We start from the raw sequence: 70,239 nt of genomic DNA on the forward strand, positions 1-70,239 counted from the left end.
CCCAGAGCTCAGGGTACCCAGCCAAGGTGCCAGGACCCAAGACAGCAAAGCAGGAGGTGCCCAGGACAGCCATGCAGGGCTCCTGGACCAGCACTACCGTGCCCGCTGTCCTCTAGGCAGGGTCGCGTGGGGAAAACCAGTGACACACACGGCACTGGACTCGTACCGTCGGCCTTAGGGTTTCTGATGTGCATCTCGTAGGAGTAGCTTCCAGCTCCGAATTTGGGTCTTCTCCTGGGCTGGTGATATGCAGTCTGACCCTCCCTTGCCATGCTGGGTGGCAGCAGTGAACAGTTCCCACCAGACTCCAAGGTCTAGCCCCACAGGGAAACCCGGGTATCGAGGTGCTCGGCCCTGCAAGCCAGGACGCTCGCTGCTGGGTAGGTGGAAGGTATTAAATGCTTTTTTCTTTCAGCACTGGGATCAAACCCAGGGCCTTGTGAATACTAGGCATGTGCTCACCCCGAGCTGCACCCCAACCCTGCTAGATGCGTTTCAACCTGTGACAGTGTCAACCTAGGATGGGGTTACTGGAAGTCAAGGAGCGCCTGTGTACACACACACACACACACACACACACACACACACACACACTCACACAATGGACAGACCTGGCCGGAGAGCCCCAGGGTGTTGAGAGCACTTCCCGGCCCTTCTGCAAGCTCCCCATAGCCTGGCCCCCACTAGCTCACTGGTCCTAAACGCCTCGTCCACGTCCACGAGATTCTCTCACTCTGGCCCCTCCCTCCCTCCTCCCTCCTGACATGAGCTCGCAGAGCCGTTCCTCTGCGGGGGCGCCTCCCCCTTGACCCCTCAGGCCTCCTTCCCTCTGAAGTCTCTGTGGAAGACGGCCCCCTCCACAGTGCCGCCTGCCCGTGCCGCCCCCTTATGCTGGGGGGTGGTTTTCTTCATGGCGCTCATCCCATCCGACATGTGACACCTGTTTGTTCCTGACAAACGCCTGCTTCCCTGCCACTCCTTATCCCCCGAATGGTGAGCTCTCCAAGCCCAGAGGCTTTGTGCCGTGTGCAGCTACATCCCCAGAACCCAGGACAAAGCCATGGCAGGCGCTCACAACTATTTCTTTCATTCTCCAAGGGCACCAAGGCAATGTGGCCGGAGCAGAAGGACATTTCCTGTAAATGGTGCTGAGACAGCCAGACATGCTGGAGCCGAACCCCTACCTCACACCATATGCAAAAGCCAACTCGAGATGGATTGAAGCCCTAAATGTGAGAGCTAAGGCTGCAAAACTCTTAGGGAAGAAGAAGTCTAGGGCAAATCTTTGAGGCCTTGGATTGACCAATGGTTTCTTAGCACAAGCAACAAAAAAGAAGATAAATAAAATGGACTTAATCAGTATTAAGAACTTCGTATTTCAAAGAACACTATTAATAAAGTAAAAGATAACTTCCAGATGAGAAGGAAATTCCTTTGCAAATTATATATCTGATAAGAGAATTATGTCTAGATTATGTAACAAGTCCCACAACACAATAAAAAAGACAAACTCAATGTGAATGGGTAAAAGACTTGAATAGATGTTTCTCTAAAGAAAACACACAAATGGCCAATAAGCACATGAAAAGATGCCTGAATTATCAGCCACCACCAAAGTGCAAATCAAAACGTGGTAGTAGGATTGCTATGGTCAAAAAGACAGAGCACATATGTTAGGGTATAGAGACAGGGACCCTCACTCGCTGCTGGGATGTAACAGGGCAGCTCTGGAGGGAGCCATTTGGAGGTTCCTGGACAGGCTCAGCATAGAGGTGACCAGATGTTCCCCTCCCATGTGTGCACCCAGAGAAGAGAGAGCATCTGTCCACACTGAAGCCTGCACACAATGTTCATGGCAGCATGACTTGTGGTAGCCAGAAAGAGCCATGGCCCAAGTGTTCATCCAGGGATGAGGAGAAAAGCAAAGGTGGTGTCTCCACACAAGGAGACTTAATTTGGCAATAAAAAGGAATGAAATACACATGCCACAACATTAAACCAATGAGCCAGTAAGAGTGGTGCACACCTGCCATCCCAGTGGCTCAGGAGGCTGAGGCAGGAGAATCACAAGGGAAAGGCCAGCCTCAGCAGCTTAGTGAGGCCCTAAAAAACTTAGTGACACCCTGTCTCTAATAAAATATAAAATGGACTGGGGATGTGGCTCAGTGGTTGAACACCCCTGAGTTCAATCCCTGGTACCAAACAAACAAACAAATAGAAAGAATTGACTATAATTATGACAGATTAATTCCTGGACTTGCACTCCTACTGCATAATCCTATATGTCTACTCCTTTGCCAGTACTGCACTGTTTGGCTACTGTAGCTTTGCAGTAAGTTTTGAGTCCAGGAAGTGTGAAGCCTCTAATTATGCTCTGCATTCCCAGGAGTGTTTTGAATATTTCAGGTCCCTTGCGTGTCCAGATAAATTTTAGGGTCCGGCTGTCAATATGTTCAAAGAAGCCACCTGGATCTTAAGAGGGATTGCACTGAATCCATGGATCAGTTTTTGGAGAGTTGCCTTCTTAACAACATGAATCTTTCCGATCCATGAACATGGTATGTATTTCCATTAATTTAACTCTTTTTCAGTTTCTTTCAACAATATTTTGTGGTTTTCAAGTTATACATTTTTGCACCTCTCTTGTTAAATGTATCCATAAATATTTTATTTTTTATGCAATTTTAAAACAATTGCTTTCTGAATTTTATTTTTGTATTATTCATTGTTAATATATAGAGGGCTAGAGTTGTGACTCAGTGGTAGAGCACTTGCCTAGCATGTGTGAGGCACTGGGTTGAATTCTCAGCACTGCATATAAATAAAATAAAAGTCCTTTGACAACTAAAAAAAATTATTTTTAAATATATAGAGGCACATTAGGTTTTGTATGTTGACCTTGTATCCTAACAGCTTGCTGAATTCATTTACTATTTCTCATATTTTTTTTAGTGGATTGCTTGGGATTTTCTACAAACTACATTATATCTTCTGTGAATAGAGATAGTTTGACTTCTTGCTTTCCAACAAATGCCCCTTTTCTGGGCTAACCACTCAGGCTAGAATCTCCGGCACCATGTTGAGTGGAAGTGTGTGTGGGGGGGTGGATTCCTGTCTTACTCCTGCTTGCAGGTGGGAGGTGTCCAGGTCTTCACCATTATGTAAGATGTCAGCCATGAATTCTTCACTGGTACCTTCACTGGGTTGAGGAATTTCCCTACTAGTCCTACTTTGTTGAGTGGTTTTTTTTGTTTGTTCATTTTGTTTTGTTTTTTGAATCATGAAAGGGTGTTTAATTTTGTTAAATGCCTTTTCTGCACCTGTTGAGATGATCATGTGGATTCTGTTCATTATTTTTTTTTGATGAGGTATATTATATTATTCTGGATGTTAAACCGACCTTGCATTACGGGGATAAACTCCAGTTTTTCATGGTAGAAGTCCCTTTTTTCATGTTGCGGGCATGATTTTGCTGGTGTTTCAATGAGAATCTCTGCATTGGACTCATGAGTGGAATCAGTCTATAGTTCCCTGTGTAGTTCCAGAAGTTTCCCTGTGTAAGTCCCTATCTGGTTTCGGTGTCAGGGTGACACCTGGTCTCACAGAATGAGGGGTGAAATTTTTTTCTCTTCTTTGATTCTTCAAAAGAATTTAAAGAATTGGTATTAATTCTTTAAATATCTGACAGAATTCACTCTGAGAGCCATCTGGACAAAGATTTTCTTTGTGAGAAGTTATGGGGTTTTTTGTTTTTGTTTGTAGGTATATTACTAATTCCATCCCTTGAGTTATCAGATTTCTATTTCTTCTTCAGCCCGTTTGGAAAGTGTGTATCTTTCTAAGAATGTGTCAATTTCATCTAACTTATCTAATTTGCTAGCATAAAAGTGTTTAGAGTATTCAAATAGCACACTTTGAATCTTCATTTTTTGTTCCTGATAAATAGACATACAACTGACTGCTGTATACTGACTTGCCAAACTCCTACTGATTCTCTTAACTGGCCCACAAAAGCTCTAGAATTCACTGCGTACTAATCATCCTCTGTGCCTAATGACAGGTCTGCTTCCTCTCCAACCCCAATTTCACTTCCTTCGATCGCCTTGCTGAATGGCCGGGGCCCAGGCCAACGTGAAGGAGGACCATGGAGAGCTGGCATCTCTGCCTTGCCGCCCATCTTTAAAAAGAGAAGTTCCTTCATCTCACCCTTGATTCCAGGCCTTCCATGGGTGGTTTTGTTGGTGCCCTTCTTTAGATGAAGGGATTTTCTTGGTGTTTCTCATGTTCTCCAAGTTCCCTTTCCGTGAATGGGTTTTGAACTTTATCAAATGGTCCTTCGGAATCCATGAGAATGCTCCCATGATGTCTCTCCTTTCATTGTTAAGATGATGGTGTTGAGTTGAGAAGGTATTGAGTTGCAGTCTGGTTGCTTTTTAAACATCTTGTTTAGGATTTTTGTCTGTTTATGGCGCATTTGCTACCCTTTTTCTTTCTCAAGCTTCTCCTCTCATCAAGGTAAACAGGCCTTGTAGAATGAGGGGCATGAGTTTCCCTATTTCTTTTTCTAGAAGAGTGTGTGTAAGTATCATTTTTCCTTAAATCTAGGGCAGAATTACCTGGTAAAGCCAGGGAAATCTGGACTTGGATTTCTCTCTGTGGGAAGGATTTTAGTTACAGATTCAATGGCTACCGGATTATTCACATTTTTCCTTTCTTATTGTTTCAATTTTTGAGCATTATATTCTTCCAGAAACTTATCCATTTCATATAAAATTCTGTAATAGAGAGCTGTGATTTTTCCCATAGTATCCTCTACTTAGTTTCCTATTGTTGATGTAACAACTTATCACAGATTTTATGATTTAAAACAACACTAATTTATTTGCTTACAGTGTGTGTTAGTCAGTTTTCAATCACTGTAACAAAATACCCGAGGTAATCAACTTAAAAAGAGAAAGGGCTTATTTTGTCCCACGGCTTCGGAGACTTCAGTCTGGAGTTGATTGACCACCACTTCAGGCCCAGGGGTGAGGCTGGCATCATCCAGGAGCGCGTGGCAGAGCAGAGCTGCTCAGCTTATGGCCGGGAAGAGGAAGGGGCTGCTGAGGGCCTAACCGTGACCCCAGGCTTTCCACTGGGCCCACCTCTTAAAGGCTCCACAACCTCCCACGCACTCGGGGCTGGGAACTAAGCCTTAACAGACGGGTCTCTGGGGACACTTGAGACTCACATGAAAGCCCAGTCTGGAGGCCAGGGACCAAAATGGGTGACACTGGACTGAACGGAGGGGCCAGAAGGGTCCTGGAAAGTCCACGTCCTGGTCCTTTCTAGTTGCCAGGGCCTCCCTGGCCTCCTGAGCTTGCAGCCTCCCTCTTGTCCTCAGGGTGCCTCCCCCGGGTCCCTGTCACTCAGCCTCCTGTTCTGGGCCAACCCCTTTCTCCCTCTCTAAGGACACACGTGGTGACATTCAGGGCCTGCCAGATGATATGGGAGGTCTCCCCAAGGCAAGGGGCTTCATCTCATCTCAGGTGCAAAGTCCTCTTGCCTGTCAGGTAACCTGTGCAGCCTCGGGGGTCAGGACGAACCACTGCTCCCTCTGACCGTCTCCCTGAGGGCGCAAGACGCAGTGCCCACCGCGACCTTCTGGGGGCGTGGATGAGCGCGCTCTCTCTCTTTCTTCTGACCATTTCTTTAGAGACCTGTCCATGCATCTGGTCACGCAGACACGGTGAGTGGTGGACAACATGCTGAGCGGGCTTGCTGGAGCCATGGGGACAGGAGTGGCCACCCGCAGGAACGCGGGCTGCTCACTGTGGCAGTTCACGGCCCTCTGACCCGCAGGGACATCAGCTCCAGGATGGGGACTCAGCCCCTGGGCTGTGGGCTTGGGCGCTGTGTCAGGGAAACGCCAGTCCCTCGGTACAGCCAGGCTGGGGCCCACAGCTGTCCCACTCTACAGCGCCATGCTCTCGAGAGGTGCCGCCCTTCCAGGTGGGGGGACCCAGCCCGGCACTGCTGGGAGCACTTGTCCTGGGCCCGGCTCCTTCTGCTCCCACAGGCACGTGCCCGAGGCCAGCTCTGCACTGGGAGGCCAGTCTCCAGGGACACGGGCGCCGTTAACCTTCGTCCCTTCAGTACTTTTGGATAATTAATTTTGGATTCCATGAACACTCCTGTGCTCTTTCCTATTGTGGTGATTTCCAGTCGCCTTTCCACGCCCCTCTCCATGGGGACCTCTGTCTGCCTGTTTGCCTGGTCACCTCTGAAGTGGGCCCTGCTCCTCAGCCTCCCGCCACTGTTCCTTCCCAGCTCATGGCTGTGGCTTTCCAGGTGCTGTTGAGCTGCCCCCACGTTCTGATGTACCTGGCTTTTATTTTTATTCACATCAGGATATGTTCTGATTTGCATGATTCCCCCGACCCATGCGCTGTCTGGACTAGTGTTTCCCAATTCATGGCCGAAGTTTGTTCCTGAGCTTCAACTGGAGGCCTTGGGTGAAGTCTCACATGTGACTTCGAGCCTTCGAAATTGAGCAGGACTTCCTTTCCCGCCCTGAGAGGGTCAATTTGGAAACATGGCTTCCTGTGCTTGAGAATGACGTGCCTCCTGCCCTGGTGCGGGTCCACCATGGGGGTGGGTCAGGTGTGCCGACGGCAGTTCCATGTGCCGCTGAGACCTGGCATTGGGACGGAAGACGCCCTCTTCCTCCTGTTGGTCTCTTCTGCCTGAGCTCTGCTGGATTGTGCCGCTAGGCCACCATGCCTTTCGGAAGCTGTAACATACAGCTGAGTGGCCGCCTGGCTCTGCCGGACAGAGCCTGCCTCACCAGGAAGTGTCCGCCTCCAGTGATGGCTCCCTCTGCTACCTTGCTTGTCAGGGACAGGGCCACACAACTCCCAGGGAGTGTTTGCAGGACACATGCTTTTCCATGTGGCTTTATTTTCCACCTCTCTGCGTCCTCAACTTTCAGACATATCTTCCTTGTGAGCAACCTGTAGGGTTTTGGAAAGTAAGTCTTTGCTGTTGACCTGGAGAATTTGGCCCATTTACGTTTAGTCTAACTTCTGGTCAGCTCTCTGGCTTGGATCTGTTGCCTTCGTTGGTGTGGCTTGTCTAACATCTTCCCTGTTCCTGCTTTGGGGGCCTGAGGACTCTTCCATTATCCCCTCTCTGTCCCGTCTTAGTTTGCCTCTGTTCTGTCCATTCCGTGGAGTCTTCAGTATCCTTCCTTCACGTATTGGAGGGACCTGCATGGCTGCTTTCCCAACAAGGAAACGAGGCGAGGAAGGTCTTTCTAACTACACTGACCACCTTCTTCTTCAGATATTGCTTAACTTCTTTTAAAAAATGCACACACTGCGTGCGCGTGTGTGTTTGCTGGAGGTCGAACCCAGGACCTCAAGAATGTCAGGCCAGTGCTCCGTCTCTGAGCTCCGCCCATGTAGTTCTTAACAATTTTATCGAGACAGAATTCACATGCCATAAAGTTCTCCCACTTAAGTACGATTCAGTGTTTAGAAGCACATCTGCAGAGTGGCGCGACCACCACCAAGACAGAGTTCGGGGCCCTGCTGGCAGTCCCTCCCAGTGCCCACCCACCCCTGCTTCCTGTCTACAGCTTTGCTTGTTTGGACCTGGCACAGAAACGGGCAGGCACTGTGTGGCCTTCTGAGTCCTTCACTTCGCGCGTCCTCAAGGGCGCACACGTCCTAGTTGGAATCCATGCTTGATTCCCTTTGCTGGAGGGTTAGTAGAGCGTTCAAGGACACGCCCCCGTGTGTGATGGGCATTTGGGTGGTCGGGGTTTGACTTTTACGAACAATGCTGCTGCGAACATCGCGTGGAAGCTTCCGCGCAGACCTGCCCTCAGCTCTCCAGGGCGGTTCCCAGAAGCAGGATCAGTGGCCACTTAGTTCTTCCACGCGCCGCTCCTTTCCCTGGCTTCTGCTTCCTTGCTTACTCTCAAGTCCCACTCTCGTTCCTCAGAGCACACGCAGCCAGCAGGTTGCTTGGAGACGGTCTCATGGTGGCGCTGTCTGGGACACCTGGGGTCCTTGGCGGCTGGTCTCACTCCTGCTGACCTGCTCCCTGGTGTGAGGGTGAACTTCGTGTGTTGGCTGCTGCATTTGAACATTCTTTGTAGATATAATTTGAGGCTCGGATGACTTCATCTTTCAAGAGACCTTCCTTTACTTCTCCAGTTGCTTGGGGACATCAGCATTCTAGGGTTACCTCAATTCAATTTTGGGGACCGAGACTTTAGCACCAATTTGATTCAGTGGCCCTGGCTCCCCCACAAGGGGCAGCTCCCAGGACACTTAACCAGGCCTCGCATGGTGCTCCTCCCATGGAGGCTGAAGGCAGGAGGCTTCCACGGCCTCCTGGGCTTGCCTGGCCTCGGGCGTGGGTGCTGGGCAAGGCTGCCCGCTGATCCCTTCCTGCTCCCCAGCTCCCCGCTTCCTGTGCCTGTGCCCAGCCCAATTCCCAGGGTGAGCCCCTCGTCCCCCAGCACAGCATGAACTGCGGCCCCTCCTCTTGGACTGGACACTGACTAGGTGCCCATCCCAGCTGCCAACCAAATGTGAGAGTCAAGCAAAGATGTCCAGTGTCCCGAAAATCAGGCCCTGGTGGGCTCAACTGATGGGTGTTCCATCAAGATAAGGCAGAAACTTCTAGAAAGGGGTTGAGAAGAGACGAGGACACAGACATGCACCACAGGAAGGAGGAGCCTTCCCGATGCCAGGTTGCACCAAGGCACAGGGACAAGTGGCCAGCTGCACGCACCCGAGGCTCTGGGAGAGCCGTGGGCGGCCCAGGCATCCCTGGGCTGGTGGACAGTGGGAGTTTGGCAACAGGGACTTGGAACCAGGCTGACAGAAAACTAAGCAAGTCAAGCAGCTCACGCTGACCTCAGGAAGAGGGACGCTGTGCAGGGAAGGGCACGCCACTGCAGCTGACGCGGCCACTGTGGTTGCGACGGGCCTGTGCTCCATCCTGGTTCAGATCAGAACAGGACAACCTCAGGACGCTGGGTGGCAGGGAAGAGGACAAGGAGAGCGGGAGCTTGAGGAGGTGTGACCAAGCCAACCTTCCTCTTCCCTGGCAGCAGCCAGGGAACAACCGACTAAAGCCAAACTGAAAGGCCTGCCAGGGCGGCAATGCAGGCCTGTAATCCCAGCGACGCGGGAGGCTGAGACAGGAGGATCACAAGTTTCAGGCCAGCCTCTGCAACTTAGTGAGAGCCTCAGCAGCTTAGCAAATTTTTTAAAAGGGCTGGGGACATGGCCCAGTGGCAGAGTGCTCCTGGGTTCAACCCCTAGTCCTGCAAAGAAGGAGAAAGGAGAAGACACACCTGGTCCTCCTGGGAAGCCCATCTGTCCAGTCCTCAGCGCAGCGGAGCACGTTCTCAGAGCCTCACCAGCCCGGCCCCCTGCGCTGAGACAGGCTGAGGAGGCGTTTTCTCCACTGACCGCCCCTGGTGGACCCTCCCAACTTGTCACACTCTGTCCACCGTGCGCGGCCTGAGGGCGCGGAGCCCATGGACCCTGGTGGCAACAGACGCAGGGTGGTCCTCTGCCTGGGCCCCCACCTCCTGCACCTGTTGGACCTGCCACTGTGAAACAGGGGGCTGTGGGTGAAGAGAGGGAGGCAGCCTGAAGTCCCAGCGAGGCCGAGACCTGGCTCTAACCCCACAGAAGAACGGGGTGGGCGTCGGGTGTGAGGGCTGCGCTGGCGGCTCTGGCGGCTCTGTGCTCCGTTCTTCAGCGAGAAACCCAGACCGAGATACAGACCATGCGCCGGGCCTGAGGTTTTGTAACAAGTATGCCAAGAAACGCCAGAGGCGAGGCTGACCTCCAACGCCAGTCAGAGGCCAGGCCGACATCGAACGCCAAGGTCCCGCATGGAAAGATGAGGGGAGAGTCAGCGAGATATCCTCAATTTGAAATAAGACGCCGAGGGACATGGACCACGTTTCAGGAGCACATTAACAATTTGAGGGACAATTTGCACAGTCTGCTACCGTCGAGCATTTGAAAGTCACGGTGAAGTGGCGTTTAGTGAGTTCACCGTGTTGCATAACCAGCACCTCTTGGGGTCCCCACATTTTTATCATTCCAGAAGAATGTACGAATCCCTTAAGAACGGTCCTTTTCTTTGAATTGCTTGTTTGAATAACAGGCACACGTCTCACGCTGGCGATGTTGGTGAGGAGGTGTATTGGACAGCTTTCTGTCACTACTCACTGTAACAAAATACCTGAGGCAATCAGCTTATAAAAGGAAGGGTGCCAAGCACAGCAGTGCACACTTGAATCCCAGCAGCTCGGGAGGCTGAGGCAGGAGGATCGCTCAAGTTTAAAACCAGACTCAGAAATTTGGTGAGACCCCATGCAACTCAGCGAGAGCCTGTCTCTAAGAAAGACACACTGAGGGGCGGGGGTGGCTTGTGGCTGAGCCCCCTGGGCTCCGTCCCTGGCTCACCGTTCTTGGGGCTGCCCAAGCTCGGGCAGCCCCGCTGCTTTGGGCGGGGTGGCCAGGCGGGAGCAGACTGCGCACATCAAGAGCCCAGTGAGGGAGGGCCTCCCGCCGGCTGCGCCCCTTGACGGCCCACAGTGCTCCCAGTAGTGCCGCCCTGGGGATCGAGGTTTCAGCCCGCTGCCCTTTGGGGGCCATACTCCATATTGGAACCACGGCTGGACTGGGAGCTGGGGAAGGGAGGCGTGTGACCGGGGCGGGAGGCCCTGGGCTTCTGCTTCTCCCTCCTCTTGAGGAGAACTTTCTGAACAGGAAGCCTCCAGACCCTGGTGTGGTTTGGAAGTGGGAGGAGGGGCAAACCCTGTCCTCGTCCTGTGGACACCTGGATCAAGCTAGGCCTGAAACCAGGGGCTTCTGCCCCTTAGGAGCCAGAAAGTGCTCCTTTTCACTCAGGTCAGTCTGAGTTCGGTCTGACCTGACCTGACCGGTAGCACTTAATCCCCACAGGGGCTCTGTGACCAGCCACCTGACCTCTGGTTTGTGATGTGGACCGTGCAGGTTGGGGAGGAGGGCTTAGATGCTGGTCCTGCCTCCTCTTGCTCCCGCTGTCTCTGTGACCCCTGCAGGCTCTCGCTGCCGCAGGGTTGTGGTCCTCTGTTGCTCTTCCTTGCATGAGGAAGCCCTCAGGGAGGGAAGCCATGCTGGCCGTGGGGTGGGACGCCTGTACTGTCCTTGGTCTCAACTGCGCGGTCCACAGATGCCCCCACTCGACGGTTTCTTTCCCTGGAGAGGGACTTCAGATTTTCTGTTAGCTGGTGAGACAGCTCAGCTCCACAAAGAACTTCCAACTCTTGTGCCTCTGTGTGACCTCGAGCAAGTCCATTAACCTCTCTGTGCCTCACTTTTCCCCTTTATAAGATTAAGTGGTGCGGCATCCGATGGAAATGGGCTCTGGCCTCCCCGCCCCTTCTCCCTCTGCCCTCTGGCTGCCCTGGCTGAGCAGTTCCCCTGGGCCAGGCCCTCCCGCCCTGATGTGCCCCTCACAGGCCGGAGCAGCAGAGCCAGCCAGCTGCAGCGGGACCAGCTGACCCTTCCCCCCAAGCTGCTCTTGTGGGGTGGCGGTTCCCCTCCCCAGCTCCACTCTGGGGTCAGGGAAGCTCAGGCAGTCCGTGTCCACCGTTCCTTCCTTGACCTGCGTTGGCAAAGCTGCAGTGGCAAACGGATCCTGGAATCTCAGCAGCTTAGCACCTTTATTCTCCCTGGTGAAGAGCTGGGGCCAGCCAGCCGCCCTCCTGGTGACATGCTCCACACGGTGACTCTGGGGCACAGCGGGGCCAGGTTTGTCCAGAACACATGTTCTGCTGGGCCATGGCAGAGGAGGACGAGAGTGGACCCAGCCTGGGCGTCGGCCACCCCATTCCACTAGCAGGACGCAGAGCGTGGCCCGACCCAGCGTGCAGCTCGGCTTCCCCAGGAGCTCCGCCCCAGCCACCCCAGGGCCTTGCCACCTGCCTCTGCTGGAAGTGCTCAGTTCCCCGTGTTCAGGTGACACTTGCTCAAGGAGGGCGGAGACACAGGGCCTGGGGAGCAGAGAGGGGCTGGGAGCGAGGAGGCCTGTCCTGCAGGCAAAGTCCCCCGGGCTCGGGCCATCTTCTGACCCCAGGAGAGGAAAGCAAGGGCTTCCAGCTCAGCCAGAGGATGCGATTTGCATTTGAAAACCTCCTCCTCCGATGCCTCCCAGATGGAGAGGCGGTAATGACATTTCTATTTTTAAGAAAGGCCAACTCCCCTGGTGGCACCCAGAGGAAAGGGCAGCTCTGCGTGACTCAAACGTCCATGAACCATCTCGACTGCTCCACGTGAGGGCTCCTTAGTGATTCCGCCCCACAGCTCGGCAGAGCCACGCTGGCGGACCCAGCAGGTGCCTCCGGGGAGGCTGGGGAGGCCCGAGGTTAGAGCCCAGACGAGAGCCTTTGATGAGTCCGCTGCTTCTGAGAACAAACCACCTCTTTCTAGGCCTGACCCTCCTGGAGCGAGGCCCTGGGCCACCCTGCCTGTGCCGGCCTCGGGGCACAGAGCTGAGCTAACCCCTGTGGTGGGGGGTGGAGCCCACAGAGCAGGGCGACCCTCAGTCCTGGGACAGAGAGCCTGGTGACACTGGGCAGGGGCTGTCCCAGCGGGGCTCACAGGGGGCGGGGGGCTGCGGGCAGAGCTCAGAGGGCGAGAAGTCAGGGCTCAGGCACGAGCCGGGCAGGGTGTGGGGTTGCAGGTTCACACAGGGAACAAGACGCGGGGAGCTCGAAGGCCAGCCGACGAGGAGTGTGCACTGAGGGGCTAGGAAGACAGGGGACATGGCGCTCACTCACGAGTGACCCTGCATTGGAAGTCAGAGCTGAAAACCACACGGCCTGCCCCGGGGAGCCCGTCCAGGGCAAGGGCCCTGTGGTCTGCGCGCTCTGGCAGAGAGGTGGCATCGCCCCAGTTATAGACAAGGAGCCGAGGCTCAGGCAGGTGACGGGCTTTGGCCAGGCTCCCACAGCCTTTGGCAGGGCGCCTGGAGGTCCCCGTGGCCCCTGGCTGCTGGCCTTCACAGCCCAGGAGACCCCTCCCCAACCAGATCCGGTCTGTGGCCATCCGTACTCCACAGAGTGAGGCCATGTGCAGGAGAGGCCGTGAGATCACTGCACCCATTGGGGAACCGAAGCCCCTGCAAACAGCCACAGGCTGAGCCCGAATGAGAGTCCCCAGCCTGAGACACCTGAGACAGAGCCACCCTGCTCAGTCACCCCAGATCCGGGACCCTCAGGAGCTGGGAGAGGTTTACCTTTCCACGTCCCCAGATCCGGGGCCACTTGTTACGCGGCAGTGCGTAGCTGATGCACACGGTGCTCCGTGTGGACCCGGGCCTCCCGTCCCCCGCCTGGCTCTCTCCGCCACTCACTTGCGGTGGTCTCCACCCCTTGCTTTGTGCCTCTTTCCTCAGACCGCTGGTCCCTGTCCGTCCCCTTTTCCCTTCTGGTGACAGGCCCTGGGGCTGGGCTCAGGTGGGTCCTCCATGCCACTCCCGTCCAATCACTGCACCTGTAGCCAGACCCATTGGCCCTGCCAGGCTCCAGCCTGGCCTGGAAGCACCTGAAGCCCACCCTGTGTCCCGGGGGGCAGGCCTCCTGCCTGGCCCCATGTCCTCCCACGCTCCCTCCCCTTCCACTGCCCTGTCTCAGGGCCACGTCCCTGCACATGCTACGGCCATCACCACGCCCTCTCTGCAGAAGAGGAAGCCGAGGTCCAGGGTTGGGAGTGGACAGAGCGGGAACCCCTGCATCCCAGCCCCGAGTCAGGCCCCAGATCGCCACTGCGTGTGCCTGATTTCATAACCCTCGCAGGGACCCCTGGGTGGAGATGGGAATCCGGTGTCTGCTTTACCCAAGCCTCAGTCTGTGTTGCTGTAACAAAATACCTGAGGCTGTGTAGCTTAGAAAGCACTGGGATTTGTTTCCACAGTTCTGGAGGCTGGGAAGTCTGAGACCGTAATGGCGGGCCTGCTTCTGGGGAGGGCTGCTCTCTGCCCTGATGACACCTGGTCGCTGTGTCCTCCAGAGGGGCAAAACTATGTTCCTCCTGGGGGGCATGGTGGGAGGGCAGAAGGACCCCTGAAGAAGAGCACCTGGCCTTCCACGCATGTGAGCAGAGGCCGGCCCACCAGGCCAGTCTGGCTGCTGGCCAGTGGCCACAGCTACCCAGGGCTCCCGCATGTTGAGACAGTGGACTGAGGCTCCGGAGGTGAGGTGACTTGCCCAAGTCACGTGGCTGGCGAGAGGCAGGGGGTGTCTGCTGCCAGGGGCCCGGGGGCAAGTGCAGGGGCTTCTCAGCCAGGCGGCCCACACCGCTTCCACCAGGCCCTCCGGGCTCACAGCAGGAGCCAAGGCCCAGGCTGTGGGCAAGGCGAGGCTAGAAGCTTCTAGAGCCAGATGGGCAGGCGCGTCCTGTGGACAGAGCTGGGGGAGGGGCACGGGCGCGCCATCTCGGGAGCCGTCACCCCGCACACTGAGAGCAGCTGGCCCCTTGCTCGGCGGCCACTACTGGGGGTCCGTGTCTCCATGCCCCCACAGCGAGGTTTGAACTTTCTACAAACGGGCACATTCGAGCCCTTGTCTGAGCACCCAGGCCCAGGAGCCGAGACTAACTGGGCACCCCAGTTCAGGCACAGCCCTCCTTGGGTGGCCGGCATCCCTGGGCCGCCTGCAGAACAGAGTCCCGTGAGGCCCCGGCGGGTGAAGCCACCGCCTGGTGTTCCGGGAGTCCCGGTCCTCCACACGCCGCCTGCCTGGTCAGCCGTCTGCTGGGCGGCAGTGCCATGGCCTCCGGGGACCCCACGCCTGCCGCCTGAAACTTGCTGGAGAAACCCCGGGCTGCTGTCACCCCGCCAGCTCTCCCTTCTCTGCCCCGCGTCTCTCCTGCTTCTCTGCCCCCGCTTCCGTTCTGACACTGGGACCCTGCAGTCTCCCTCTTGGGCAGGCCACCTCCTCCACGTCCTTCAGACCCACAAACCCTCTCCCTCGCGAAGCCTTCCCAGGCCCCTCGAGCAGGCACCCCTGGAAGCGCTCCTGCAGGGAGGGCCTGGCACTGCCCCTGGGGTTCTTCTGTCCTGAAGGTGCATTTCCAGGTGCTGTCCCCAGAGGTGGCATGAACAGAGACCCAGCAAGTGAGGGTTCTGGCTCTGCTCACCTACAAGAACAGCAAGTGCAAAGGCCCTGAGGTTGCAGCCTGCTTGGCAAAATTGAGAAGCAGCCAGGAGGCCCAGGAGCTGAACCAGTAGCGTAGAGAGAGGCTGGGGAGGAGAAGGACGGACCCAGGAGAGCTGAACTGCTCGCCAACATACCACCCCGACTCACGGCAAAGAGGCCCAGGGCCTTGGGTGGCACACTGAGTCACATGACCCCCCCATGGCAGAGTCAGCATTTAAACCGGGACCCTCTGCCCTGAAGTCCCTGTCCTGTCCCCTTGAAGCCTCCCCAGGAGTGGAGCAGGAGCTGAGCCCGGCCGGCTGCTCACCCCAGCAGGCTGACGCAGCTGCGCCCGGGCTGGGGTGGGCGCGTGCTCGGGAGGCCTCTCCTGGGGCGGCGGCACGGGCAGCTCCAGACGGCGAGGCGGCGAGGGTCGGCGTGCTTTACTCGCTCACGTCTCCGCTGGTCCCAGGCCAATGGGGCTCCCAGGGTGCCGGTGCGCGGTGCAGGCTGCCTCCCTGGGAGGGCTCCATGTGGGCGCCCCAGGTACCACCTCAGCTGTCACCGCACCCCCAGCACCTGCCACTCAAGGATGGGTCCTGCCGCGTGAGGGTCCCTGTGTCTGGGCGGCCTGTCAGCTGGGCCCAGGCACAGATGGCCCCCGCCCTGGGCCCCCTGCGCTACACGCGCAGAGCCACGCAGGCCTGGGGCCTCCCTTGGTGTCTCAGGAGCGGGTCTCGGGCACAGCTGCAGCCCCGGGCGACCCACCACACTCAGGGCTGTGGGGCAGGGCACTCAGGAGGGAGGGGAGCCCAGAGACGGCGGCCAGGGTGTGGGGAATGGGCGTGGGTCAGCCTGCGTGGGAGAAGGAGAGCTTGCTCTGTGTTAAGACACAGGGTGCCACTTCTGCTCCTGCCATCTCTCCGTCCACCCACCCTCCCACTCACCTACCCAGTCCACCTATCCATCCACCCACTCATCCATCCCTCCATCCACGCACCCACCCACCCTCCATCCACCTATCCACCCATCCACCCACCCACCCACCCGCCTACCATCCCTCAATCCATTCATTCAACCACCCACTCATCCATCCATCCACCTGCCCATCTACTTACCCATCCACCCATCCATCTACTTATCCATCCATCCCTCCACCCATCCATCTACCCATCTTATCCATCCACCCATCCTCCTACCCACCCACCTGCCTACCATCCCTCCATCCATCCATCCACCCGCCCACCCTCCACCCCCGCCCGCCCCCTCCCTGCAGTGCTCCCTGGGCTGGGCCGGTGCTCGGCACACCACGTGAGGTCAAAGCCAGTCCCTGGCCTTGGCCCTTGCAGACTTCAGGCCCTGGAACTTTGTGCTCTTTTTTGCATCTTCACTGGTCTTGCTGGCAGGTGGACAGGTGGTGACGGTCAGTGAACTGGGCACATGCTGGACAGCGGGAAGAAGGACAGAGACTGTGGGGCCCAGAGGTGTGCCTGAGGGCCAAGGCAGGGCCAGGGGGGACATCTGAGATGAATGTGGTCCACTCTGCAGGACATGGGGCGCCAGGGCAGGAGAGGGACCAGGCCCAGCAGGCGCAGGACGCTGCAGGAGCCAGGTCAAGGGGGCGGGGCAGGCGTGCTGCCAGGAGCCGGCCAGGGCGGAGCGGCCCACAGGCTGCGGGACTGGAGGCCGCTCTGGCGGCTGGTGCCTGGTCTGGGTCTGCCCTTGGTTCGGTGCTGCCTCTGGGCTCCACGCGGCCGGTTTAGCTCAGAAGGGAGCATGCCGGCCCCGAGGCTGTCCAGACCCCCGAGTGCCCTGTGGGAGAGCTGCTCCCCCTCTGGTCCACTGACCGCTGGCGCCCTGTCCCGCCCGCCTGCTGCCCCCACCAAGGCCTCCTCAGACCTCCCTTCCCTCCACCCGGGGAGACCCCAGTGGCTGCAGCTGGCCCATCCTCACTAAGCCTCCAGGAAATGCAGGGCCGGGTGGGCAAAAGGCCACCAAGGAGTGTCCAGAACAGGGAGGGACGAGGGTCATGGCTGTCAGCCAGCAGAGGGCCCCACCTTGCCTGAGGTGCCTCCTCAGACCAGCAGGTCGATGCCCTGGCCTAGGACCCAGGTGTCCTGGGACTTGAGTCCTGGCTGTGTGACCCTGAGAGAGTGACTTAACCTCTCTGTGCCTCTACTGCGTCTGTGACACAGGGACATGGTTCTGCCCACCACATCAGAAACAGAGTGGCGTATGCCACAGCAGGTGGTCCATCAAGGTCCACAGAGTCATAACTGCCATCATTCTGCAGGGGACAGTCCTGCCTGAGTTGGGCTGCCAGGCCAAGCGTGCTCGGGACGTGGGCTGAGGGGGACGTAGCCAATGACGTGCAGCTCTCAGGACGACCCCCTCAGATGGGCGGGGGGCTGGCCTGGGAGGAGGTGAGGCCCTGGGGTCAAGGGCGTGTGAGCAGCAGCAGGCCTGTGCCTGAGCCTCCCAAAGCCCCTCCGGGAGGGGCAGGTGTGGGCTGGGCCCGAGGTGGGGAAGGCAGGCCCGGCAGGCGCAGTTTGGGTATGGACAACAGGGCAGAAGAAAAGGCCCTGGGGCAGGGACTGGCTGACGTTGGGCTCCGGCGGCGTCCCAGGCACAAGTCCCTGCTCTGCACTCAGATGTGCAGCTCTGGGCACCGCCCCCCACGTGCCTCGTGTCCCCAGAGTCACGGCGGGACAGCAGCAGCATTTCCTTCACGGTTTGTCAGGAGGTAAGCGAGAGCAGATGGAAGCTCTTTGCCAGCCTGCGGAGACTTGGATCCCCTCCGTCCCGTGGGGACCTGCTGGAGGAAACAGGCCTGGCGCAGATGCTCGGCAGCAAACAGCCCTCCAGTCCTGCCGCTGCCGACCTCCTAATTGGCGTGGGAAAGGCGCCTTTGAGTGCGCGCAGCGACCGCAGCTTCCCTGACAGCCGCTGTCAGAGGCTTCTAACAAGCCGGCCTGCAGCGGGCACGGAGCCACCTGGGCCAGAACTGGGATAACTGGGTCCTTCAAAAAGCCACCGAAGGGGGCGATGCAGCCCTTCCAGCTGTCGCCAGCCTCTGCACAGGCGCGGACAGCGGTCCAGCTAGATCCCCGTCAGCACAGAAAATCCCGGTCCTGCCCCCCTGACGCCCCTCCTGGCGCAGCCCCTGGGCGGGAGCCGCCTCCCTGGCGCTGAGGCCCCGCTGTACTTAGACTTCTGCCAATCAGTCAAGTTCTGACACTTGGGCTTTTGCTGGAGTCGGGAGTTGACGCTCGGCCATCAGCGGAGGATGGAGGCCTGGGGGCTTTTCCTAAGCTCGGGCCTTAGCTGGGCGTCCTCACGCTTCTGTTCATCTGTCCCGCACAGCTGCTCTAGTTCTCACTGACCAGCTGCGTGTCCTCAAGCCAGTGCTTCGCCTCTCTGGACCTGTGTCCTTATCTGTCCCCTGGGGCACTTAGTGTCTTTGTGGCACGTCTCCTGTTTAACAGGTGCTTCCAAACCAGGCCGTTGAGATGGTGCTTGGAGCGAGAGCCACACAGTGACCCAAAGAAAGGAGCGGGCGGGGCCCAGCCTCCCGCGCTGCCAGCTCCCACCCCTCCGTGCCTGGCAGGGACGTCCAGGGCGCTGGAGGCAGAGACAGAGGCAGAGCCTGCTGGCCCGGCAGTGCTGGCCATGTTCCTGGAGGGGCGTGCAGAGCAGAGGCCCCAAGAGCACGAGGAGCCCGGCCTCGGCTTCCAGATGACCCTCGGCCTCCCCGGGCGTCCTGCTCAGGTGGTTTGGGGTGAAAGGTCCTGATGCAGAGAGAAGGCAGCCTCGCTCGCTCGGGGGGCTGCTGGCCCAGGGAGCCTGGCTCCCCACATTGACGCGGCCCAGGCAGAAGGCTGGCCCCGGAGAGGGAGGCCCTGGCCCAGAGCTGTTCCTGAACCACACGTAAGACCGTGTCCTCCTGAGGAGCTTCGTGTGGGGTCCACACAACCACCTGGACGGGGTCTCAGCAAGGTCACTGTGGCAAAGACAGGGCCACCTGGTCTCTGTGACCCCATGTGAGAGACCTCAGAATCCGAAGGCAGGCACAGCTTCAGAACGTCCCTGGGGAAGGGCTATTTCCAGGACGGGCCCAGCGCACCCGAGGAGCCAGGCAGGAGGTGACAGACAGGCTGGGCAGGGACAGGCTGGGCTGGAGAGCTGCCCACTGCCCCCTCTTCCACCTGCAGAGCTGACCCAGGGCTGAGCCTCCTCAGCCCCTGCTCTCCGCTGGCACCCTGATGCTCGGTGGCTCCCAGCACAGCCGCCGAGGGTCCCATTCCACGGGTGGGTCTGCAGCCTGTGTGACACCTGGGACAGCTCACTGAGAGGCATCCAAGTCCTCATGGCCCTCTAGCCTGGCCAGCTGCCCTCCAGGCCCGCTGCCCGCTCCCCAAGCCCTCGACCCAGGGCCTCACCTCCTCCCCAGGCCTCCCTCCTGCCCTCTGTGGCTGGGCCTCCGCAGACCTCCTTGCTGCCCACCTGGGCTTTCCTGGGCTCACCTGCTGGCAGTCAGGATCCTGAGGACAGAGACCCCTGAGGACATGTCTCTGAGGTCCAGGACATCACCTGGCCCGTCCCTGTGAGGACGGGGTGGCCGAGGGCCTGATCCTGCCTGAGCGAAGCTGGGAAGCCTGTGTCCCTCCTGAGCTGTGGGGTGAGATGGGTGCTGAGCCTGCCGGGGTCCCCACCGTGCTGAGCTTTAACCCCCTGCGTCAGTGAGGAGGGTGAGGTGCCCAAGTTCAGAAAGCAAAGCTCATCAATTCTGCATTAATGGGTAACGGGCAACAGGCTCCTGGGCGCTCCTGTTAGGAAGCCATGTGGTCAGCTCACCCCCATAGAGGACGTGACCCCGCACGTCCGCGCCCCCTCCATCTTCCAGGGGCCTATGCCTGTGACCCTGGCCAGCATTCAGGGCAGGCTGGGCAGGACCCTGCAGGAGAGACAGGGCCTGAATGGCATTGTAGAGGGGACACGTCATGCCACTCTGCTGCTAGACACTTGGTGGGCCTGTGGGCTCCCTGAACCCCACCCTCCTCATTCCTGGTTCCCTGTCTGCTTGCCTTTCGGGGTCAGGACTCCCTGCTGGGCTGTGAATGTCCCAGGATCTTCAGCTACTGCTCGGGACACTAGCCGCCCTCCTCTTCCTCCTCACCCAGGTCTCCCTGGCTGTGCAGGGACAGCTCTTTCTGATGCCCGGGCCGAGGGCAGCTGCTCCTCCATCCCTCCCTGCGCCCCTGTCCCTTCAGGACATACGTCACACTGGTCACCAGATAAGCTCTCTGGCCACTTGTTTGTGACTTTTCTCTGCCCGTGGCATGCATGCCCTGTGGGCACAGGCGACCTGGCACACGGGAGGCCGTGCACAGAGGTCTGCACGTGGGGGAAAGTTGACAGTGTCCGGAGGACACAGGGACATGGTTCCACATGTTCTGTTGAAGTGTGATGTGCCGGAGGAACTGCCACCAGTCACGCCCATGACCCCGGGGACACCAGAGACGCCTCGAGGTCCCCCGGCCCCTCCCAGGCACTGTCCCCAGGGCCGCCAACTTCCTGCTGGAGAAGAAAGGAAAGCGGGGCTGGGAACCGGCCAGGCTGTGGTGGACGCGGCTGGCCACACCTCCCCGACTGAGCCTCAGCCCCACACGGCCCGCAGTCCTGCTCGGAGGTTTTGACATGGCGGAAGTGCCCACAGACACTCCCTGAGGTACGGGCCACACTGCGACGCCCGCGCTTGCTGCAGACCAAAGGTCACCCACACGTGTGTGGCAGAGGACGGACCCCCGGACCCTCTCCATAGCATCTTTGTGACAAGAGCACCGGCCAACAGCCAGGCAGCAGCAGGGACATCGCACTGTGTGGAGTGGACAGTGCCAGGCAGGTAAGAGACTTGCCAGGCTGGCATTGGTGTGCGAGGCCCAGGCAAGAAAGAATCGCGGGCACTCTGTGCGCAGAGTCTCCTCAGAGACTGTGTCTCCTCTGTGCACAGAGGTCCTCAGAGGCCACCTTGTCCCAGGCCGGGTCAGGGCGAGGCAAGCAAGGCCACGTCCTCAGCTGCTGAGACCAAGTGGTGCCAGTGGGGAGGTGAGTGGGGTGAGGCGGTCCTGAGGGGGCCCAGGGTCACTGCAGGACTGGCCGGCTCTCACCTCTCAGAAGATCTGAGGGCTGGCCCGTGCCACGTGGTGGCTGGCCTCCGGGCTACAGACTGACGCCTTCCTTTGCATGTGAGTGTGTGTGTGCGCGACCAGCGCTCACGAGACTGAGAGGAAAGCAATTTAGAGCTGATTCGGCAGACAGTTGGCAGCGTCTCCTTGGAGAGAGGATTTGGAGGATGCTCCTCACGCTTGGAATCCATCTGCCTGGAGTTCCAGCTCTGCCCTGGCCCCCTTCCCACCCAGCTCTGGTCCTGGGACATCACTGTCCCCCTGCTCCAGGGGAGCCGTCATGGGGTCCCTCCTGTGCAGGGGTGAAGCAAGGTGGTGGACTTGTGGATGGGGAGGTTCTGCCTGGGTCAGGGTGCTGCTCCAGGGGACAAGGCAGTGACCTAAGGGAGGTCACAGCTGGTGGGAAACTAGCTGGTGACCAAGGCCCACAGGGCTGCCAGGTGTGCCTGCAGGGAGGGAGGGAGGGAGCCACGCGGGAGCCGGGTCTCACCTGGCCAGGAGGGGTGGCCCAGAGTCCACAGTGCGTCGGGAAGGCTGAGCGGAGAGCCCGGGCTGTCGAACCCCCGACTGACTTGGATTCTCAGGAGGCAGGTGGTGAGGCTGGACCAGAGGCCCCAGGATGGTGGACCCCGCCCTGTCCAGGGCCCGGCCCTCATTAGAGCTTCCAGAAAGAGGAGTGGCCTCTGCAAGGCTGGGGAGCACGGGGACACTTGTTGAGAACTTCTGGTGCATAAGTGACAAGAGCCAAGGGCTTGAGTGACAAGGCCCAGGCCATGCAGAGGGTCCCACGAGCCATGCACAGATCAAGGTCCCGTGGTGACCACTCAGACAGGGGGGCACGTCGTCACGATGGACAATGGGGATGGACGGGGTGGGGGAGCCCACCTCCACCGTTCCTTGCCCGAGAGGCTGTCCCAAGGGGCCGTGTGCAGTGCAGGTCACTTACTCATTCAACAAACGTTCACAGAGGGTCGACGGTTGCCAAGCAACATCCAAGCAGAGCAGGTGCAGCCCCTGCCCCTTTGGAGCCCGTGATTCGGGGGAAGGTAGACAGGTCGCGTGAAAGGCGCGAGGCATGTGAGTGCGGCTGACCCTCCAGTGTCAGGAGGACAGCAGCGGGATGAGCAGGGCCAGGGTAGGTGGGCCAGTCCAGGTGGGATCAGACGCCTCCTGGACATGAGCAGCACAGCCGTGCTGTCAGGCTCAGGCCTGGGCAGGTCAGAGAAGCAGCATGACCCTCACAACAAGGATGCACACTGTTTCCCCACTTCACAGGAGACACAAACCCAGGGCCAGGAAGGTCACGTCAACTGTGCAAGATCATGCGGTCCAGGAATGACCAGGACAAGCTGTGGGCCCAGCAGGCTCTTAGCCACTCCGCCATCTTGCAGGAAACCTCCCAGGAGCCAAGGGTGGGTGTGGGGAGAGAGAAAGAGAGGGTCTCTGGTGAAGGAAGGACAGAGGAAAGGGTCCTGGGTGGAACTGCTCCTGCTCAGAACCCCTGCCAGTTCTTCCACATGCTCACCAGGCCTGTTTCATTCTGATCGTGTGGGAGTGGGGGACATAATGCTTTGTTGTGTCTGGGATAATATTTTAAATATTCATTTCTGTTAGTTTGGGTATCAGTAATTATCTCCTTTTCATTGCTGAGTAGTGTTCCATTGTATGAATAGGCTGACATTTGTCTGTTCTCCTATTGATGATCCTTTGTGGTCGTTCTAGTTTTTCATCGTGAATTAAAGCTGCTGTGAACATCAGGTACAGATCCACGCAGGGCACATCTTATTTCTTCTGAGACAAATCCCTAGGAGTGTAACTGCTGTATCATCTGGTAGGTGCACGTTTAATGCCACAAGAAACTCTGAACACATTGGTTGTGCTGCTTTCGTTCCCATGGGAAATGGATCTGTTTCATCTCTGGGTCTATTTCTTTCAGCTGTTTTTTCTCCTACTTACGGGTCAGAGCATCTGGCTTTGTCACTGACTTGTGGTTCTTGGATCCAGAGCTGTAGAGATGAACGCTGGACCCAGAAAGAGCTTGAACACAGGGAACATGTTTTATTAGGGACTTCTGCTTGAGCCAGAAGGGAGGCAGCACTTGGAGACAGAGACCCAGGCTGGCTCGGTGGAGGACAGAGGGAAACGGCTTTGATGGCGCCTCTGGGCCAGGTAGGAACTCAGACTCTCCAAGTGGTCACAGGCAGAGGTGGCGTCCAGTGGCCCCCTGCCTCATGCTTCCCGGTGCGTGGCCTGTCTCGTCACTGCCTTGGGCTCACTTGGCACTGTGTGTGTGACTGTGCTGGCACGGTGACCGAGGGGGCTTGGGTGCCCACACGTCTGCCCCTCACCCCCGGGATGGCCCTGTCCTCTGGAAGTCTCTAACACGATTATTTTTCAGGTGCTCACACGTGACCTGGGAAGGCTGAGCAGCTTTCCAGCTCCTGGCGAGTAATCTCACACCCACAGCCTCAGGGAGCGGCTGTAACTCCTGTGAACCCCATAAGATGGAGCGCGGGCGTGTCTCACTTCCCCTGAGAGGCTGGACCCCCTGGTCCCACAGGGTCCTGTTTCCCGTGGGGCCCCCAACCGTGGCGGCTTCTCTTTATGTCTAGTGATTTTTTTGTTACATGCTGGACATCATGATTGCTACGCTGTTGAGAGTCTGGATAATTTTCTCTTCCCTGAAAAAGCGTGGAGTTTTGTTCTGAGCAGAATATTGATCAGCTGGGAAGAAACTGAGGGAATATTATGGGTAGTGAAATTTTTTTCCAGTATTTTTTTTCATCGTGGTAAAGCACACCTAGCATAAAACGTATCATCTTAATCGTTTTCAGATCCAGTGGAGTTATACATATTCACAATGTCATGCAACCATCCTCGAAATCCATCACTGCAAATCCTTTCATCTTGTAAAACTCGAACTTGACACACACCAGACAACAACTCTCCACTCTTCCTCCTCCTGGGCCACTGACCATCTGCATTCCATTGTCCCCATGACTCTGGCCTCTGTACTTCACGTAAGTAGACTCTTAATTTTTTTGTGTGCTTGTGACTGGTTTACTGCCCTGAGCATAATGTCCTCAAGTTGATCTAGGTTGTAGCATATGGAAACGTTTTACGTAGAATAAACATGTGAGTTACACAATGCTAAGTTGTCAGTACTAGTTAAGCCACGGACGCTTGAGACGTGTGCTTTGGGTGTATGTAATTATATCTCTGCGACACACACACACACAACACTGAGATACCATCACCCGCCCCAGAGGATGGCTAAAATTAACTCCCCAAACGTCGGAAAATGTGTGAAGCGAACTTCTCATGCACCGCTGGTGGGAGTGGAGATGCACGGCTGCTTTGCAAAACCGTGGTTGCTTCTCACCAAGTGAAATGTGCTCCCGCTTCAGCCTGGTGACTCCAGCCTCAAGTCCTCAGATAAATGGAGGCTACAGGGGCTTCCGTCACGGTAACTCACACTGGAAAAAACCCAGGTGCCCATCAGGGTGGAAGGACACGCAACCATGGTCTTTTCATGGTGCAATTCAAATCAGCACACAAAATAACTCACTCTTGGTGCAGTCAGAATCTCACAGATTGGGCCAGACTAGAGGCTCAGACACGAAGACTTCATTACGTGACATTTGAGGACAGGCAGACGAGTCTCTGGGTAGAGGTCAAGGTGAGTCTCTGGGGTAGAGGTCAAGGCCATGGTCACCTGTGGAGCAGGTGGGCAGGGGCTGACCGACTGGTGGCAAGAGGGAACATCTGGGGAGGGTGTTTTCTGCCACCTCCAGAGGGATTTGGTCCAACAGGTACATGTATTTGTTAAAGTGAATTGGGTTTCAGATCTTGCTTCACACTGTAAAAAATTATACGTCAATGCTGAAATAAAGTGGGAGTATCAGGTTCCTCGAAGGTGGAGGTCAAGGAGGTGTGCTCAGTGGAGGCTGGGCTAGCTCACTGGGCCGGAGTTTTAAGGAACTTGTAGGGATTGAATTTGGGGGGTCCTGTGCCCCCAAATTCATATCCGAAAACCTAATCTGGGCCCGACAGTATGTGCAGATGATGGAAGTCTCCAACCCAGGAAGGGAGCCCTCGGCAGACCCAGAGACGCTGGGGTTGGGGTCAGACTCCAGCCTCCAGAACAGTGGCAAGTGCTGTTGTTTGAGTGGTTCAGTTCGTGGCCTCTGTTTGGCCAGCCTAGACCAGAGCCCGGGTCAGTCAACTGGTCAGAATCCTGGTTTGCTGCTGAGTCAGCGGATCAGGGGCGCCGGCCTGTCCACCGCGGAGTGCTTTGCCGGAGGCAGCGCTGGGACTCCAAGTAGGTGGCCTTCCACCAGCTCCCCGTGCGTGTGTGTGGGGGAGGCGCTGGCAGGGATTCCACCGGCGGGTCTGCCAAGGGAAGAGGGACTCGCTAGGGCGCGTCCATGCAGCCAGACGCCCCCACCGTGGGAAAATAGCTCTTAAACCCAAGTTTCGCCCCCAGAGGACACACCTGCCGTGGCGGGGAGGACGTTCTCGTCCTGCAGCTGTGACAGCAGGTAACTGGGGGGTACAGGGGCTGTGGGGCAGGTTGGGGTTTTAGCCCTGGTTCTTGAGGCCTCTGCCCTGGGGCACCTTCCACCAGGAGAGTCCCGTGGGTGTCAGGCAGCAGGGGAGTTCGGGTCCAGACCAAGACCCCGCCCTGACCCTCCGCCCGGGGCGTCGCTCCCCAGCCTCCCCCCAAGAGCGCGGCCCACTTCCTGTAGTTCCTCCTCCAGGGCGCTTGTTCCCTGAAGATCCTTGTCGCTTAAGTGCTTATCATTCCCACTGGAACACAGTCCAGGAAGAAGGGCCTCACCTGTCCAGTGTCCACCTGTGCCTGTGGAACAGACCGTGACGCATGCTGACCAGGAAGCACACAGCCCCGGGAATGGACGCCACGGTCACTGACCTTGCTCCCCGCGCACTTCCACAGCCCCGCTTTCTGGCCCTAGCGCTTTCCTGGCATGGGGGGGTTGGTCTCAGTTCTGTGCTGTCTCACATGCGTCACTGCCATAAGGGTCTTGCGTGTGCACTTTTGAAAGACCACAGTGTGTGCCCAGGGATAATGAGGCTACAAACTTGCTGGAATAGAAACCCCCTTCTGACGTCCCGGGCCAGCCCTCTTGGGCCTTGTTTTGTCCTCAGCCTCCTCTTCCGGCCTCATTTGTCCTCAGCCTCCTCTTCCGGCCTCATTTGTTCTCAGCCTCCCCGAATCAGTCTTACGTGTGAAGACAACGCAGTTTCGCAGGGAGACTTAGAAGAGCCTCACACTCTGCATCTAAATTCATTCCTGCTGCACCGGAAAGAGCCACTCAGCTCTTCTGAATCAAGAGCCCGGAGGCCACTCTCTGTGCCTGGACGTGAGCCACTGTCCCTGGTGACCAGTGAGGTGGTGCCCAGCAAGGATGTGACCGGCCTCTTAGGAGTAGGGGTGGCTGAGCCAGTCCCTCCCCTTCTGTGCCTCCGTCTCCTCATTGGTAAATGGGGGTGATGATGGGGCCAGTTTGGGGGCTCGAGGGCCGTGACACCCCTGGTGGCCTCACCTCTGGCTCACCCACTGTCCGAGCTCCTGCAGTGACACACCCGGGTCCCTGGAGCACCTGCCCCCATGCTGCCCACAGGGCCCTTGCACATGCCCTGTTTTCTGAGCCCACTCACAAAGTTCTTGAGACTGCAGAGCCCTTGGGATTTCACCTGACGATCCTTAGAAGGGTCGATGGCACCGAGTGGCTGTCATGCTGGACGATGTGCACCCTTCATTCAGGAAACTCTGTGCTGGTGGTCATCAGTTCCTGGGAGAGGCAAAGGACACCTGGACTTCAGGTGCCGTCCCCGGACTCCTGAGCAGCCCAGGGACACTCCACTGCCAGGGGGCGGTTTGTGGTTTGCCGCCCGCCGCGTCCTGAGTCGTTATAGCCGCGGCTCAGGGTTTCGTTCCTAATCACAAATGCACCAAGGTCCAGGGCGGCCCAGGAGCAGAGGCAAGCGGCTGAGGACCCCGGGGCGTGCACGGGCCATGCACAGGGCAGGCTGTGGCCATGGGAGCCACAGCGACACTGCTCTGCACACACAGCCCAGATGCAAACACAGGGTGCAACACAGTAAGTCGACCCGAATTCCCGAGAACCGGGTCCATGCAGCGGTGATGCTGGCCCTGGCCTCAGCCTTCCTGACCACGCCTCCTTCTCAAGTCCATTCCAGGGACCTCCAGCAAGGCCGTGGCCAGGATGAACACAAAACTGGGCTTGCCAGTGCCACAGCTGAACAGTGTCACAAATAATGAGTGAAATGAGACGGAAATGACATCGTCCGGGCCAGCCACGATGTAGCGAGACGCAGAAACACCCAAGTCACGGAGCCAGAGGCCGGTTCTGAGCCCCAGGGGAGGAGGCACGGGCCGCGAAGCTCCGCCGTGGGGCTCGGGGACACTGCTGGACGGCGAGGGCTCTGTCCTGTGTGTGAGCGCGGCCAAGGCCCCTTCGTCCCCGGAAGCCCTGCTGCAGAGAGCGGCATGGGTCTGGCCACCTGAAGGCCGGGGTTTTGAGGACCAGCAGGTGGTAAGCACGTGCCCCCCGAGGTGCGAGGGGCGCGTAGCCCAGTGGGGTCCCCACCGCCTACTTGTTTAGTGTCCGTTATTTTCCTTTTCATCTCGTTTGGAAAAGGCCCGTGGCACCGGCGCCTGTGTACGGGAGGCCTGTGGACGCACGTGTGCAGCGGACAGTGACCAGAGCAGGGAGACCAGCAGGACGGCCACCCGCCCGTCACCACTGCCATTTCAAAATCGCCGTTCACTGCTCACTCACTCGGTAAACGGTGTCTTTACCACCCACATTGTACAGCTGAGAAGCCCACGGAGGTGAGCCGCCTCACGGGGTGGCGGGCAGCGGGCGATGGGAGGGACGTGCCTGCGGCTCTGTCCACTGGTGCTCCTGCCCCCGCCTGAGCGAGCAGCGGCGGCTCCTCCTGTGGCTGGCAGCCCGCGTTCCAGAATAGAGCTCCTCACGGTTGCGGTCAGCTCGAGGCAGGAAGAGGAGCTGGGTGGGCAGACAGGCAGCCTACCGAGCTAGGTCGACGCCTGCGCAAGCAGAGAAACTGGTGGGGAGGTGCCCAGACCCTCGCCAAAGGGACAAGCTGAAATGGGCAGCCTGGCTGGGCAGGGCCCCCGTGGACAGCAGGCCGCTGTGGCGGGACTCCAGGCCACCGTGTGGGAATAACTAGCCTGTGGTCTGCAAGGCTGCCTAGCCCCCACCCCATCCCACACACCCGTGGGCCAGCCTCCCGCAGGGCCAGCCTCCCATGGGCCAGCCTCCTGTGGGGCCCTCCGTGGGAGCCCACTCTCGTCCTGTCACTCTGACAGGACCTGCCATGTGGCGCTCACTCTCACCGTGGATTTCATTCTTCAGATTCACGAAACCTTGGGCCCACCTGGCCCCAGGCTCCATGCTACAGTGTGACTTTCTGGTGGCCACGGCGTGGTCTAGGAAAGGCGCATGGAACTGATTCCCACACAAACAGCAAGAAAGGACGTTGCTGGGTAAACGAGTGTCTCGGTCTGTTTTCCGTTGCTGTAAGAGAATGCCATGAGCCGAGTAATTTGTGAAGAAAAGGAGTTTCCTGGGCTCACAACCTGGGAAGCTGTGAAACCCACGGTTTCTGCCGAGGACTTTGGGGGCATTACCCCAGTGGCTGAGGCTGGCCATCTCCCACGTCCCCCCACCAAACCCCCATCCCATCCCCACGTCTCAGCCGCGCTGTCCAAACGGCATCGTCCCGCGTCGGGCCTGCTCGGAACTCCTCTGAAGCCATTCCACTCATCCCACCGAGCGGCCATCACACAGCTCAGGTGGCCACACTCCTCTTCCGGCCTCTGCTCTGTGGAGCTCTTGACCCCTCTTGACCCCAGCTCCCGCTCCCGTCGTGAACCCCTGGCGGAGTCTTCGCTGACGCACTGACTCCCACAGCTGGCCCACGAGGACAGCGATCCGTGGGACTGCCCCACGGGCCCGGCCAGTGCAGGAGGGTCCCCGCAGGCAGGCCAGGCAGGAGGGCAGCCGCAGGGGACTCAGAGCCGGTTCCACTGCAGGCAGTGAAGGCTCATCCCCACTGGGGCCCCTGGGAACAGTGTGCTTTCTGTGTAAGTCGCCAGGGCCAAAAGGAGCCACTGTGTCAAACCCTAGCAAAAAAATAAGCTGGGAGGCTGTGAAGGGAGGCCCTGTGTCCATGTGCCTGCGGTGAGGGTCATTGCCAAGACCAGCCTTGAAGGCTCCTGGGCACAAAGGCCACCCATGGGAACTCCCCAAGACAGCCTCTAAGGAGTCAGAGGCTAGCGGCAGGTACGGGAACAACGGCCTGGCACAGGGTCCCTCTAAGGCCCGAGGCCGGCTCCTCGCACGAGCCCTGTGAGCCACATCCTCTTCCAACCTGTGCTTCCCCTTCGCCTTCCCCTTGCCGAGCCCCCCAGGCACACAGCTGGTCCGCCAGGGCGCGACTGTGCCACGGAGCGACGCTTCTGCACGTTCCCAGGGAACCTGTCCTCTCCTCTGTTGTTATTTAGTTTGATGAGACGTGGAGCCGTCCTCCCTGGCTCTTGTCCCCGCAGGAGGGTGGCAGGAAGGCTGAGTAGCTGGGCACAGGACTGAGGCCCCTTGAACCTCTGTCTTGCAGCTGGGGAAACTGAGGCCCAGGGGAGGTCAGGGCTTGTTCAAGGTCGTGCAAGGTTACAAGGATAAAGACCAACACGGTTTAGCTGGCTGGCCACAGGAGCTGAACCCAGCAGAAGCAGCCTCACCGGGTGAGCAATGGAGGGGGGCCAGGTGCCCGCCTCCCTTGTGCCTCTCATGAGGTCAGGTAGGTCCCCTCGATGTCCCCCGGAGTCCCCAGGAGCTCTGGAGCTTTCTGCCCACGTTCATTTGTAGAAGCCCATGTGCGGGGCTGTGGGCCCAGTCAGGCTCCTCCACCGAGCCCCCGCCCCAGGCCTCTCATTTCTGTGTGGTCCTTTGTGGTGTGTGTGACAATGAATCAGGCACTGGTACTGTCACCTGGAACTGTCTGAATCAGCTCGGCCACACACGGGCTTCCCAGGGCCTTGGTGCCCCACGGCCACCAGCACGTCACCCCTGTGAGAGCGCACCCAGGGTCTCCAGCCGTGGCGGCTGCTGGCCGGTCTCTGTTGCAGGGACCCTAACTGGGCTGGAAGGCTTCTGCCCGCAGCCACCCCTGCCCATTTGCCCAGGGCAGCTTTGTCAGGTGGCCCAACCTGGCCCCTTCCTGCAGTGGAAGTCGCCCTGAACCATCCTGAGTGGCTGTTGCCCTCCCTCGCCAGCCCCTCCCCCAGCCCACTTGCTGGGTCCTAGGCACCTGGCCGGGCCTGCTCAGTCTCAGAGGGCGTCCCGGTTACTGGCCTCTCCATCCCCACCTGCCCACAGCCTTCTTCCCCCGCCAGAATCCAGGCAGCAAACAGAATCTCATCCCCGTGACTGAGACGGCCCAGGCAGGAGGCTCCCCACCAAGTCCGCGCCAGTCCAGCCGGACGCCGATGAACAGCCACAGCCACAAGACCAGCATGAACCTGGCCTCCATTCTTCCTGGTGACTGCCATCAAAATCAGGGTCTAAAATTCCTCCCGACCCCACCCACCCCCCGCCCGGGCTGCTGCACTGGCACAGGGTCGCCCGCCAGCAGCCGTCCCGGAACCCTGAGCTGCAGGAGTCCGGCCGGTCTGGGAGCCGAGTTCCGTTTCCTCGCCTAATTGAATTACTTATCTCTGGAAGGTGAGCGGCTGCTTCTGAAAAGCCGCCAGAACCCGCTTTTCACAGAGGCTGTCGGCTCCTGAGTGACAGGAACAAGTGCGTCGTCGCCGAGCCTCTGCGGCCTCGGACGGCCTGGATCCACTCTGAGACGTGGAGCTCCCTGCTTTGGCAGGTGGGTGACCAGGACGGGTCTCCGCACACAGCGACTCATTCCTTCCGTCTGTCATTGTAGGACAGGAATAAACCTGCAGAATTTGAAAAGTGGGACAGGGGCACAGACGAGGAAGTCCCTGCAAGTCCACTGTGTGTCTGTGTGCGTGGTGGGGCGGGGCAGGGCAGTGCCCCAAAGAGAAGGGCCGCAGGGTCCTGCACAGCTGGGCGACTGCAGTAGTGAGAGTAAGACATGGGCATTGGTCCTTGTCCCCGGCTCCTGCCCGGTGCTCCTGACACCTCTGTGGTCTCCTGGGCGGTGAAGGAGCGAGGACCAGCTCTGTGCTGATATGGGGCTTTGGCCCTGGTTCCCCGCCCAGAGCTCCTAAGCCCCTGGGATGTCCTGGAGGCAGGAGCGTCTTCAGCATCCTGGGTGGGGGCCGGTCAGCGGAAAGACCAGCCAAGATTAGAAGCTCGGAATTTCCAGCTCCACCCCCGCCCTCTGGGGTCGAGGGCTGCCGACGATGCCGTTTGGATCCCTGAACTCTGGGACTTGGGGAGCCTCCTGGCTGGTGCAGCGTCCTCGTGCCGGGAGGGTGGCCCACCCAGACCCACAGGGACAGGGCTCCAGGACACAGGTCCCTCCAGATATCACCTGCACACTTCATCCGGCTGCTAATGTCTTCCTTGTGACGTCCTTTGTAATAAACTGGCAAACATGTTCATCTGGGTTCTGTCAGCCATGATGCAGATATTCAAAACCGGGGAGGGGTCATGGGAACCCCAATTTTTAGCCACGTTGGACAGAAATGGGCAGCAGGAAGCAAGACAGGTGATAACCGACCTGGCAGCCCTGAGAAAGACGGATGGGAACAGTGTGGGGATGCCAAGAGCCCTGACCTGCCTGCGCGTCCTCAGGGGCGGCTGCGCCTCGGGAGAGGGATGAAGGACACCTGCTGGAGCCACTTAGACCCCATTACCTTCCGGTGCCAAGCGTGGGCACTGCCTTCTGCATCCTGAGGTTTACGTTGGCAAAGAAAACCCAGCTTTGCACGTGGTAAGAGACTTTATTTAAAGGGATTCCGGCAGGTGGGCGTGGGGCTGCTGTGGCAGGAGCCCCCGCCGCACTCTACCAGCCCCTCCAGCCTCAGGCAGAGGAGCCTTCTTCCCAGATAGGAGGAGACCGAGCCAGGGGAACCAGGTGTGCCAAGTGGGCCGGGTGGGAATGTGAGCAGAGAGCATCTTAGGGTGCAGCTGGCTCCTCAGGAAGGGCTGCGAGTCATCCAAGGATCAGGTGTGGGCAGGGGGAGGTCCCTCAGCCCTGAGCCCCCCCAGGAGGAAGAGACGCTCCAGCCAAGTATGTTTGACTAGCATTGTGTTCTGATTAATCGGTGGGGACAAGAGGTTCTGCTTGTCAAGCTGGAAAGGAACAGAAGAGAAAAGACAGAGGAAGTCATCTAGCAAATCAGAACCCGAGGACTTGTCTCCGGCTGGAGGGGCTCACTGAATGTTCAGCACAAGAGGCGAAAAGAAACCTACGTTTGGAATTTCACATAAATTTCCCAAGAGCAAACAGACCTCGAGGCAGATGACTTCTCCTCAATGGCAACATTGCTAGGAGATGATAATAGAGAAATGTCCCTAAAATTCTGAAGGAAAATGATTTCCAATTTCAATTTTGAAGGCAGCCAAGGCTTACATTAGAGAGTAAATAAGACAAAAAACCAAAATTTTTAATGCGTCATCCCTGAGAAAGCTACTAAAGGGTGTTTGCGACCAAACAAGGACATAAACCAAGAGAATGAGGGCAGAGGAAAAGGAAGCAGGGGACTGGGCTCAAAGGAGAAATCAAGAGAGTCCTCAGAGGAGGCGTGAAGGCAGACCTCCGGCTGTAGAGGCGGTTCACACTGAGGCAGATTAAGGTCCTGTGGGAGGTGATCCCAAGATGAAAGTGACAGCATTCTGTCGATGTGCATATACTGAGAGGCCCTTAGATCATCAGAGGCAGATAGGAGACTAAACTAGTGATATGTAATAGAAAGCTAAGCAAATAAAACGACACGCAAAACAACAACAAAAAAGTCACAGAAAAGGAAAAGAAGACATAGACTACTGCATGGTTTGGCTGAAATCTATGTGCAGAGTCATAATAATGACTGGGCATTGATCTAGCCAGGACCACAGACTGAACGTCACGGGAGGAGGGAAAGGTGGGGGCGGGGAGAGAGAGACATGCTCTCACTAGCAAAAACGGTAGCCTAAAAATGGCGAAAAATATCATCAATATGCAGGAATAAGATAACTGTCTACCCAGCAAGAGTACCTTTTAAGAATGAGGGTGAAAGAGGAACTTAAGCTGTCACTATTTGCTGATGACATGATTCTATATTTAGAGGATCCAAAAAACTCCTCCAGAAAACTTCTAGACCTCATCAATGAAGTCAGCAAAATAGCAGGCTATAAAATCAACACGCATAAATCTAAAGCATTTTTATATGCAAGCGATGAAACAGCTGAAAGGGAAATGAGGAAAACAACTCCATTTGCAATAGCCTCAAAAAAAATAAAATACTTGGGCATCAATCTAACCAAAGAGGTAAAAGATCTCTACAATGAAAACTACAAAACATTGAAGAAAGAAATTGAGGAAGACCTTAGAAGATGGAAAGATCTCCCATGTTCTTGGATAGGCAGAATTAATATTGTCAAAATGGCCATACTACCAAAAGTGCTATACAGATTTGATGCAATTCCAATTAAAATCCCAATGATGTACCTTACAGAAGTAGAGCCAAGCAATCACGAAATTCATCTGAAAGAGTAAGAAACCCAGAATAGCTAAAGCAATCCTTAGCAGGAAGAATGAAGCAGGGGATATCGCAATACCAGAACTTCAACTATACTACAAAGCAACAGTAACAAAAATGGCATGGTATTGGTACCAAAATAGACAGGTAAATCAATGGTACAGAATACAGGACACGGACACAAACCCAAATAAATACAATTTTCTCATATTAGACAAAGGTGCCAAAAATATGCAATGGAGAAAAGATAGCCTCTTCAACAAATGGTGCTGGGAAAACTGGAGATCCATATGCAACAGAATGAAACTAAACCCCTATCTCTCACCCTGCACAAAAATCAACTCACAATGGATCAAGGACCTTGAAATCAGACCAGAGACCTTGCATCTTATAGAAGAAAAAGTAGGTCCACATCTTCACCTTGTTGGCTTAGGATCAGACTTCCTTAACAGGACTCCCATAGCACAAGAAATAAAAGCAAGAATCAATAACTGGGATACATTCAAACTAAATAGCTTTCTCTCAGCAAAGGAAACTATCAGCAATGCGAAGAGAGAGCCTACAGAGTGGGAGAATATCTTTGCCACTCATACTTCAGATAGAGCACTAATTTCCACAATATATAAAGAACTCAAAAAACTCTACACCAAGAATACAAATAACCCAATCAATAAATGGGCTAAGGATATGAACAGACGCTTCACAGAAGAAGATCTACAAGTAATCAACAAACATATGAAAAAATGTCCACCATTTTTAGAAATAAGAGAAATGCAAATCAAAACTACACTAAGATTCCATCTCACCCCAATTATAATGGTGATTATCAAGAATACAAGCAACAATAGGTGTTGGAGAGGATGTGGGGAAAAAGGTACACTCACACATTGCTGGTGGGGCTGCAAATTAGTGCAGCCACTCTGGAAAGCAGTGTGGAGATTCCTTAGAAAACTTGGAATAGACCCACCATTTGACCCAACTATCCCACTTCTTGGCCTATCCCCAAAGGACTTAAAATCAGCACACTACAGAGATACAGCCACATCACTGTTCATAGCTGCTCAATTCACAGTAGCCAGACTGTGGAACCAACCTAGATGTCCTTCAATTGATGAATGGATAAAGAAACTGTGGTATATATATACAATGGAATATTACTCAGCTATAAAGAATAATAAAATTATGGCATTTGCAGGCAAATGGATGAAATTGGAGAATATCATGCTAAATGAGATAAGCCAATCTCAAAAATCCAAAAGGTGAATGATCTCACTGATAAACGGATGATGACACATAATGGGGGGTGGGAGGGGGGCAAGAATGGAGGAAGGAGGGACTGTGTAGAGGGAAAAGAGGGGTGGGAGGGGTGGGGGGGAAGGAAAAAATAACAGAATGAATCAAACCTCATTACCCTGTGTAAATGTATGACTACGCAAATGGGATGCTGTTACTCCATGTACAAACAGAAACAACACGTATCCCATTTGTTTACAATAAAAATAAATGAAAATTTAAAAAAAAGAATGAGGATGAAATAAAGGCATCTTCAAACATTAAAAGACAATGATAAAAGAACTGTAAGAATCTGCCCTAGTGGAGAGTCACTAGAGAGAATTCTAAGTAAATATGAAAATAATAATAAAATCAGATCCGTAAGAAATAACAATGAACACAGGCAGGGTATCTAGAGAAGACTGTGGGCTAGAAAGACGTGCATTGACCTTATTCATCAATAATATGCAGCAGGAGGGGAGAGATCAGAAGTAAAGAGCAAAGGCTCTTGTGTTGTTCAGAGAGTCGAGATTACTAATGGATCTCAGAATTTCTTATTAAAATCACTACGGTAACCACTGAAGGAATGATAATGGAGTTTATAACTTCAAATTAATAGAGGGAGAAAATGGCATGAGGTAAAAAGAACTTTACTCAAAAGAAGTCAACGTATTGGCATCAGATCTGCTATTTTGCTGCCGCCATTGTTCTCCCTCCCCCACATCACTTTACAACCCAGATTGTTAGCCCAGGAACTTCCTCTCCAGCCATTGGTCCGTTGTTATTAGCCCAAGAAATTCCACTACTTAAGAATGCCCCCCGCCCCACCCCCAGCCATTCTCTCTCTCTCCTCCTCACTCTTGGGCGCTCTCTCTCTCTCTCTCTCTCTCTCTCTCTCTCTCTCTCTCTCTCTCACCCTGTGGGCAGACACTCTGCCTGTCTGCTTAATAAAGTCTCTTACGCGAGTTCCCACGCCCAGAGTGGTTTCTGGGTGCTTTCACAAGAAAGGACAGGAAAGAACAGAATTGGTGGGATAATTCAAAAGCACCAAAGTAGTATTCTAACTACCATAAATATAAATGAAGCACACCTACTGTTAAAAGACAAAGATCATCATACTGGATTTTATAAAAATCTAGCTGCAACCTGTTCATAATTGACACACCTAAAACCTAAGGCCACAGAAAAATTAGATGCCGCTTACTAAAAGCTCTATCAATACCAGACCAAGTGATTTCTTCGTAAAACACCTTACTGGAGATTAAAATCCTATTCATAATGACAAACAGTTCCATTAACTAAGAATTTTGTATGTACCTAATAAGATAGCATCGAAACATGCAACAAGAACCGACCGAATCACAAAGAGTTAAATCCACCACCACATTGGGAACTTTCACTACCTCTCTCTCAGCAACTGACAGATGGAGATGAGAGTTTGGGAGAGACAGAGAACAGCTCATTAACAAAATCACTAAGCTTAATCTAAATGACAGATACAAAATCCAACACCAGACAACTGTAGAGTACAAATTCTTTTCAAACACACATGAACCCTTGTGAAAATGGATCAAAAACCAGATCGTTCTCTGATCACAATGTTTGTAATCTTGAATAAATAATATTTACATTATGAGAAAAGCCCAGGTTTGGAAAAAATATGCTTTCATATAAATTATAAGTTAAAGATTAAACTATCATGGAATCTAGAAAATAATTGAATGGTGACACAAATATTAAATATGGAAACCTGGTGGAAGCAGCTGAAGTCACCGAGGCAAACTGACAGCTTCCAATCCTCATTCAGGTGGAGGGGAAGCAGGGTGCCTGGGAGCGACCCTGCACGCTTGAGTTCCATAGGGGTGTTCCAGGAGAAAGGGGTCCCCTTCTCCCAGCACAAGCCCCGCGCTTTGCTTGCCCCCAGATTATCATCGTGGCACCCTGGACAATTCCCTAGGCAGCGAGTATTCCTTCACTCAGGTCCACCCATCACCGGCAACCCGAGTGCACTCCCTGCACCCAAGGGTCTTCACGGTAACCCTGCGATGGCAAGCAGCAGGCCAGCAACGTCCCTGCTCCGAAGGGTGACCCTGAGACAGGTGGGCAGTGTGGCTCGGGCTGGCCCTGCCCAGGGTGGAGGAGCACGGGCACCCTGAATCACCTCGAGTGTGTGTGAGATTCCTGAGGAAAACAGGTGAAGACCCAGGAGAACACCGACAGAAGGCAGGCCCTGCAGCCTCCTTGGCAGTCTCCCCCACTTACTGCCACTGTCCCTTGCTGTCCCAGAGAATGATGGCATGCCCTCCTGTCTCTCAGTCCTCCAGGGCCCCCTCTCACCTCATTCGCTCACCCCCTCCCCCACAATGGGCTGCACAATGCCTGTCCCCATCTTCCTGTTGAAGTCCCAACTCCCGGAACCTCGGAATGTAACACTGCATTAGGAGGTGGTCATTAAAGCAGTCATTAGGTGGACCCTAATCCAACGACTGGGGTCCTGAGATCAGGACTCAGATGCACAGAGGGACAACCCTGTGAGGACACAGGAGAAGATGGCGCTGCAAGCCCAGGCAGAGGCCTCGGGAGGAGCTGGCCCTACAGACACTCTGGCTTGGCCTTCAGCCTCCAGAGCCCATCTGCAGGGCTGGCTTGCTGTGACACTACCTGGGTTGTCCTGGTTGCATGGTTACGGTAGCTTGATAGGGATAGGGTGCAAACCACCAGCTGAACGTCCCTAATCCAACGTCTGAACTCTGAAATGCTCCAGAATCCAAAACCTTCTGATCACCAACCTGATGTCAAAAGTGGAAGATCCTACACCTGCCCTCGTGGGTGGGTTTCTGTCAAAATGCAGCCACACTAAAAATATCCTATAAAATTATTTTCAGGCTATATGCATAAGGTGCATATAAAACATGGTAGGTTTTGTGTTCAAACTTGCATTTCCTCCCCAAGATATCTCATTATGTATATGCAAATATTTCAGAATTCACCATCCCCCCTGAAAAAAAAAATTGAAATCCAGAATACTTCTGGTCCCAGGCATTTTGGATAGGAGACATGCAACACGTAGCACACTCCATTTTGGGGAAGATGGATGCAATCTAGAGATCCAGACCCAGTGTCCCCTCCAGTTACTGCCCAGGCCATCCTTCCGCAGGACAAGGAAGTCCCTCTGCCCCAGCCTCTGCAAGAGTCCCTGAGAACCGACCTACGCTCTTTCTGTCGCTGTGCCTGCTTCCCCGAGCCCTGTCTGCACAGCCACCCCCTGCGCTCAGCAGGGCAACTGGTGTTCTAGTTTATGGAATGCAGTGGTGCCAGATTCTAGAGCCCCAAAGAAAAATCAATTAAGGTCTTCGGATTTGTTGAAATTTTGTCTTTTAACACCGGCATCACAAATAAGCCTACCCACTCTTCCAGGGTGATCTGGGGGTGATCTGGGGGTGGGCCTTCCATTTTCACCTTTACAAACTTGTGCCTTTACGAATGGTTTTCCAGAAGGATTGGTACCAGCCTGGGTCCAAATAGGGAACAAAAGACACACTGGACGCAGGGGAAGGAATGAGGAGAGTGGATACCAGACACCATTCACACTTGCATCCCAATAAAAAGCAATGCTCTCTCTCAAACAGGAAGCAGGAAAAGCAGGATGTTTGCAGGGATTGGTGAAGGTGAGCACATAATGTGTATTTGTATCCAAGGCACCTCTGATATTCTATTAATCGAAGCAGAAGCTGTGGTGTCCATGTGCAGAAATATTTTTATCGATGGTTAGAGGGATGGGGCTCTGGACCTTTTTGTGACTAAGTTAAGTGTTGAATAGAAAAATGGGTTTCAGCCTCATGGAGTTTTGCTCCAGTCATTAATCAGCCCCTGCAAACACTGGAACCTGTGGGGAACGGCTCTGTATGTCAACCCCAAGTCCTAGTGCGGGGCTGGAGTTTCATAAAGAAGTCCTCAGAATTTTCACTGTGTCCAAATCTGCAGGAAATCTTTTAATCAACGCAGTCAACAAATGAGTGCCAAGGACTTTGAGCCCCGAAGCTTCAGCGAAGCGTCATGATTAGACAGGCTGCTTGCCAACAGAGAAACAACGAGATCCCTTCCTGCAGAAGCCAAGGGTGGAGATGAAGAGATTAAGTGCTGGGAGCGCTGCTGGTGTCTGAGGACTAGTTTTTAAATTCCATCGCTGTTTCTGGAATATGTCAACACGTGGGCAGGGTCTTTCCCTGAGAGTCCCAGTTCTAACTGGAATAATCCACATCTGGCATTGGAAGGGGAAGGAATCCGGAGGGTTTACTATTCTGCAGCATCGAAATCTGATGAAATGTTCAGAAGAATAATGACCTTTTTTTTAAAGGGGGGGCGATAAGCTTTGGCTTGTAGAAATATTCACAGAAGAAAATTACCCTGAACAGAGGCAAAAAGGCCAGGGACATCCGAGTTGGGCTGTGTACTCATTTCTGTACAAAGAGTAGAACCAAGAATACCCTCCTCTTAGTCTCATTTTTCTGAGCTTACCTGGCACCTCTGCCTGGAGATAGAGAATTTTCTCAGTTAAAATCTGGTCTACAGAGAAGAATCAATTAAAGATGGCAACAGATCTAAATTTATGTTCACAGAATGCAAGTGTAGTAAGATGGAAAGCAATTCTGTCACCAAATTAAGAGTAAAAAAGACCATACTGAAGGAAAAAAAATCACACTTCACTTACAGGTCTACTCTTATCATAATCTAATGTGCTATATGATAATATTTCAGAAAATGCACGTTTTTAATGATCTTCAGCCTCTTCCTCACCTGGAGAGCACCCACCACCCCAACAGACACCATGTTCCGTTCCCACCAGCAGCGAGGTTCCGATTTCCCACTGTCACCAATGCGGCACAACCTTTTACGTGACCTGGAGTGAGGGGACAGTGAGGGGACACTGTGGCTTTGATCTGCGTTTCCATGATGACTGCTGATGCTGAGCATCTTTTCATGTTTATCTTCTTCAGAGGAGTGCCTGTTGAAATCGCTTGGTCATTTAAAAATTGGGTAATTTGCCTTTTTATTATTGAGTTGGGAGAGTCCTTTCTGTAGTCTGGATACCTAGTCCCTCATCAAATACATAGCACACAAACATTTTCTCTGCTGTCTTTTCCCCGACTTGATGAGTCATCGGAAACATACGCGTTTTCTATTTTGGTGAAATCCAGTTTATCTGTCCTTTCTCGTGCTTCAGCATAACGTGCAGGAAACCATCTCAATCCCAGGCCACAAAGCCTTGCCCCAGGTTTCCTTCCAGAGTTGGACAGCTCTGCGTCTCACACAGGTCTCAGTCTGTTCTCTGGCCAGTTCTGTGTTTGGCGTGAGGTCGGGGTCTCCCGGACACACACGCCTCTGCTGTGGGCACGAGTTTCAGAAGACGCTCTCCGTGGCTTGCTGAATGGTGGTGGCCCCCTTTTTGAAAGTGGAGCGACCGTAGGTTAGGGTTTATTTCTGGACTTCTGGTTCTAGTTCATTCCTCTTTCCAGCTCCACACAGTCTCGGTCACTACCGCTTTGGATCAGTTCTGCAGCTGCCCAGCTCGAACCTCCCACCTCCTTCTCCCCAACGACTGTCTTGCCCGTGTAGCGCCTTTGAATTCCCCTGTGTGTGAAGTGTAGATTCAGCACATACTGCAAAAGGCAGCTGGGCGTCTGACAGGGACTGTGCTAGATCTGTAGATGAATTTGAGGAGCACTGCTAGTGTCTGGCAGGAGTAGGGCAGAGGTGGTTTTTGTCTGCCTGCCACCCACCGCCCCCTGGGGCTTCCCTTAGGGAGTGCAGACTGCGCTTGCGTGAGCTTTCTTCTTCTGCACCTGTTGGCTTGGCTGGGTTGCCAGCTTCTTCCATCCAAGACTGCGACAAGTGAGGTCAAAGAAGATCCTCTGAGCTTCCCAACCAGCCCCGCTTCTTCTCCCCACTCTTAGAGTCTCCTGAGGCTTCTTTTTGTTTGTTTGTTTGTTTTTAAAGTAGTTTTGGTTGAGCTTTGAGGAAAGAATAGAGAGAGCAATTTCCTCCATCTTTCTGGAAATGGAATTCAGCCCTATTTCTTTTAAAAGCCTTCTAAGCTCATGCCTCCCCCCACAATCTCTGTTCTTTTTACAGACAGTGTTAGTCTTTATTCCCATTGAGCGCCCCAAATACACTTACCTTAAAGTCCCTTTTTCAGACCATTCCACTATTTTAAATTCATCTGAAGTTAATTTATGTTGCGATTGATTTGCGTTTGTCAGCCATTATTCTTTTCTTTTCAGATATTCAAAACTATTTTTAAAATTGCCTTCATTACAAATTTAAATCAGGGAAGCCCCTTTTTCTCCACATAAAGAGCGCATAAATATGTACAGTAGAGAACATCATTTCTAAAAGAACATCAATAGAAAGGTGAACAATAATATTCACAGGCACTGATCCATCTTCTAAGGGGCAGAGCAATCCTGGGTTCACCAAGTACCAAGGTTTATAGGGTTGACTTAAAACCAGAATCTATGGCTTAATTCCTCTACTTCACATCAAGCAATAAAAACTAGAAATTCCGCGAAGGGAAAAACTCCTCCCATCTGACCCTCCTGGAATGTCCCCAAATTTTCCACTTGAGAGAACGAACGTTGAGTTTTGTTTCCCACTGACCCTTGAGTTGTTGTCCCAGATGCAGTTCTATGATTCTGTACCTCTTTTTGTGCAAAGGTGAATGAAAAGTTTCTTTGAACACAGGATATTGGAGTGTAACCTCTGATATATAAAACCAGTGGTTTGCAGGTGACGGAATGGGCACTGAGAACACCCCATGGTGTTGGGATTTCAAAGTGCCACAGGAGGTGAGATACAAATGAATCTGAAGAAGCCTGGCAGCACTGTGCCCAAGAACAACCCACTCTAGACAGAGCTCAAAAGACCTTTGTCTCATTCTGACCAGGAGCCAGAAAACAGGACAGGTTACAGGCAAGTCATCAAGGCCCTGGATGGACACAAAGAGCAGGAGGCACCCTCCTCGCCCACCAGAGATGTCACTGCTTCAGACTGCAAATCAGGGATTACAGAGAACAGGGTCCTTGTCGACCGCATTCTTAGATAAAATATCTTCCCGGGCTTCGGAGAGCTGCTTCCCAGTCTCGTTCTGGAAGGCTTCCCTTTCCCTTCTCTCTCTCACCCTCCTTTCCCAGCTTCAGCAGTTTGGGGGTGCCTCGCTCATTGCCTGGTCTGCAGTACAGAAACATGGTTTTCTTAGCCATGACCCAGGGGACATGAGATTCATGAAATCATGGCTGCGTTCTTCTTTGTTCCACGGTCACCCCTTGAAATGACTTAATTGGACTTCCTAGACTCCTTTCTCACATGGGGGGTGAAGCCCCTGACTTCAAGCAGAAAGCCTGGCTCCGTTTCTGCCCTTGTGCCCTATCATGCCTTGGGACCCAGAGGCCAGCAGGCCTGTGGCTTTTCCAACACTCAGTCGTCCATCTCTAGACCACAGGGAGCTCACTTTGTCTCTGAGTCCAGCCAGGACCTTTCACTGGTTTCTTGTAGTCTGTTGTTCTGTGGTCACAGCAGAGAACTGTGCTACATCAGAACACCAGTCATAGCAACATCTGGATCAGATCCAAATATCCTTTCTCTATTTTTCTTATTTTAAAAATCTATTAATTTAATTTCGGGATACTTTATAGGCTGCAACCTTCTATCCTGTTTGAAATAAAGCAAAATCCAAATCAATGAAATAATTCTTCAATTTCATGTTTTATTCATTTCTGAAATGAGGGTGCAACACATACTCGATGCCCCTGGGAATTTAAGGTGTATGGTGTCAACCACACCTGGAATTCCACTCCTGGAATTCCAGCAGATAACTCATTTAGATGCACAGCAACCCTGACGCCCTGGAAGAGAGACTGATGGAGGACTCACGGGAGAGGCCAGGATTCCTCCGTGTGTTTGGCCAGAGGGAACCAGGTCAGTTTCTGTTTTCAAAGTTACTGTCCTTGGTCAAGTTTAGTGCAGCTCCTGCCCCCTTCTCATGTGGAAGGTCTCACCAAGTCGTTTAAGGACACAGCTCCTTCTTTCTTCCTTTGCTTTGTGCCCTAGAGGTTTTCAGCTGGTCACACTGCCATAGAGCATCCTATCTAAGTACTAACACCTCACACCCTATTCCCATCTTGGAGTGAAAGCCAGAGGTCTGAATGAGTTCAATCCTGTGCCAGGTCCTGTGCCAGCTCCAGCCCCCTCTCAGACTGTGTCCTGGGAAGACTGGTCCAGAGGGTCCTCTTTCTTCAGTCAGGCCCTGGCTTGGAACTCCCACTCAGGAGCAGCTCAGCGAGGTCAAGTTGGGAAAGCATCTGGATACCCAGTCAAGGAGTTGGTCCTTTGCTCTACTTTCACTCCTCAGCATTTGTTCTGGGGAACCTGGTGGAGAAAGGGGATAGGATTTATGTCCAAGTGTGGTTTATAAAATCCAGAGTGGAAGATAAGACAGGGATCTGTCAAAGGGGGCACGGTTGAATAAACTGGTACACAATTTCCATAGACGGTAACTGAAACTCACGCTTTCCAACTATCTTCAGTGGGAAAAATCTCAAAATTCAATGTGCTACTAAGGTCACAAAGCAGTTCATCTGGTACAGATATCAGTGCTTTGTAATAGGATATATCATAGAAGGATGACAGGATGGAACTACAGAAGTGTGACTATTTGCTGGGTGGGTGTAAAAGGTTAAGGTTTCTCTGACTTCTCAAGATTTGCTACAAAGAATATACGCTACTGAATTTATATGCAAGTTACAATAAGAAAAGTCGACTTCATTTTAAAAATAATTGCGACACCTACAAAAGGACCTTTATAAGCGCGAAAAGAACCTGAGGCACCACCATCAGTACTGGAATAACAGCAGCCACGGTCGCCGCCGATTGGCTGCCGAGGAGGGTCAGGGCCCTTGCCCCAGGAGGCGGGGCTTCGCGCCACTTCCGGGGGCGGGGCCTCGGCCGCCGCCGCGCGCTCGGGAGCTCGGCGGTCTCCATGACAACCGGCTGGGCCTAAGCGCGGCCCCCGCGTCCTCGCCGCCGTCGCCGCCGCCGGCCCCGCCCGCACAAAGGCCGCGCGGTGACCGCCCTCGGCCGCCGCCCCGCCCGGCCCCGCCCGGCCCCGCCCGGCCGGCGCCTGCACCTGCCGGAGGCCGCGCGCCGCCCGCGCCCCGCGCTGACCGGGAAGCAGTTCCGCGCGGGCGCCGCGGTGACTCATCCGCCTGGTCGCGTCCCCGAGCGGGCCATCTTGGTCGCGGCCGGCGCGGCGGACCCTGCGCGGAGGAAGCCGCGGAGACCCAGGTAGGCGCGCCGGCCGCCCCGGGTCGCGGCGCCGCAGCCCCGCGGCCGCAGGTGCACCCTTTGTTCTCCCCCAGGTGGGCACGGGGCTCCCCCGGCCGCGCCGCCCCGCGCCGCCCCCGCGCAGGCGGAGCCGCGGAACAACCTCTGCTTGTCCCCTAGGCCCGGAGCCCGCCCGCCTCGCCCGCCGCCGGGGCCGCGAGGTCTGCCGCATCCGGACCCCGAGGCCTGCCCGCGCCCCTGGGCCTGCGCCGCCCCGCCCGCCCTCGCTCCTGACCCGAGGCCTCAGGTTCTGGTTCCCGGAGCTTCTGCGCCCACCCGTGGGCCTGAGCCCGCGGCTGACCCCGGCCAGCATGGTCCAGCCGCAGACCTCCAAAGCCGAAAGCACGGCCTCGGCAGCTCCTGCAAACGCCCAGATGGATGACGTGATCGACACCCTGACCTCCCTGCGCCTCACCAACTCTGCGCTGAGGCGGGAGGCCTCCACGCTGCGGGCCGAGAAGGCCAACCTCACCAACATGCTGGAGAGCGTGATGGCCGAGCTGACCTTGCTGCGCACCAGGGCTCGCATCCCGGGGGCTCTGCAGATCACCCCACCCATCTCTGCAATCAGCTCCAATGGGACCCGACCCATGACCACACCTCCAACTTCTCTGCCCGAGCCCTTTTCTGGAGACCCAGGCCAGTTGGCAGGGTTCCTGATGCAGATGGACAGATTCATGATCTTCCAGGCCTCCCGCTTTCCAGGTGAGGCCGAGCGAGTGGCTTTCCTTGTGTCCCGACTGACAGGGGAGGCAGAGAAGTGGGCCATTCCCCACATGCAGCCAGACAGCCCCTTGCGGAACAACTACCAGGGCTTCCTGGCGGAGTTGCGCAGAACCTACAAGTCCCCTCTGAGGCATGCGCGGCGCGCCCAGATCAGGAAGACTTCTGCCTCCAATAGGGCAGTGCGCGAGCGGCAGATGCTGTGCCGCCAACTAGCTGCGGCGGGAACGGGGCCCTGCCCTGTGCATCCGGCCTCCAACGGGACCAGTCCAGCGCCAACCCTGCCCACCAGAGCCCGGAACCTTTAGGGATCCGACACCCCCTGTAGCATCTGCAGCCACCAGGTAGCGTAGGCTCCTTGCTGCCGAGAAGAAATGTCCGTACAACCGACTCACCCCACTTGAAGACATCCTCCCTGCCTCCCGGTCCACTGGAGGTCTTCCTTCCATCCCTCTTGGTGGTCTCCCACCTCCTTGTGCTTCCTGTCACGTGCTGGCTCTGCCTGCTGCCCACCGCATGTTTCCGTCTTGCTTGCAACCCTCTACTCTAGTGACCACAACCCTGCCACCCTGGCACCCTGACCCCACAGTGCACCCAGGGACTCTCTGGGCTGGCTCTCCAGCTCCTCTGTTCATGGATGCCCCTACTGAACCCCTCTCCAAGTGCCCTCAGCAGCGCCCTGCCTGGCCATCCTCCTCTTGGCAGTGAGCTCTGGATGGAAAGAAACAAATTTAGCCAAGCTGGTGGCCTGTGCGTACCTGGAGAGGGTTCGGCCGCCTGCCTGCCACAGATCACCAGCCTTGCCAGGACCAGCATTGCCAGGCTTTGTCGGTGGCCAAGCGAGCATTCTGCTAGGCCTATGGTTCTGGCAAGTCATGGAGGGCAGCCCTCGCTGTGTAGTGGACACAGCCCAGTGTGTCTGATTGCCACACGAAGCAGGACAACATTGCAGCTGGAGGAGAATCTTCTGGAAGGTGCCCTCCAGCATTCCAATGGCACCAGGGATTGGGGAGTTGGCACTTGCACGCTGAGAAAGGCCAGGCTGCCGCAGGCTCCGGCAGAGCCAGGCAGGCTGGGGGGGGGGGGGGCACTGGTGACTCTGTGTGCTGCCCTGGATCTCCAGGGGGAGCTCACAAGCTGCTAGCATACAGTCACCCCTCTGCCCATGTCACCTTGTGGGGGGCCTTGCCTCGGCTGAAGCCATTCCCTTCTCGACTCAGGTGCCACGTGGCCTTCACCTCAGCCTTTCAGCCATCCGCACCACCTCCAGGTCTCCAAAGATGCCATGTAGCCTGCCCTCCCCACAGCTGGGCCATTTGTCTGAGAACATAGACTCCCTCTTTTAACAAGACCCAGCTCCTCTGGGAAGCGTCAGTAAGCACTTGACACCCAGTGTCCTGTCTCTGGCCGCCATAGCCAGAGTCCAGGTGATGTTTATACAGGTGAAGAGCTGCAGATCACCTTGACCCTAATCAGTGACGGTGCAGAACCTGGCATGCATGTCCTGATTGTGAGGGACAAAACTGCACGTACCTCTGCAGACCGCCTTGGCCTGCTCTCTGCGGTACAACTGGAACATAGTGTTCTAAGTGAGCCTTGGCCAGCCCTTCAGACTCTGATGCCTCCCACATTTCAGTGCCAAGCAAACTGCCCTTCAGGACCACCTGGACCTCGGCAGGGAGATGGGCGTCTTCCCCTGCGTTAGTCTGCCCCTGTCTGCGTGGTCCTCACTTGACCACAGGAGGACTGCCTCTGCGTATACCCAGAGTCATCTGTATCGGGATCCCAGAAGTACCTGGGCCCGTCCCCTCTTCTGGAGAGCTTTGACGAGGCTGGAAAAGTAACTGTGAGTCCAGGCACCACCACCGAGCCAGGTCGGGGTCTGCAGGGCTCTGGGGTTCACAGACCATGGCCACCGCTCGTGATGAGCTCTGTTAGCCCAGATGCCCTGCCGAACAGCTACCTGCACGCAGGCTTTGGCCTCCCTGGGAGCAGCCCAGGCCGCTCAGGTGGGACCATGGTGCTCAGCGAGAGTGGGGAGGATCCCAGCACGCAGGCAGACCCGCCCTGCGCAGCACGCTGTCACTTCCTGTGTGCTCATGCCCTTCCATCCAGCAGCTGTGTGTGAGAACTGCACCTGCCAGATAGAGGTGTCTCCAGGTGGCCGGCACAGTGGCACCTGGGGACTAGGGGCCTGCAGGGGACCAGACACCTGGAAGGCTCCTCCAGGCCCAGCCCAGCCGGGGGAGGAGACCCGGCATGGACACTGGCGAGTCTGCCATCTCACCAGCCCTGGCTCTGCCTGGTGGCTCCGTGAGAGGGACCATCTGCATTGGCCGCTGCTGGGCCCTTAGTGCCGGGGCTGGTGGGCCTGCAGCTTGCTGCCGCTCTGGCTGCCTTTGGTGATCTGGTGGCGTCCATCTCTTGGTGCTCATGTTGGGGCCTGGGGGCTGTTGGCCATCATTGGCCCTCTTGATGGCTCCCTGCAGCTTGGGACCTGGAGCAGATGAGAGAGGGTCAAGGGCTCTCGCTCCATGCTGGACTTGGAAGAAGCCCACACCAAAGGTGCTGAGGGACCCGCTGTGGCTCCAGTGTAGGACGTTTTAGTCCCCAGCCCAAAGGGCTAAGACCCAAGCCCCACACAGCCCTGAGGGAGACCCTGCAACAGGGGCGGGTCAAGCTGAAGAAGATGGGGAAGCAGGTGCTTTGTACATACTTTGGGGTTATTTCTTTTAATTTTAAAAAAACAAGTAACCATTTACACACGGGACAGGAGTGGAGGTAACGGTGCATGTGAGGGGTTTTTGTGTCTTATGTGTTGGCACTTTGGGGATGACGTTGTGGCTGCTGTCTGGCTGCGTGTTGCCCATCTGGTGAGTAGGCTTCGCTGCGTTCTAGGCAGTCAGAGGTGAGGTTTGGGGGGGCGTCTTCCTGGCCTGGTGTGTCGTGTGACCATGGGATCAACATCGTGCCCTGACATGTTTTGGTGGCTTCTAGGAGCCAGCTCTGGCCCGGGTGCGTATCTGTCGAGGTGTGCCGAACACATGTGACGGCGTGGGAGGGCCAGCCCCACCAGAGCCCGTGGCCAGCGAGAGCAGCCTCCGCTGGGTGAGCTGACCTGGACACTCGGCCTACAGGAGAGGGAGGGCCCAGGGGACGCTGACCCCAGCTGGTTAACTCGGGGAGCGAGCCTGGGGCAGGGTGTTGGGTGATGGGGAGACCCTGGCGAGCTCCCATCTTGTGACCTGAGCATGACTTGCCCCCTGCTTGGGAAGCAGTTGCTTAGTGGCTTGGGGAGGAAGGGGGCACGGGCTCCTGGGTGAGGGATGGAACCGACTGCTGGGCCAGCAGGACCACTGTCCCCCACAGGACTGGGCAGGGCGACCCTGTTCTGGGGCCAGAGTGCTCTGAACTGAGCTCTCCGGGGCAGCGTGTCAGTGTCTTGTCTCACTGGGGACCACATGGGGCGTGGCTGGCCCAGCTCAGGGCGTTAGTGGAGCAGGGAGACCCAGCTGCTCACAGAGTGTCACCGTCACCTGGCAGACCAGCCACACTGTTCTCCACGCAGGTTGCGCAGGACGGGGTTTTGGGAAATCCACAGGGGGAGAGAAGCGCAGTGTGACATCCGTGTCCCTCCAGCCCCCACGCCCGCCGCGTAGGTGCTTTGCATTTTATGTGGTGAAGACACTGCCGCCTCCGTGTGACACCATTCCGTGCAGCTGTTGTCACTGACGTGTCCGGGTGTTTCCATCACTGCTCATCTGTGAAGAGGCTGTGGGGGGACAGCAGTGCCCAGTGCGGAGCTGCAGGGCCTTCGCTGTCAGGAGCTGACGAAGGTCTGCACAGGTGTCCCAGGTGGTCACTTCCTTGTGACCAACTGGGGGTGGGGGCTACTGAGTTAGAAGGTGGAGACCCTGAGGCTTCCTCTACTGCTGACAGTGGTTTCCAGTTTCTGAATCCATTTACACTGCCACCAGCAAGGCTCAGTGTGCCTGTCGTGCCAGTACTGGGTGTTGTCACCACGCTACACAAATATTTGCTAATTTGATGATGAGAAAAGGCGTTGTTAGTTTGCTTTCTTTGGTTTCCAGCTCAGCTGAACACCTTTTCATGCCACGCAGCTGTGTCTCCTCTCGTGGGTCCTCAATGTCCTTTGCTCTCCCGACTGGGATCTGACATGTTTGTATGAATCCATTATCTATTAAAGACACTAACCTGGCGTGTGTGCTCTCTGCTCAGTTGTCTTCCTGGAATTTGGACACTGCGCTGCCCACCAGGCTACGGCACGAGGCTGCCCTGGCTGTTCTGTGAGCACCTGTAACAGGTGTCCTGGGTGCGTGGGCTCGCCTGTCGCGTCAGCTGCAAGAGTGGACAGCTGGGCCCTGAGGTCCACCATGGCCCCGGGCGGCCTCACATTCTGGTCTCCACCAGAGATCACTGAGGACCCCAAAGAGCATTTTCTTTTATAGGTTTTTTTTCCTATCAAAACTTACCCATTATCAATTAAAACCTCGTTTTAAAACATTATTCGAAAGGTAAGTGAAGCTCATGATCAGTGAAAACTGTTTTCCAAAGCAGGTTTAGTGGGGAAGGACGGCTGGGAGGTGCTTCTGAGCTTGGCCTGCAGGACACCTGCCAGGATGGGGGCATAGCGTGGTCAACCATGAGGATGTTTGCCCAGAGACCCCAGAAGGGTGGGCCCCGCTTTGAGAAGCCCTGGAAGCGAAGGAGGTGGTCCTGCCACTTCCCGGTGTCCCTTCTGAGGGACTCGTCTGGCATGGAGCATGGATGGGGCTCTGACCACTGCCCTGCGGTGGGCTCAGGCGCCCCCACCCAGGCATCCCCCGCGGGGCAGTCGCACTGCCGCAGGCCCCCCCTCGCCCACCTCGGCGGTTCCCATGTCCCGCCCTGCGCTGCCTGCGTGACCTGCATCTGGATCTCGAGGGCTCTCGTGTTCTCAGCCACCTTCCCCAGCCTCCCTCATGTCCCCACAGAGCACGGAGGGCCAGCCGGCCTTGGTGAGCGTGTGCAGGGTGGAGCGCGGGCCCTGTGCAGGAACCCCGCCGTCCCAGCCAGCAGGGCCTGTGCCTGCTGCCGGGTGGAATGGGGTAGGACTCCACGTCCGGCTGGCTGGCCTGGTGCCTGCCACTGTCCTCTGCCACGCTCAAGGTGAGCTTGGTGCCCTGCTGCTGCCCCGCCCTGGCCTGACAGTGGAGCCGCAGGGCCAGCCCTCCTCACCCTGCCAGCTGGCCCAGGCTGAGGCTGAGACCAGGAGGGGCTGGGGCTGGGCCTCCACCCCAGGGACTGTGTGGCGCTTACTCCTCTGGGCTCGCATCTGTCCCGTGGCCTGGAGGCACATGAAATGCAGTAAGCAAGCTGTGTTGGCACTTGGAGGGCAGCCTGCGGGCCACCAGCCACCACTCTTGAAGGGGCTTCAGAGACGTTGTCCAGCACAGTCCAGCTGGTTCTTCACCAAGGCCATTTTGTTCTTCAGGGCAGAACACTGGCCTATGGTTCCCAGCCCCCTGTGCATCTAGGTGTGGCTGAACAGCCAGATCCTAGCCAAGAGGGAGGGGCGCAGGGTCCCCTGTGCCCTTCCCCCTCCCATCAATTTGATTAATGCCCATGGCATCTGGCCTGTCCCATGAGCAGGGGTCAAGGAGTCAGGGGCCACCAGCTTCCACCATCTGCTTGCAGTTCCCAGATGAATGGACATGAGACCCCCACACTCAGTGCAGTTGCTCCAACAAAGGCCAATGAGACTGGGGCCACCGTGTGTAGGACCCTCAGGGTGGACAAGAAAGCATGTGTCCGAGCACTGTGCTATGACCCCCACCAGCTGCAGGGCACCAGGAGAGGGGGGCGGGCAGAGGTCGGGGGCTGTGGCGCCTGGCGGGGCCCGAGGTGCAGCGGGGATGGCAGCAGAACCCTCGCTGTGGCTGAACTGCCCAACTCATGGGCAAACGTGGCCGGGAAATGAGGGCCTCCCTGCCGCCAGCTTCTCCAGGGCCGCAGCCACCGACCATGTTGGAGCTGAACGTTCTTCAAAAAAAGACAGGAATTGATGTAAAGCACCAAAGCCATCCCAGCGTCGAAAGTGACAGGGAACCCTGGACTCTGGTCCCAAAGGCAGAAAGGGCTCCCCTGCCTGGCGGACAGGGACTCCCACCCATCACAACTGGGGTTTGGAAGGCGGAGCTGCTTCTGTTTCTGCTCCCACAAGTGGACACTGGACACTGTGGACACTGTGGACAGAAACGTCGAAGGCGAAAACCTGAAGTGCAGCTCCCAGGCTGTGTCGGGGCAGAAGCCCAGGAGACGCGGTTGGTTTGCTGGACGCCGGTGGGGCCCTCAGGGCCTGAGGTTCAAGCCCAGCCTCAGCAACTTAAGGAGGCCCTGTCTCAAAAAACGAAAAACAATAGAAAGGGCTGGGGATGTGGCTGTGTTCAGCACCTCGGTTCAATCCCTGGTACCAAAAACAAAAAAAATTTAAAAAGATGGTAGTGATTTCATTGTATTTTGTTAGATGGAGGTGTTTTAGCCATTTTATTTTTCTGCTGTGACCAAAAGACTGACGAGAACAAGGAATAGAGGAAAGCTTACTGGGGCTCATGGTGTCAGAGTCTCGGTCCACAGATGGCAGACGCCGCTGCTCCAGGTCTGAGGCGAGGCAGGACCATGGCGGCAGTGCCTGGCAGAGGACCGCAGCTCAGGAGGCCGCCGCAGGAAGCAGAGCTCTGCTCTCCAGGGACAACCCAGGGCACACCCCCAGAGACACACCTCCTCCAGCCACACCCCGCCCGCCCAGTTAGGCCCAGTTAATCCCTATCAGTGTCTTAATCCACTTACTAGCCTACACCTCCTAAAACCCAATCACTTCACCTCTGAAAATTCTTAGTTGTCTTCCACATGAGCTTTTGGGGGAGACCTCTCATCTAAACCAGCACAGGAGGTATGTAACTACTTTGTTGTTCCTCCCTGGTTGGCAGTCTATCTGTATCTATCTATCTATCTATGTCTATATCTATATCTATATCTATATCTAAATCTATCTACATCTATACCTATCTATATCTTTCTATCTATGTCTATTTTTATTCCCTAAAATTCCAGATGTAACTTTGCACTGTGAAATACTCAGGGCTCGTGTATGGTTACTGTGCTGTAGCATGTACGTGCATGGTGATTCGGGACATTTCCCTGGCTCAGAAAGTCCCCTGTGCCTCCTCACTCTCTCCCTACCCTGGTCAGGTGTCTCTGTGTCCAGAGTCAGTTTTGATGGTTCTAGAACTTCAGTGAATGGGAGGAGGAGCCTGGGCTGTGTCGTCTGGGCTGCTTTGCTCAGCATAAGGCTTCTGGGATGAGATGCGTCCACACTGCTGCTCTCTGGGCAGGGGTGGCTCTTGGTTGCCAAGGGTCCTCCACGGATACGCCACCCTGGTCTACCCATCCCTCGAAGCCTTCACTGGCGGGTGGAGGTCTCCATTAGAGGTCGTGTGCCCCAGGCGCTGTGAGCTCCCTGCAAGAGTCTTATCCCACTCACGTTTGCAGCCTTCTCGGGGTAACAGCCTGGAGGGGGACAGCCGCCCCCATGGGAGGGTGAGTTTGGCTCTATAAGAAATAGCAAAGCCCCAGGACCTGGAAGTGACAGAGAGGGCTCAAGAGGGGCAGCTCTGCCTTTGTGGTCACTGCCACGAGGGTCCTGGGACGCCCCTCCTTGCCCTCACTGGGTGTCTCCAGTCGTGCTAGCTCCAGCCGTGTGGGGTGTGCACATCTCATGGTGGCCGTGTTACTCATTTTCTTGACTTCCCATGAGTCCGAGCATGCTTCTGCTAGCCATTGAGGAATCTGCTTTCTTCCCCAACATTTTATGAAAAACTCAAACATACATAAAAGTTGGGAAAAACTGTAGGCACCCTCACGTCCCCCAGTTAGAGCCCACAGGGCCACTCTGCTACATTTTCTTTATTGCGTGTTAGTCCATCCTTCTATCCAACCTTAATACATTGTACTCTACGCTTTGCAAAGTAAGTCTGCGACATCGGGATACTCCATTCAGACATTTCAGCCTGCCTTTTGCTCACCAGAGTCGGACCTCTGTTTTCTGGCCGCCAGGGGTGTTGACACACAGTGACTCCATGCGCTGCAAGTGTGCTGCCTTGCCCACAGCCCCTGCTGGCGGAGGGAGCATCGCCTCACCCACAAGTGTGCCCAGAGCCCCTCCCCCGTTCCAAGCCTTTGCCAGCGCCCAGGAGACGAGGGTCCTCTGAATTCTTCCGTAAAAAGTTAAACGTTTACTTCCATATGTGGATCCACGGCAAATGGATGTGCTGTGCACACCGTGGGTGTGTGTGGACGTTGGTTTTCTCCATGAGGATACAGCCACTGCTTCAAGATGGCCCTGTGGCGCCGTCTGAGGTCAAGTCACGGAGGGCAGCTGGTCTCCTGGTCCGGCTGACTCCGAGATCCTGTCTGTCCTTGAGCCTCACGAGGCTGCCCGATCCCGCGGCTCTGGGGGCCTTGAACTCAGGGAGTGCCGTTCCCGCCGTTCCTTCCCAGACAGCCGTGGGGTGTCGGAGCCTGTGCTAGCCACACGGCAGTCACCGAGCACACCTGGGGCCTGACTTTATCACAGGCGAGCAAAGTTAAAGCTTGGGTTCCTCACGTAAAATGCTCAGCGGAACGTTTCTGTTCCCAGAGAAAGTTCCATGGCGCTGTGCTGTTTTTAGGTCCTTTGCCATTCCACACGCGTTGTAGACTCATTTCATCCCTTTCTACAGAAAGAGCCCGCGGGACTGACCGGGAAGACCGGGATGCAGAGTCAGTAAGACGCGCCGCTGAGCGGGCGGGCGCGTCTCCAGCGCCCCCAGGACTCGGGCTCCTGGCAGTTCCTGCAGCTTGCGGCAGGGCCCTGGCACCCTGTGTAAACTAATCCCAAGGAGCTCGTTTTTCTTGATGCTGTGGGTTGGAGTGTCTTATTTTCGCCCTCTTCCGTTGCTCTGGCGTTTGCTCCCGTGCGCAGCCTGCGGGCCCCCTTGCTAGTGCTCGGCCATTCCCCTTCCTCAGGCACTTCGCCTGCGCAGGGCCTCTGCAAGCAGCTTCACGCCTGCCTTCCATTCTGCGCCACTTTTGCTTCCCTCCCTCGGGCTCGTGGTGTGGGGTGATGCCAGGTCCTGAGTGGTCCTGTGGCTGGCTGCTGACCTGAGGGGAGGTGCTGGGCACCTCACTGTGGGGACCGGGTGAAGCGGCAGACGGCCTTCGTCGCCATCAGGAAATGTCACTCTACCCCTAATTGCTAAGATGTCTTTTTTTCGATCATGAATGAAGCTTGGATTTTGTTAGAGGCCTTTTGTGTCTATGGCCATTTTATTTGGTCGTATGGTTACTATGGAGAATCATGCTGATTGGTTTTCAGATGCCGAGCCAACCGGCACCTTTGGGTGCACACAGCTTGGTGCCCAGCTCCCCTCCTTTTGCAGACTGCTGCACCGGACTTGCAGGTAGTTTGTGTTCACTGTCTGCAGGAAGCGGCCCAGGCTCCTCCCTGCGGTGACTGAGTCAGGGTCAAGCTCGCTGCTGAGGCCGCCGGAGCGCTTCCCTCCTCTGTTTCTGGAGTGTTGAATTATTTCTTCCATCAATGTCCGGTGGGAAATCTGAGTGAAAGCAACTGCATCTGGAAGTTTCTTCACGCAGAAAGGCGTCTCTGGTGGTCTCCTTCCTCCTAGGTGAGCTGCGGGAGTCTGTCCGTCCAGAATGCGTACGTTTTAGCGAAGCCACCAGTTTGGGGCCGTGCTTTCTAATGTTCTGAGGTGGGAGTCTGGCACCTCTCTCAATCATGACACTGGCGTCGGCGAATTCCTCCCTTCCTGTCGTCCTTCTGGCCAGAGTTCCTGGATCCCGTGGGCCGCAGCAGGGACCCTGTTCTACTGCGCTGCCTTCTTCTGTGTCCCTTCCCGTGTGGCTCTCTGCCCTTTCGAGTCCTCCCTCCCTCCCTCCCTTCCTTCTGCTCCTTTATTCGTTCTTCATTTTTGAGTCTCCTCAGACGGGCTGCCTGGAGCCTCGACCTCCTAGAGCAGTGGACTTGGGGACCGTGGCTGGGAGGACTCCCAGCAGCTCCACTCGAGAGTCTCTGGAGCTGCAGCCAGGGCCTGCTGGAGCACTGCACGCCCAGGCGGGCAGCTCTGGTCTCGGGCCTGGCCTGCTCTTCCTGCCAGCACGGAGCGGCCACATGATGGACTGACTGAGGGCAACCGAAGGCAGGAGGGTGCGGCTGGAGGAGGTGGGTCCCTGGCCCTGCCCTGGAAGGACGTCTGCCCTGCAGCCCTTCCTCTCTTCCTCTCCCTCCCCCTCTCTCCCCCTCCCCTTCCACCCCTCCTTCCCCCTCTCCCTCCCTCTCCCTCCCTCTCCCTCCCCCTCCCTCCCCCTCTCCCCCTCCCCCTCCCTCTCTCTCTCCCTCTCCTTCCTGATCCTGCCATGAGCAGGGTCTCCTCCGCCATGCCCTTCTGCCATGATGCTCTGCCTCACCTGGGACCTAGGGCCATGGAGTCGCTGGCTGCAGACTGACGCCTCTGAAACCCTGAGCCCCAGGTAAACTTCCCCTCCCCCACACTGTGCTTGCCAGGTACTTGGTCACAGCTGTTGTGGGGCAACTTAAGAACAGCTCGATCACCACTGAAAAGTCCAAATTTGAGAGTCTTCATTAGCCAGCCGACTGACCATCTCACACAACGCCCCAAGAATGGCTACTGGGAGAACAGCCCCGGCCATAGGGCTGCAGGGGTTTTATACCGTAAGTCAGTACATCAATCATAAGTGTCTGTGTCTATGATTCAAAATTACAGACTAACGTCATGGGATCTGAAATCATCAGCAGAGGGGAAAGTGGGTCAAGATGACCTCACTTAGGTGCACACTGAAGCATGGTTACTGACATCTGGACAATCACTGTTGACGTCACGGTTAAGGAGGTACATTGTTTAGGAAACCAGGAATCAAAAAGAGAACGATTTTTCATTATACAAGAATTGCCATCTCGTCATTGTATTGCCAAACAAGTCAGCTAAGCAACTGTTGATGGGTACAGAGGCGGGTTCCCACGAGAGAAGCTTTCCTACGTGACGTGGAGTCTCAGGGTAAAATGGAGTCTGTGTAGTCATTGTCATAGAGCCTGGCATACAGCATTTCCACCACAGCATCCTGGCCACAGCCGGCCCTCAGAGGCCCGAGGCCATGGTGTCCCCACACATGGGACTCCTTCCCTTCCTTATGCTCTTCCCCTGGTGGACTCAGGAAAAGGTGGCCTCGTAGATTCTGCAGCTTTTCCTCCTGCGCAGAGAGGTGTTCTTTTGTGGCTTTCTACATCCCGAGCCTCAACAGTTAAGGAAAAATAATTCATCCTGCTCCGGACCCGCAGTGCTCCCGGCCTTAGATATCTGCAGATTGCCCTTCGGTACTGTTGGTTCGCAAACCCGCCCCGGCTAGGCAGACCGCTCACTATTTCTCCCACCTTAACTTTTCATAATGTTCATTGATTTGCGCTGTTTACAAAAGTAGCACATGTTCACTACTGAGAATTTAGAAAATAGTCTAAAGAAAGCAATAAGATCAACGCAGTTTTCCCGCCTACCTAGAGAAAGAGCTCTTGACATTTTAAAACAGATTCCTCCCCTTTCGGTTTTAAATACAATAATCTAGGTACAAAATAATCCATACTTATAAAAATTAATGCAATACAGAGAAATACAGAGTAAGACATGTAAATAACCCTTTGTCCCTTGAGTGCCCTGCAATTTGAATGTGGCTTGTCGCAGCCAACACTCAGGTTGAGATTTGGTCACCAATGCCATGGTGTTCAGAGGCACTGGAACCTTGGGAGGACATGGGGTCATCAGGAGGGACCATGCGGCTCTCTTAGGGCTGGGCTGGTTGCCAGGAGAGCAGGTGACTGTGAAGATCACCTCTTGAGTTTTGTCCCCCACCCCACACCTGCCCCTGCTGGCCCCTCTGTGTGCTGCCATGAGTGGAAACAGCACAGAGCCCCCACTGGGCCCATGCTCTCAGACGTCCTGGCTCTAGAACCATGAGCCCAAATAGAGTTCTTTCTTTTAAATTAGCCAGTCTCAGGTATTTTGTTATAGCAACAGAACACAGACTGGAACTCCCTGATCCCACCCCAGGATGCGCCCACTGTCTGCCTCTGAGGGTCCCTTCCAGCCTGGTCCCATGTGAATAATGCCCACCACACACGTTGGCACCTCAGCTAGGCAGAGCCCAGTCACCTGGCCCAGCCCGAGTGGCATCACCCCGGGAGGGAGAAGAGGGAGTCACTGGACCGGTCTCCTGCCCGCTCCACAATCAGGTCTGCCTTGTTTCCCCTTAAGCGAGCCTGCCCATTTCTGGTTACAGTCACCTTATTTAATTGCATCTGATTTGCTTTTACTCTCTTGCTGATGATTTGCTGGGGTTGTCCCTCCTTTTCCGGTGACCACAGCTCTCAAGTTTTCACATTTCAGAAGTTTCCAGCTTCCCGCTGGCTAAACCTCCCCCTGGCAGAGGAGGGTCTCTCCCCGCAGGAGACAGGGCCTCCCGAACCGGCTCCTTTCTCATTAGGTCTAATGGACTGGGCTTCTGGCCCCAGGTGAGGGAGATGTCCTCGTCCCAGATCAGCCACTTGGCCCTTAATCGTTTGGCACTTCAAAGGAAAATTGTTCCTTTCGTGGAGGTTTTAAAATTCAGCATGAAATCATGCCGAAGTGTTCTCGTGGGCTTTGGAAGTGCCTGTCAGGGCCGGTCCCCTCTGTGGCTTCCTCTGGTCTATTTCTTTTTATTGATTAGATTTATTAGAGATCGGCTACTGTGTCGTCTGTGTTCAGAGGATGAGCTGTCGGTTGGGACCCTGCCACCGGCCTCTTTCTTCTTCATGGCCTTCATCACGTGGCCCAAGCCCCTCCCCCCAGGCCAGCGGGGAGGACCCTTCCCGCAGCCTCGACAGAGCCCCCCGCATCCAGGCCCGGAGGAGCGGGTCAGGCGGAGGACAGTCCTTTCCTCTTCCAGAGACTTTTCTCACATCCTGAAAGTGCCAGCGGCAATTCAGTGTCCAGGGCCATTTAGGTGAAGTCCCCGGACACATTCCCACAGCGTAGAACCTCTGCTGCCTCAGAACCCACGCCGGAAACGCTGCTCCGCAGGACCGGGCGCCCTTGCTGCACAGCCCCCGCCCCCGAGGTCATCCAGGTTCCGATTCTGTCACCTCCAGGTGTCAAGCAGATGTTCAAGAACATCTGACCTGACGGGCACGGTGACGGTGACGTGCCGGGCAGCCTCCCGGTCCTGCAGAGCATCTCACACCCCAGGTCTCTTTCCCACGGGGTGTCAGGATGGAGGTCCTTACGGCCCTGTCTGGGCAGCGCCCCTGAGGAGCAGTAATGCCAGGCTGGACACCTCAGGGCGCCATGTGGGACTGCAGTGCCCAGGTCACGGGCCTCCTGCAAAAGTTCTCAAAGCGCTGGCCTCAGTGTCAAGGACACACCAGGTCACGCGAGAAGAGAATGACACAGAGGGGCCCAGGCCAAACCCGGCAGGTCAGCTCCAAAGCTCTGCCTTCATTATTAAAACCAAGCAAGCAAACACAGTGTCCTCTTCTGCCCTTGATCCCAGCGATGCCCCAGGGCTGCTCAGGGGGACACCGACTTTCGTCCCCTCCTCCTCTCCTCAGGGCCCCCCGGCTGTCGGCTCCCCTCTGGCCCTGGGGTGGGGCCGCTGTCGTCTACAGGGAGCAGGAATGTGCGGCGATGACTTCCGGCCCTGGCTCCCGGTCCAGCTGCAGAAGAGGCCTCCGTGCGAGGCAGGACTCGGAGGAGCGTGAGGTGCGACCGGGCTCTGGAGGGCGCCCTGCCACCGCAGAGCCTCGGCAGGGTCGGATCTAAGGAGGCCGGGATGCAGGGTTGTTTCGGTCAGCTTTTTCACTGCTGGGACTAAAGGACCCGTCCAGAACAACGGTAGAGGAGGAAAGTTCATTCGAAAGCTCACGGTTTCAGAGGTCTGTCCATAACTAGCCAGCTCCATTCCTGGGGGCTCGAGGAGAGGCAGGACATCATGGCGGAGAGAGTAGCAGAGGGAAGCAGCTGGCATGGTGGTCAGGGAGCAGAGAGACTCCCCGCTCCAGATACAAACATATACCCACAGCCACGCCCAGTGACCCACCTCCAGCCACACCCCACCTGCCTCCGGTCACCCGGGTTAATCCCCTCAGGGATCAATTCACTGATTAGTTTACGGCTCTCACAACCCAATCATTTCCCCTCTGAACCCTCTCACATTGTCTTACACATGGGTTTTGGGGGATACCTCACATCCAAAACATAACATTCTACCCCGGCCCCCAAAAACTCACACTCCTCTGACAATGCAAAATACATCTAGTCCATTCCCAAGAGTCACACAGTCTCAACAGTTCCAAGGTCGCTCAAAGTTCAGGTCCAAGGTCTTCTCTGAGGCTCAAGGCAATCTCACATTGTGAGCTCCTGTAAAATTAAAAGCAATTTACAAGTATCCAATATGTAATGGTACAGAGTAAACATTTCCATTCACAAAATTAGGGGCATAGAAAGAAGGGATGGGACCAAAGCAAGGCCAAAATCCAGCGGGGCAAAAAAGTCTTATAGCTCCATGTCTGGCATCTGGGGCACTTGGCAAGATGTCCTCTCCAAAGGGCTTGCCTAGGTCCACCCCTGTGGTCTTGTTGGTTGCAGCCCAAGTGGCCTTCCTGCTGGCTTGTCTCTGCTCCATTCGCAGCTTTCCTAGGACAGTGGCCCATGTTACTGGCATTTCTTAGTCTCCTCTGCAGCTTCGGCTTCCTCCTCCCGTCTCCACGCGTTTGACTTCTCTGGGGGTGCCCACAGGGTCTCCAACCCTGTTGTACTTTGCCTGGCCTCCCAGATCTTCCTTTGAAAACCTCCGTGGGAACCTCCATGACCCCTCACTCCAGCATCCTGCATTCCTGCACCATGTACTGAGGCCAAGGTCTGCCGCCATCTTGAGCTGCAAGCAGCCTCCAAGGGTCTGGGTGGCTGAGCATGTTGAGGAAACTTCCTACGCCCCACGTGCAAGAGGGGTATCCCACTGGCCTCTTCTCAAGAGAATTCTCACCTTTACTCCCTGGAGCTTGAGAGGGGTGCGGCCTTGCCCGCTCCCGAGCTGCCCTCGAGCCCTCTCTGGTGCGGTGAGTCTTTAACAACTGCAACTTCTTTGCCCGAGTTTTACTCCCAACTCTCAAGTCCAAGTTTTTCAAATCTTTCTACTCTTCTTTCTGCTCCTGATTATCACAATAAATTTGGCTAAAAGCCACCAGCAATATCTATGCCACCTCCTGAATGTTATGCTGCCTACACATTTCTTCCGCCAGATTAAGAAGTCCATGGCTTTTAAAGTCAGCCTGACAGAATTCTGTTCTTAGCCAGAGCATAACAGGATTGGCCTCTATTCCAAATTGTTTGTTTGGTTTTTTGTTTGTTTGTTTTGTTTTTGTGGTGATGGGAATTGAACCCAGGGCCTTGTGCTTGCGAGGCAAGCACTCTACCAACTGAGCTTTAGCCCCAGCCCTCCAAATTCTAATAGAGTCTTCCTTTTCTGAACACTCTTGAGTCCTCTCGTCACTGTCCGTGGTTCTATTGGCATTCTGGTCTTCTGAGCTCCCACCAGAATCAGCCATTAATCTTTGCTTGCAACAGTCTAAAGCATTTCCAGCTTGCACTGCTAAACATCTCGAAATTCCTCCCACCAATTCCAAAAAGTTTCAAAAAAAATTCAGAACAACTGGGTCAGGTTAGCCACAGCAACGACCCCACATCTTGGTACCAATATCTGCTTTAGCCAGCTTTTTTGCTACTATGACTAAAAGATTTGACCAGAATAATTTTAGGGGAGGAAAAGTTTATTTGGAGGCTCATGGTTTTAGAGGTATCTATCCATAGGTAGCAGGCTCCTTTCCTCAGGGCCTCAAGGTGGTGGAAGAGTGAGGCAGAGGGAAGCAGCACACATGGTAATTAGAAAGCAGAGACTCCACTCGCCAGATAAAAATATACATACCCCAAAGCGACACCCCAATGCCCATCTTCTCCAACCACACCCCTCCTGCCTTCCGTTACCACTCAGTTAATCCCAGCAAGTGATCAGCTTGCTGACTGGGTCAAGGCTTTCAAAACCCCATCATTCCTCCTCCAAACCTTGCATTGCCTCACGCATGAGCTTCTGGGGACACCTCAACAATGGTCCTCCAAGCAAGACACACTGCGTAATTCAGGCCACTGTTCCTGTGAAGTATGGAAAAAGTTGGACAGATTTTGTTTAAATTTTCCCAGAAATAACAAGATGTACACAAAGGAAATCCAGGAAGGCAGGACCTGCCTGAGGAGTCTTGCTCCCCCAGAGACACTGTCCGGTCTGGAAGGGGAGAACCAGAAGTATTTTGGCAGACTTACAGCGTGAGGGGGACCATGACTGACACCAATGACCGGCCACAGCTGGGACTCTGACAAATACCCTCACCCTAGATTTAGGGTTGGACTCCAAAACTAAGGCATGAAGAGTAAATTGTGAGTAGACCAGTTCTTTTGTCTTATAGCTTAGGTGGGGTCAGAGGTCAGGGAGAGAGGGCCAAGCCAGACCCCACTGGGCACCTTTGCAGGAGCTGTCTCATTATCTGATCACCCGGAGGCTGGCGGGGGAGTGGCCCCTGCCCGGTCTGGCTGGCCAACATCCCACACGTCGTCACTTAACATCCAGACAAACCTCTCAAACTCCACTGACTTCCAAATAAAAACAATCGCAAAATCAGGTTCTTCTGAACACCGCGCATCTGCTCCTCCAACACCAAACAGGGAGGCCTCCTCCCCTGCAGAGGGTGCTCGCCCCTGCCGCGGAGTCCCCGCTCCCTCTTCGACATCCTGCAGCAGAAACACAGGCCAGTCACTGTGGACGTGACCTGAGCAGAGAGCAGGGCAGAGCAGAGAAGGGAAAGGAGGAGAACCAGGTTTAAAGAGTATGGTGATAGCCAGGAGGCGACAGCGTCCTCGCGGGCTCGCTGAAGCTGGCGTCCACAGGCCTCCCCGGCTGCCCAGCCCTGGGGGCCTGAACCAGGCGTCCCTCTGGGACAGCCAGAGTCCGTGCTGCTGGCTTTGGTTTTCTACTAACTTTGATCAAGGATGGGAGCACTCCACATGCTGCCCAGAGGGTCCCGGCGCCCTCGCCAGGGTCCCGCACCCGCCCTGCAGTCACAGGCCTGCGCCCTGAGCAGCCAGCAGCCCTGGCCAGGGAAGCAAGGGCTGAGGTGGCCGGGGGCATTCTCAGATGCCAAGTCAGTGCGGCCACGTCACCTCCTGGTGGAAGCCGCCCTCTCTCCCGCAACCTGTCAGCTCTCGACCAGAGCGCCCTGGTGCAGGGGAAGGAGGACCCTCACAAAGGATGGCTCCTGGGGTCACTAGGGGAGAAGCCCCTCCACCTGCGCTGTGGCACCCGCCCACCCCCAGGGCCTCCTAGGGAGGAGCTGCGCCCTGGTGGGTCACTGAATCCTGAGGACCTCTGCGGGGAGAGGGGTTTGGGGGTGGACCTGGAGCCTCAGACCGCTGGGCGAGCACGCTGTTACTGAGCTGCAGCCCAGCCCGGCATAACTGGATCTTTAAAAGGCCGTCCCAGTGTTTGACGTGGCCAAGTGGCCAAGGCCACAGGAAGCCAGTGAATTCTACGAACAGGAACCCTCACCCTCTAACTGCTGCGCAAGGAGAGCTTTCTCAGGGCAACACTGGGGGGTGCGGGACACGGCAACCATCAGACTGCGGGTGGGGGGTCCCAGCACTGTGATCCGGAAGACAGTGAATCCTCCCAGAGAGAGCGAGCAATGGCCCCAGCCGTCCCCAGCCACCAGGTGCCTGGCTGGTCTCTTGGGAGCCCCGTGTTGGCCATTGGCAGGTAGGTCACTCTCAGGGGCTGAAGCCGGTCAGCCTCCGTGCATGGATGTCTACGTTGCTGAGCCCAGTGCACAAGGACAGGGATGTCTGGGTAAAGAGGGGGCTGAGCTCCGGGGAGTGGGTCGTCTTGTCCCCCGGGTTGTGGAAAGCTTGGTCAGCGAGGGAGCTTGGGCTGCCCAAGCTCAGGTTGGCCCGAGTGTCCCCAGAGGCCCCCAGGGTGGTGGTGTGGAGGTGTGGGGCCTGGGCAGGCCGTGACGTCATTCAGTGGCTCCCGCTCTCCGGCATCGCCCTCTCCCTCCTGGCTTGGGCTCAGCCTGCTCTCCCCAACACAGGCTTCGGCCACGCTGTGCCACCTTACATGGACCCAGCCAGTGGAGCCCCTGGGTCTTGGGCTTGGCCTTCCAGACGGAGCCAAGGTAGACAGCCCCCTCCCGCAGGCACGGCCCGGGTCAGGCACATCGTCCCGTGACGTGGGGCTGACGGGCGCCTGAGCTTGCCTGCGCCCTCGGCCTGGGTGGCCGCACCTGCTCCCCACAGTCCTGCTCCCCAGGGCTCCACCGTCCCGCCAGCCGCCCACCCACACCTGGTCCAGCTGCTCCACAGCTCCATGGGCCCGTGAGCACCAAACTCCCACCCTCTCTCCTTCCGCCCGCCCTTGGCCCTGGGGGCTACAGTGCCACGGCTGCCCACTTTTGAGTGGTGCCCGCCTGCAGTTCAGGACCTGGACGGGGAGCTGGCCACGAGGGCACAGGTGCCCGGAGAGAAAGCCAGCCATGTGCAGAGCAGGCTCCGCGGGAGTCAGTCCGGATCCCCTGGCGCATGCCTCAGAACCCCTCCACCCAGCCCACGGCGGTGGGTGGACTGTGCACACCCAGCTCCTGGCCTGGTCCCTCGATGGCACCCTCGCAGGGCAGCTGGGTGGCCCCAGCAAGCCTGAAGCTATTTCTCGGGAGCACAGCTGTCTGCAGAGGAGCATCCAGCCTGACTCCCAGATCCTGAAGGTCCGTAGGGCAATTTACCTGTAGCGGCTGCCGCACGGCCCTGCTGACAGCCACAGCCACCTGCTGCAGACGCACGTGAGTGGGCAGCAGCCAGGGTCCCAAACCAGTTCCCAGGCCATGGCCACAGCGGCAAAGTCTATGTGTAAATTTCTGTCCCTGTTACAGGAGGTGACCAAGCGTACCACCTTTATTCAAAGGACGCTGGGTCCTTGGGATCAGGCTTGAGAATCGAGTCTGACTTTCCATTTTCAGGTCAGACACAGAGCTGTCTGTATACACACACCAAAAGAGGCTTCTGTAGGCTGGCTGTCGCCTTCTGCCCCGAGGGGACTGAGGGACACAGGGAGGACGGCCAGGAGTGAGGACCCCTGTTCACACTGCGGCTAGGCCCACCACAGAGCTATGCCTGAGCTGGACACCTTCCTCTGGGGATCCGACGGGAGTCCCCAGGGTTTGGTGTCCCTGAAGCTACCTGTGGGAGCCACCCCCAGCCTCATGAAGTGACACCTGGCCCCGAATCAGGTCTCATGCCCCCACATCAGCAAGGCCAGGCGACCAACCTGCAGCCTCCTGCCTGACCCAACCCAGAGTCGCTCTCCAGCACCTTCCCAGGCTCCTGGAGCTGCTCGCGGGCAAAGACCTAACTAGGCGCTCAGTGTATCCGGCACTTCCTCTAGAGCCCCTCGGTAACCCAGCGGCCCAGGTCTGCAGGACGTGAGACCCGTGACATGTCCCAGAGAAGCGAGAAGCGGCAGGAAGGGTAGGGAGGAGCTCTGGCCTGGAGCTCTGGCAGGGGCACTGCAGGCTGGGGATTCAGGTCCTGACTCCTCCCTCACTTTCCCTGGAACACTCTGGCCTCACAAGCAAACCCACAGCCTCTGCTCCTCGGGCTGCCAGTGTCCTGGAGACCGCGCCTCGGTCCCCGGAGGTTTTGCCTTCTGCAGGCCCTGGGTGGGGACCCCAGCTGATGGTTGAGGTGACTGCTTGGTCAGTGTGTGCCAAGCAATGACAGCAGGCCTCCCACTGACCTCTGGCCAGGGGGCCATTGGTCCCTTTAAATCCGTTCAGATCTGTGACCCAGTTCAGATGCCCTGTGTGAGCTTCTGTTCCCCGGAGCCATTTCAGGGCCAAACACCGCATCAGACAGGCCAGGGGCTTCACCAGCACAGGGAGGGGCTGGCGGGCGTCACTCACTGCTCCGCAAGCAGGACGAGGGCGACAGGGGTGTCCCTGAGCTGAACCAGCCACAGGGGCCCAGGGGGCCAACCCCTGGGGTGGGCCTGGGCAGCTGGCGCCAGGGGGCTGCAGAAGGACAGGAGAGCGTGTGTGAGGACAGTCTGGGTGGCCTGGAGCCCCGGGCACCTCCACGGCTCCTGCTGGCTACAGAGACCTTCAGGCCACATGGTCACTGCTGCCCCGTTGCCCCCACGTCCCCAAGTCCAGCGACTCATCCTCTTGGACCGATTCTGATCCGGACGTCACGGGCGAGGGGCTTCCCACAGCCACGCCGTCAGCAGGACGGTTCCAGGGGCTCCCTGGGCCCCCCAGGAGCTGCCCTGGGTCCTCGTGCTCCAATGCTGTTCCCAAGACGTGGAGGCTCCTCCCTCCAGCCTTGGAGCCTCGCCCCTCTGGGCTCCTCCTCGGCCCCTAGCGCTCCAGGTCATGTCTTGGTGCTGCCATTCCATCCGATTCTCCTGCCCACCGTGGTCTTGGCGAGTGGGTGGCTTTCTAATGGATTCTTGGATCATCTCCCCTACTGCCCCTCCGTCCTGTCCCCACGGGACTCAGTGCTGGGTGTTGGCCTCCTGGACGTTTCTCTGGCTCAACCTTTTCTATTTCCTCTGTTTGGCTCTGCTTCCTACAACATTGGGCTCTTCTACTGAGCTCTTCGTTTCTGCCGCTGTGTTTTGCTTTCCGAGAGCTCCTGTCCCAGCTGGTGGCCTCTGGTTCCCCTACAAGGACCTCACGTGCCTTGGAGCTCACGGCCAGAGCGTTGGTATTGGTCCATCTCTGTGGCTACTGACCTGGCCCCACTCGCTGGGTCAGCAATACAGAAAAGAGGGTTATTGGGGCTCACGATTCTGTCAAGGTCGAGGGGTCACATCCAGTAGTGGCCTTCTTGCTGGCCGAGGCCTGAGGTGGCTCAGGGCATCACGTGGTGAGAGACAGGGAGTGTGCGTGTGTGTGCGCATACGTGTGTGTCCTGGCCTCTCTCCCTCTTATAAAGCCGCCAGCGTTCAGTCGTGAGGCTACCCCTTGTCTAATCCTAGCGGCTGCCTGTTTCAACTTGTTCACTGCTGTGACCAAATGACCTGACAAGAGCAATCAGAGGAGGAAATGCTCATTTGGGGCTCACGGTTTCTGAGGTCTCAGTCCACAGACAGCCGACTCCATTGCTCTGGGCCCGAACTGAGGCAGCGCATCATGGCAGAAGGGTGTGGAGGAGGAAACGGCTCAGGACCTGGCCACCAGGAAGCAGAGAGAGAGCTCAGCTCGCCAGGGGCAAAATACAAGCCCCACAGGCACCGCCGAGGACCCTGCTCCTCCAGCCCCGCTCCCGCCTGCCCGCAGTTAGCACCCATTAGTCCAAGTCGCGGATGCAGATTCGCCCACGGATGAGGTCAGGCTCACAATCCAACCATTTCACCCCGAGAATCCTGCGTGGTCTCACATGAGCTTCGGGGGTCACCTCACGTTTAAATCCTAACACCCCAAGACCCCCTCTAAACACTGAGGTCAGCTTGTTCCCACCCGAGTCCTCACCATGGGAATTCAATTCCAGCACCTGCGGCCTGCGGGTGGGCGCCTCGAACCGCAGCCGGGGCGGAACAGCGTCTTAATTTCTTTCTTTTCCCAAGAGTCCCTTCCCCCGGGTCTCTTGGTGTTTGTTTGGGTCGCTGTCTTCATCTGGGGACCTGGTTGCTGCCTCTGTTCTGGAGCACTCAGCTCCGGGCAAGCTGGTCTGGAACGGCTGCTCTGGGTCCAACAGGCCAGGCTTGACCCCCCACCAGTTGTTGCTCCCTGTCAAGCACCAGGGTCCCGTGTATCTCCGCAGGGCCGCGGAGAATCCGGGGTGAGCCGGATGATGAGTGTCGGTGGCAGTGGAAACCCACCAGAGCCGGGAGGCCTGTCAGGGCACGAAGCACAGCAGGAACTCGTTTATTGAGGAAGTCACACAGCTTTTATGTAGGGTGGGGGCTGGGTGGGAACCAATCAGGTTCAAGGTCAGCAAGGCACAGGGAATTCACGAGGGCGAGAGCCCCATAGGATGATATGGCAAGCACGAGCTGTCACGTTCGCGGAACTGCTGCTGACCAGCCGACGGTAGCAGGTGGAGATGAGCGGGCCAGTCAGGGTGTTGCTGGGCAAGAACACATTTTTCAGTTTCTGGGGGAGAGTGGCAGTACAAAGAAGTCCGGGTAAACTGTTGGTGGATCAGGCAGTGCCACGTAGGAGGAAGAGGTTGCCACGAGGGTGCAGCCGCCATTAGGGTGCGTCCCCTACAATTCCCCCTTTTTGTTTTATCAGCCCCCCCTGGGGCCAGTTGGAAGGTGGCGCTTCTGTCTTCGGTTGTCCCCTCTTTAGAGATCTTCCCCATCTCTGAATACTCCACAGCGCCTCAACCGCTCAGGGGGAGGGAAGCCTCATCAAGAGCCCGTCTTAGGTTGTCCCAGTGCACCTGGGGTCTCACCCGTCATTAGCTCAAGGGGTCTCCGGGGGTTAACCTTGCATTATCATTATATGCTTCCTCATAACGAGTGGCTAGCCGTTGGTACTGTACTTGGACATTCATTAATTGTACTGCCTCCAAACGTTTCTGTATGAACCGTAGAAGGGAAGTAAGCAAGGGAGCCAGCCATGTAAGCCCGTCCAGAAGAAGCGAGATTGAAGCTCGGCACGCTGTTTTTTCAGATTTTCTTGCAGTTGCTTGATCTTGTTATGGACAATTCTGGACTGATCCGCATAAAAGCAGCATTCCTCCTAAGAAACAAGTAAAGCCCTCCTTCCCTGGCAGTTAGTAAATTAAACTCTCTCCCAAGTTGTAGGACTACCGCTGCAAGGGAATCTAATTGTGCCTGGAGGTCTACGATTGCACTAGCCACTTATTGCATGTCATCTATTAATTGTTGTGAAGGTTTATTATATAAGGTAAGAGAGGTGCCTAGTCCGGCAATTTTGGCTCCCGCTTTAGTAGCTACCTTGTTCTTAACATGTTGCTCATAAAGAGGAATCGTGCTCATTTGGATATTGTGAGTATCCATCCTCTGGGGCCGGTGCTCTCCCGTATTGTTGCCTTATCATCATTAGTTGGACTGTGCTTACATGGTCCTTGATAAAAGCTATTAACCTATTTAGAATGCAGGGGCCGAAGGTTAGGAGTAAGAATAAAATAAGTGGTCCCAGTAAGGTAGAAATCAAGGTGGTCAACCAAGGGGAGGAATTAAACCATGATTCAAACCAGCCTTGCTGTGCTTCTTGCTCCTTCTTCCGTTTGGCTAGTCCTTCTCTAACTTTAGTCATAGATTCTTCAATTACTCCTGAATGGTCAACATAAAAGCAACATTCTTCACCTAGGGCCACACACAATCCTCCTTGCTGTAGGAAAATCAAATCTAATCCCCTCCTGTTTTGCATTACTACTTCAGCTAGGGAAATGAGGGATTCTTGAAGGTGGGAAATGGAGTGTTCTAGCTTCTCAATATCCAGGTCAATAGCTGCTCTTAAATCAGAGTAATATTGGTTCTGAGTTATCAAGGAAGCTGCTCCTGTTCTGGCTCCTATGAGTCCCATACCCAGAATCATACTTAGGGTTAGGGCCATAAGAGGTTCCCTCTTAGTCCGCGGGGGATCCCTCTTAGTCGTAGATAGAAGTCTTCACCTGAATGATATAATAGCCTGGGAACTAGCCTAACAAGCACACAAAAGCCTTGGGAGTTACTGATCACTTCTGTATGAGCACATGGTGAGAGTCCTGTAGAACAGGCCCACCAAGTGTCCTGCTGGGGATTAGATATTGACCTGAGTTGCTCAGTGTCACGGTTTGCTTGGATAAAGACTGATGAGCTGCAGGGATACAGCCCATACAGAGCCCTTGTCCAGTGACTTGTTGTAAGGTTAGGGAACCTTTTGATTGCCAGCGACATTCGTTAGAGTTGTGAGAAGAGGTATAGTTTCCTAGAGTTGCTATGCCTTCATATATTGGGATTAGAGCTGTTTAGGACTAAGTAGGATTGTTTTAGAAGCGCTAACAGGGCGTCTTTGAGAGTCCCCGTTGGGAGAGTGGTAGACTTTAGTAGCAAGGTCTTGGTGCTAGGAGATGAGGTCGAGAAATGTGTCAGGCTTGGTTTTGGGGTACTAGTTTGCTGAATGGATTGTGTGCTCGGGTTAAGTACCTGGTTGGGGCCCAGTGCTGTTTTGCTCAGGGGTCTCTGGACTACCTTGATTGTGAAGATTAGTCCAGGATTGTACCCACCGCGGTAAAGCCTTAGTCCCCAGGTTTTTCCAGCCTCCCAGTTTGCCTTTTTTCCCGCGGGGGTGAACTTTATGACTAATGGGTTGCAGCGTCCCCCTGGGGTAGCTAATGGGAAGGCAGAATATTCTGATTGGTTTTTGTCATTACATGACCCACAGTTCACCCTTTTACCTTGCTGGTGGCAATAACCTCGTCCCACTTCTTGCACGTTTTTACCCCTTTCCACAGAGATTAGGTCTCCAGTGATGGGGGGGTCCACGTGATCCACCCAGTAGATTCACAACCCCATGCTTTACAGTAGGCGCTTTCAGGACC

General features: G+C 55.8%; 1 protein-coding gene across 2 annotated transcripts; it reads left to right on the top strand.

Annotated features, from left to right (window-relative positions):
* Positions 1-44,358: 44,358 nt before the first annotated feature.
* Positions 44,359-49,706, top strand: RTL6 (retrotransposon Gag like 6). 2 transcript variants are annotated; one of them, XM_079143122.1, is made up of 2 exons: positions 44,359-44,725; positions 44,885-49,706. In XM_079143122.1, the coding sequence occupies exon 2, from the start codon at positions 45,076-45,078 to the stop codon at positions 45,793-45,795; it is 720 nt and encodes a 239-aa protein (XP_078999248.1). In that variant the 5' UTR covers positions 44,359-44,725; positions 44,885-45,075; the 3' UTR covers positions 45,796-49,706. The 2 variants fall into 2 exon arrangements, with proteins under 2 accessions (XP_078999248.1, XP_078999249.1); XM_079143123.1 differs by having other exon boundaries at positions 44,653-49,706.
* Positions 49,707-70,239: the final 20,533 nt, after the last annotated feature.

Source organism: Sciurus vulgaris, assembly GCF_902686455.1.
Source record: "Sciurus vulgaris genome assembly, chromosome: 5".
In the NCBI taxonomy this organism is placed as follows: Eukaryota; Metazoa; Chordata; class Mammalia; order Rodentia; family Sciuridae; genus Sciurus; species Sciurus vulgaris.

Bases quoted from the DNA above. Each gene is read 5' to 3' on its own strand.
- RTL6 (XM_079143122.1), top strand. From the start codon at position 45,076: ATGGTCCAGCCGCAGACCTCCAAAGCCGAAAGCACGGCCTCGGCAGCT.